Genomic DNA, 70,009 nt, shown 5'->3' with positions numbered 1-70,009 from the left:
GTCCACTTGAGCTTCCTTAGCCAGGGAGACGATTTCAGAAAGCTTTACAACCTGTGAGCAGAGAGACAGTCAAGTGAAGTCAAAGGAATATTCTTCTTCCAGCAGATCCTCACGTTAAAGGGAACATACTTGTTGTTTTGCATGTTTTGGCCCATTTACTACAAATCATATATACGTCACATCACGGCTGAAGAGTTTGAAGACTGTGCCGCTGTGTTTTAGAAGTTTTTAATATATCAGATTAGCTGTTCAAGGAAGCCAATAGTTTCCTTTAGTTTCTGTATGATTTGAAAATGTATTAATAAATAACCTGGGCTCAAAAAAAGCTTGAGTTGAGTATGAGCACAATTGCCATTTTATCAGCCGTTAAGAATGTACAGTTGTGGTCAAAAGTTTACATACACTTGTAAAGAACATAATGTCATGGCTCTCTTGAGTTTCCAGTTATTTCTACAACTCTGATTTTTCTCTGATAGAGTGATTGGAACAGATACTTCTTTGTCACAAAAAACATTCATGAAGTTTGGTTCTTTCATGACTTTATTATGGGTTAACAGAAAAAGTGACAAAATCTGCTGGGTCAAAAATATACATACAGCAACATGAATTAGCAATTTTGGTGACTTAGAAAGTTGTGTCAATGAAATGAGCTTCATAGCATGGCCTCTTAACTTCTTGTGAGTGATTATGAGTGACTACAGCTGGTGACTTCTCTGAGGCCATTTAAATAGGGCTCATTGGATACAAGCGCCCACAAACGCTACAATGGGAAAGTCAAAGGAGCTCAGCATGGATCTGAAAAAGCGAATCATTGACTTGAACAAGTCAGGAAAGTCACTTGGAGCCATTTCAAAGCAGCTGCGGGTCCCAAGAGCAACAGTGCAAACAATTGTTTGTAAGTATAAAGTGCATGGCACTGTTTTGTCACTGCCACGATCAGGAAGAAAACGCAAGCTATCACCTGCTGCTGAGAGAAAATTGGTCAGGAGGGTGAAGAGTCAACCGAGAACCACCAAAAAGCAGATCTGCCAAGAATTAGAAGCTGCTGGAACACAGGTGTCAGTGTCCACAGTCAAGCGTGTTTTGCATCTCCATGGACTGAGAGGCTGCCGTGCAAGAAGGAAGCCCTTGCTCCAAAAGCGGCACCTTAAGGCTCGACTGAAGTTTGCTGCTGATCACATGGACACAGATAAGACCTTCAGGAGGAAAGTTCTGTGGTCAGACGAAACAAAAATCGAGCTGTTTGGCCACAATGCCCAGCAATATGTTTGGAGGAGAAAAGGTGAGGCCTTTAACCCCAAGAACACCATGCCTACCGTCAAGCACGGTGGTGGTAGTATTATGCTGTGGGGCTGTTTTGCTGCCAATGGAACTGGTGCTTTACAGAGAGTAAATGGGATAATGAAGAAGGAGGATTACCTTCAAATTCTTCAAGATAACCTAAAATCATCAGCCCGAAGGTTGGGTCTTGGGCGCAGTTAGGTGTTCCAACAGGACAATGACCCCAAACACACATCAAAAGTGGTAATGGAATGGCTAAATCAGGCTAGAATTAGGGTTTTAGAATGGCCTTCCCAAAGTCCTGACTTAAATCCCATTGAGAACATGTGGACAATGCTGAAGAAACAAGTCCATGTCAGAAAGCCATCAAATTTAACTGAACTGCACCAATTCTGTCAAGAGGAGTGGTCAAAGATTCAACGAGAAGCTTGTGGATGGCTACCAAAAGCGCCTAATTGAAGTGAAAATGACCAAGGGACATGTAACCAAATATTAGCACTGCTGTATGTATATTTTTGACCCAGCAGATTTGATCACTTTTTCTGTTAACCCATAATAAAGTCATGAAAGAACCAAACTTCATGAATGTTTTTTTGTGACAAAGAAGTATCTGTTCCAATCACTCTATCAGAGAAAAATCAGAGTTGTAGAAATAACGGGGAAACTCAAGAGAGCCATGACATTATGTTCTTTACAAGTGTATGTAAACTTTTGACCACAACTGTATGTGCCGGTAGAAAACGAACAAAATTAGGCTCAACAAGTCACCTAAAAGATGAAAAAAAGACTGGTAGTTTTGAATGTATGAGTACAATGACAACCGTATTAACACACGTCAGTGAAACGTACACACTCCCTTTAACAGCAGATTGGTGAAGGTGTGACCTGTGATTTTGGGGGGATATTACATTTACCTGACAATCACAAATTTATTTAATTTACCATAATGAAAAAGATGGAACCTAATGGCCCAGAGCTTTAGAAAAAAACATCCACTAATATAAAAGTATATATGCTTTTTGACCATACAACTTTCAAAAAGATATCACCATAGCAGGAAAAAAAAGAACTGCTTCTTTTAATAGCTTTTTAGTTTCAGTACTCGTGATTGTAGCCGGTACCGACAAGAAACAAAAAAACAAAAAAGAAAAGAGGGCAGAGACATGAATAAAGGATGATGAAGAGAAAGGTTAAAAAGTGAAAGATGAATTTAACATTCATCAGTGGGAGGCAGCTTACGTACCTCACTACACTGATAAATATAGATTTATCTGCTACACTAATCCTCTAGCCTGGTGAGCAGTTAGTAAAACATATATCACCAAATATTACCATCAATCACATGATGTGTCTGAGTTATGGCCATTATGTAATTTCCGTAGTTTGTTCTTGAGCTTCCAGATTTCTCTCGGATTCACTCACTCACCTGCTTCTAACCCTTTTCTCACCTGTTTTCACAGGTTGCTGCTTCCTGTGCTTTGGTGAGCTCATGTGTTATAAAGCTAAAGTGACATTTCTCCTCAGAATCACACACACCTGGAGGTGTTACAGACAGGTGCATGTTTATTCATCTACCTACCTACAATACATGGTGGTGTGTGCTTAAGTGTGTGTTGTCACGATAAATCAACTCAAAGCTTTTTTCACAGCACGAGGAAGAGAGTGCATTAGTGTGTGTGTGTGTGTGTGTGTGTGTGTGTGTGTGTGTGTGTGTGTGTGTGTGTGTGTGTGTGTGTGTGTGTACCATTTTGGCAGCCTCGTCCAGGTCGTCACAGGCCAGGATTTTCAGCGGACTGGCAGCAATCAGAGCTTTGGCATCGTCCACTCTCGTCCCTTCAAAAAGAAGACAAAATTCAAGATTTTATCGAATGTGAGTTTTTGAAAATATCATCTCAGAGAAGAGCAGAAATAAAGCGGCCCAATCATTTCCCCGACACTTTGCCCATCAAATAAACTTTAAAGTGTGCAGCTGTGTCGCCGTGAGGCAGGCCATTGTGTGTCATGCTAGCAAATTCATGACACTCTTACTTTTTTTTTTTTTAATTAAATATGCATTAATATGTATTATAAAAAAATATATACTGACTTTAAGTCAGCAATTCTGGGAGTTAATGAAGCCAGTCTAGCCAGGAGGCAATGTATGCCTGCATGTAGTTGATTGGCCAACGTAGCGTCTTGCCAGCTGACATACGGTCGCAGACGGTTTTTTCTCACTGTGGGGTTCAGTCGTGTGTCACAACCGCTGTCAGTCACTTATGACTTCAGGGGATTTAAAAAAGGTAAGAAAAGAGTTGTGCTTATTATATTTCAGGGTTTTATTAAAGCAGAGATTTTAAAACTTGTCCAATTTCTTTCCCTGTTTTTTTTTTTTTTTGGATGACTACTGGCAGGAAAGACTAATTAAGTGTCACTGAGTACATCCGTTTATGCAGAGTGTTAGAGTTTCACTCCAAACAGAAAGGCAGGACGACCTGACGGTGCACCAAATCTGTGCGCTCGCAAATATTTCTAATGTCATCTGAATGATGTAGAGACAAAAAGGACTCGACAATACAGAGTATAAATGCACATATGCATATAAATGCATAACAATCCACAGTTCAGTCGGGTTCAATCGTTCTCTGCATGTGTCCAGGAGCCAGACTTTGAAGTGGGAGGCATCAAACAGACACAAGTTCCTCTGAGCTGCCAGCTGCTGCCGGTTAACCCGTCTGACTGGAGGTGGTGAGGTCCGTCAGTGTGTGTGTGTGTGTGTGTGTGTGTGTGTGTGTGTGTGTGTGTGTGTGTGTGTGTGTGTGTGTGTGTGTGTTTAGTTTACTGGAGTGTAAAGAGGCTGATTGCTCAGTTCGGTTGAGTACAAAAAAAGCTTTCAGAAAAAGTGTGTTTAAATGTATTTTCAAAAGCAAAAAAAAGACAAATTTGTGAATCTCATATTTTCTTGGAAATCTTACGTGTGTGTGTGTGTGTGTGTGTGTGTGTGTGTGTGTGTGTGTGTGTGTGTGTTCTACCTTGTAACCGCACTACGATGGGGATCTTGAGCTCCAGTTCGCTTACAGCTATGATGATGCCCTGAGCGATGACGTCGCACCTCATGATGCCTCCAAAGATGTTGACCAGGATGGCCTGAACCTGAGCAACACCGCCATAACATTAGCATAAACTAAAGTAAATAATTTACTAAAGTGAATGATGTCATGGTGTAGCAAACATAATTCCAGCATTACATAAAGAATTAAACAGTCTGTGGGATCAGCAGGCGGTGTGTTCTTACCTTCCTGTCAGAGGTGATGAGTTTGAAGGCCTCGGTCACCTGATGAGCTGTGGCTCCTCCTCCTACATCCAGGAAGTTGGCCGGTGTGCCGCCGTGGAGCTTGATGATGTCCATGGTGGCCATGGCCAGACCCGCTCCGTTAACTAGAAGGAACAGCGCTCTTTGGTCATTTCAAAGTAAAATGTTAAACTGGAAAATCACTGACTGCAGTACAAGCTAGCAGGAAAGTTAAGTGTTTGTTTAGTCCATCTTCCATTGTTGACATATTAAACTAAGAGATGTAGAAGGTCCTGATGCAAAACTATAAGTTGACACACTGATAAGGTATGAATAGAAGTTTGGATGGGAAAATGGGACTCCTTAACTGAAGTTTGTCATTTTAAAATGGTGATCAGCGCCGGCTATAAATAGAGAAGCCGCTACCTGAATGTTCGTTTTTGTAAAAAATGTGTGAACAGTTATCTGCATATGGGGTGAAATGCTCCACTGTGGAGCCCGGCTGTCGTAAAGGAGAGCAGCGCTGCAACACCAGCTGGCTGAGGTGACAAAACACATTAAAGAACGGATTGGATTTTTATCGGAAAATCCATTGAAATATGCCTGAATCAGCTGGTTATCATCATATTTGGTACATTGTTTTTTGTTAATTCTTATCTTACAGTTTGACAAAAAAGCCCCACTTATAAATAGAAGACAATAACTTTGGGCCTCAGGCAGGAGTCACTAGTACGCACGCTATGTCCTAAGAGGGACGTTTGAGCAATGTAAGAGAATGTGTCAGTCACACATACGAAAGGTCCAGACTTGTCGTACGAGTAATCCTCACAAGTCAATCAACTAATGTAAAAATAAAGACCTTAAATAAACTTCACGCAAAATGAATATTCTGTTCACCATATGTCACGGCTTACTGGGAGGTTTGACAACTGTTCATGCAGGTCTCTGTCTGGGATCATCCTCCGTGACGACACCAGACAGTTAAACGCCACCAACAACTTCACGTCAAACCAGTCTCTCCTTATATCTGTCACAGCACGGTGCCGCTCTGATGTCACGTCGCTGGCAGCTATATTCATATTTTCTAACTGCTTTGAGTCCTCTTTTATCACCACTGACAACTTTTCTCTATTTTAGTCTGACGATTTCTGACAGCAGACTTGAAATTCTTCTTTACTCTTTGGTAACATTTTTGTGAATGAAACACGCCCACAAATGGAGCCGAACAGGCAGCCTTATACGGGCACAACTCCTCGTATCACGAACATGAGGAATTCATCAAGTGATTCGGGTTAGGAGAATGTTCTTGCATGAGTCAAAATGTTTCAGTTTTCCAATAAAGAAAATTGTCACGAATGTTTTCTTTCAACCACAGATATTTTCCCCACGTTTGACGTCTGATTTTGAAGTTATAGTCCTTGTTTGTTACTTTGTAGATGTCTTTGGGGCTTTGTGCGGTGCACTGACCCAGACAACCGATGGTTCCATCCAGGCCGATGTAGTTGAGGTCGGCCTTGGCAGCCTGCCTGTCCCGAGGATCCTCCTGGGTCCAGTCCTGCATGTCGAACACCATCTTCTGGCGGTACTCTGCGTTGGAGTCGAAGTTGATCTTGGCGTCCATGCACATCACTGGTGACAAACAAACACAACACGTTGCTCTACTGACATCACAGACGACATCTGCAGTGGTGTTTTGTTTTGTTCCATTTCGGTCTTAAAACCAGAACGAGCAAACAATCATAATAATAATCGACAGATAAATACACAATAAAAAGGAGTCATTAGTTGGAGATCCATTACATATATTAAGCATAATATCAGTACATCTCTTTAGCTTGTGGCCAGAGGAACCTTTGAAGACCTGCAACTAGTGATCGTTTCATATCCAATGGATCGGTCCATCATTTTACATACATTTTGATACATTTGTTTGAAAAAAAAGAAAGAAATTTTGGTCCAAAAGATATTTAGTTTATCATAATAGAAGTTTTTGAGTGTCTAATGTTTCCAGCGCTCGATGGTTATTAGTTGTCATTTAGCACAAAGGTCTGTGTTCTCCTCTTCATACGAGTGTTTAAGGAGCTCTGACTCACGCCTGAGGAGCTCATCAATGTGGGTTTACAGAGTCATTAACCTGCACTCAACACACCTCAAACTGAAATCTCTCTCTCTGTCTGTGTGTCTGTGTGTGTGTGTGTGTGTGTGTGTGTGTGTGTGTGTGTGTGTGTGTGTGTGTGTGTGTGTGTGTTTCATTTAAAACAATAAGTTAAGTTTGTGCAAAAAATGAGATCGACCCATAGATTTTTAGATGCTAAATGGCGCCTAACTTATTGATCCAAGAGAGACAGAATTCAAGCCACGACTTAACTTAAAGGTTAAGTACGGAGCTTTTGTTCCATTTGTCTTTCTTTTCTTCAAATCCCACGAAAAAGACCAAAATCACCCATGTGTTAGTCCATCTCTCAATATTGTCTGACTTCCTGTCTGAGGCTTTCAGCTCCAAGCTCATTGGTTCCTAGAGAGGTGTGTGTGTGTGTGTGTGTGTGTGTGTGTGTGTGTGTGTGTGTGTGTGTGTGTGTGTGTGTGTGTGTGTGTGTGTGTGTGTGTGTGTGTGTGTGTGTGTGTGTGTACCGATTCCAGATGCGTCCTCCACCATGGGGTTGATCTCCACCATGGACGCGTCGTACTTGATGAACAGATTGTACAGTTTGATCATGTTCTCCGCCGCCTCGTCCACCAGCGCCGGCGGGAAGCCCATCTTCTGAGCTACCTGCAGCAACACAAAAGATTTCATTATTAATAGTTTAGTATCGCGTTCACGCATTCTGAAGATGCAGCAGGTTAGCTTAGCATAGCATGAAGACTGGAAACAACAACTAGCCTGACAGAGTCAGGTTTCCAGTCTTCATGCCAACGTGTGTTAATCGGTGAGCTTCAACATGTTTTCAGTTTGTTTACAGATTAAACAAACAAGATAAGAGTAGATACTATTCATTTAAAATACTGTCACATCAAACAGATGATTATACAGTACGGCAGATGGCTCGTGTGTGTGTGTGTGTGTGTGTGTGTGTGTGTGTGTGTGTGTGTGTGTGTCATTTCTCAGAACATTTCCATGTAATTCAGCATTACACACAGTATCAGCATTTTATATCTCAGCTTTGAAGACTGAACAAAATAATACACTCAATGTTCCGTTAGTTAAACTCGTCTCTTCAGTCAAACACTGATGGCAAAAAATACACACATTTAAAAAGATGTTTTTTTTAATCATGTAAATGTCTTCTCAACCAGCTGAGCAAATAAAAACCATGTTGAGAGCTGCCATTCGTTAATGTTAGGCTGCAGACACACAGAAATATCTGCATATGTGATGTGTCACTTTCTGATCTTTGTTGGTACTGAATACAACATGAAGGTGGAACAGCTTTGTGTTCTTTTTGTTTAAAAAAATTTAAGAGAACGGTAAGATTCGTAGTTTCTGATGAGTTCATGGTCAGTTATGTATTCTGCAATCTAGAAAAAAGGTTGAAATGGTGGACGATTAAACCACGGTGCTCATACTCTACAGTAAAGCCAGGCCTGTAGTACTGTGTACAGCAGTGATAATCACCTCACTGTTCTGCACATGTGTTCCCTGTTCTGTTATTTATAAGTACAGGTGACGTTTATTTCCCACATATAGAGTGAAAGCTGCTTTCAGAGGGCAGAGTCAGAGGGTCTATCTAACTACCATGAGAACACATTAGCTAGTCCACCTGCGGATTTGAAACATTAAGTGATGAAGAGAAAACTCAGACGTTTTAGTGTATTGGAGGGCGAGACACTAACATTACATTATGACAATGATAATAACAATAATAATAGTATTATTCTTGTTAATATTACTTTTTTCTTGTTCTTTCCCTTTCATTTCTTCTTAATCTTCATGTAAAGCAAGGCACATTGTGATGTATGAAAGACTATGAAATGTTCCAAATAAATAAAGCTGGCCTTGAATAAAGGAATTCCCAATAAACTGTCTTTTAACATCTAACCTGCTCATATTCATTGAGTTTTTTAGTCTATTCTGCATCAATGCTTTTGCAACAAAGTTACATCATATGGGTATGAGTAACTGACTGATGACTAATCAGACACTTACCGGATTATCTTTTCTTCCTTCAGTACTTTAATGGAAGTATATCATGATTTACTTTTATGTCTGGAATGTTATTCCACAAACTTTTTTTAAAGACACTTCACTGTAACACCTGCAGATTTTTCAATGAATGTCGTGCAGTTATACAGACGTGGTCTCGATGGACAAAAATAAATGAAAGGAGTGAAAGAACATCGATAAGCCTCCGTCTACTTGGAGAGCCTTGCAATCAGCACCTCTCCCCTTTGTCAAATACATTGAGTCTCTGCTCTCACTGTGACAACCAACATTCAATATCCAGAGCCCAAAATCACAAAAACTCAAGATTATACGCAAACTGAGAGGAGACAGTGAGAGACGAGAACTGGACTAAGACAAAGAAAATGAAGGGAGTGGAGAAATCAAATTCAGAGAAAATAGATTCAAGATTTCTAAAAAATAAACTCTTAAATCAGCTTCTGAAAAGACGTCAGAAAAGATAAACGTGTCTGTTCACAAAAAACGATCAAAACAGAAAATGTCAATTTCACAGTGTTTGATTCGTTGCTTACGTTTCTACAAATGCTGTATCCATGCATGAGTCGTTTGTTTGGGTTATGTGTATGTTACATGACTTATTGTTATGATTGTTGTTTCACACAAACAATGTCCAGAAGACAGAGAAATGAAACTTTGTGAAGCAGTAAAAGGTCGGGACAGTGATCTGTCACTGGTTAATAAACTGGTGAACTTTGAAAATGACCTTAAAATTTATTAACCGATTTATTTTAACCACTTAGATGCAGTGGAAACAAGCAAGCAGCACAACTCTGATATATTACAGCCTTTTAAAAAGGGTGTTTGGCTAACATGTTAGCAAACAGTTTCCACATCCAGCATGAAGAGCGTTTATGTCCGCCTGAGGAATGCAAGTCCACTCTTTTTAGCTCCGTTTTTGGTCTCTAAAAACTCCTGAGGGAAATATCTAAACTTGTTTTCTCTGTATTTGCTAAATGCTCCATAATGTTCACCAGCTAGTGTCTAACTGTGTCTGTTTGCTGCTGAGCAGGTAGTGTAAAGTGGCTTTTTACAGCTTTTATTCTGAAAACGACGCTATGAGAGCGCTGAGTAAAACGTGCCATAAAACCAAATCTCCGAGCCAAAAGAGGCTGGAATGCTCATCGGAGCTGCAGATGGGTGATAAGTCTCTGTGTTCATCACTACAAGCAACGTCTCTCACATCAGTCAGCTGACGCTTTATCAATATGACAACATTCATTAGTGCAGCTTTAGAGACTTCATTGACGTTCGCTGTATCTCACGTGTACGTCAGCTCTTAATAATTCAGATGGCAGTTGGTTCCACACTGAAGTTTGTCCAATAGACATTATTTTGTTCTGTGAAAAAAAAAAAAAACACTCAACAGTTTACAAAAACTGTAATCTTTGTAAATAAAACAATAACTGTTTCCGTCATATCCTTCGGGTTGTTTTCTATAAAGACCTGGAAATTGATTAGAATGCAGTTACTCCCAAAATAACATCTGCAACCGGGAGGAATGAAGTCTGCGGAGAAGAGATTCTCTCCAACCTGAGACTTGAATTGTGAGAAAAGATTGGACCTGCATCTTGTTAAATAAAACAGTTTCCTTCTGAGAAATAACATATAGCCTCTTGTGATTTAGACATCGTCTCCCACAATGCAGCATGAACACAAACAGCATCCCTTCCTTCTCTTTTTCGATTTCTCCTGCAGCCCAAACCACACAGTTGGACCGTCTCCCGTGTGTTTTGTGACTTGCTCCATCTACTATTGATTGTACCTTGACAGCCTGCTCCATCTTAATGCCCTCCACAATGTCGATGGGCTCCTTCACAATGGCATCTGGACTTTCGGCCGCAACATCTTCGATGTTCACCCCCCCCTGCGAGCTGCCAATTAACACGGGGCCCTGTGGGAAACAAGAGGGGGTGATGAGGAGTTTGACACTCTGAGTTTCTGCATTTCAATTAGGAAATTTGTTAAATTAAAAGATTTTAGAAAAAAAAAAAAAAAAGAGGATGGAATCCAATGCCAGACACGCACACATTTTCACATCTACAAAGAATTACAAACTATCCGAACGTCATCACAAACTACATGTAGCCTACAGATCGGATCCAACAGGATGCAACTGCTTCTGTGACTTCCTGTACATTCTTTGAAGGCTGCTGGAAACTGTCCGACTTGATCGCAGCTTTTTGTCTACAGTCTCTGCTGCTGATGAATGATCTCAAACTATTTCCATCCACATACTAAAGAAAGTGGTTTAATGACATAAAATGAGAGAGGGCGAGCAACTAACCAGCAAAAAGTGGAGTCTTTTATTAACTTCAAGTTACTTTTAGGGCTGTTGTCTGTTGCCGATTGTCTAAATAGTTGCCGATTAATTTCTGTATTTCTGCATCAATTTTTTGATGTATTGATTAACCAACTCAGCGTTTCAGCTCTATTTCCCATTACAAGATGAGGACAAGTAGGACAAAGGACAAGCTACACTGGCTCAAAAAAGTTAATATATCTAAATAGTATTTTTCAATCCAGTTGCTAGAAGTTCTTTGTCAGTTATTGTCATTTTCTGATAATTCTCTGTAGGTTGAAATACCCTCAATCAACAAAAATAATGTCCGCCAACTATTTGCTTGTTGTCCCATAGTTATGTTCTATTTTCACAGATCTAGGATCCACCTGCAGAAATCTACATTTGGAGACGCATCCTATTCTGGCCCTTTATACTCACACTTCTTCTGCACATTGAGGCTTACTTGTAAAGCAGCACGTCTCTCTGAAATGTAGATAAAAGTGAACTAAACGTTGTGGGGATGCTGGATAGATTGCTGGATCTTAAGGTCTGTGGTTACTAGAAGTCTCCCCGTCTACAGATCTTAAGGGGGAGGCACTTCACTTCAAACACTGCCCCTTTAATGAAAGGTTTTCTTCCACAGACTCCCACCTGTGAAATAGCTTCTTTTGTCTTTTCTCTGCTGTAGGAGTGAAGACTAAGAGCAAAAGGACACGTCTCTGATGAGTATCATTATCTATGTATGATGTATGATAATCATGTCATTGTGTATGTACGTAATGTCTCTGTATTACCTTCTCCAAAATGAAGACAAGCAAGGATACTATACCAGCTCCTACAAACATCTTGAGACACATTTAGTATCTTATCTTACTACTCAGACTCTTCCTAAACTGTACTATTGATATTCTTCTGACCAAGTAGTTGAGCAATGGCTTTAAAATCTTATTTTTTTTTGTCTCTTTGGACTTGACCGCCAACCTCTCCCAGACTTAGGAGCTACTTTTAGCACTAAAATGTTTGGGAATTACTCTTAAAGTCAAGACTGACAAGCCCTTTATTTTTATGATTTTCTCATAATTCCCACATTTACTTTCAGCGTTAGGGTTGTTCAGGGAATACCGCCCCTAATTCTAAGCTTTTGGGAGGTGGACTGACAGCAGGGCAGCAGGCAAACCCAGTGGTCAGATGGAAAATCTGGGTCATGAGGCAAGGGTACAATCTAGTGTCCTCCCTAAACCATCATTGCGATATGAAATGCAGATCGCTGGTGAAAGATGATGCTGGTTTTCTAACTGGTTAAATGACATTTAAAGCCTTTCCTATCCTATCAATAAAATAAAGGGATCAAACCTCTGACGGTGACGGTCTGTCTCTAAAAAATAGCTCATTTAACATACATTAACCCGTGACCTGAGACCATCGTAATCTGTGTCACCATCTTCAGTACTGTGCTGCCATCTAGTGGTGTAATACAGCACAACCAGCAAACAGGGATGACTTGTTTCTTCTCTTTTTTTAAATAACTCTGAAATCACTCTCCTTTTGATCTTTATTGATTTTCTGCCTTGTGTATATTGTTGTCCACTAATAGAGCCATTTGAGCAAGAGACATTTTAAATTAGGCCTTTGGCTACAGCAACAATCAGTACCTTGTGTGTGTGTGTTCCCTCACCTGGTAGGACCTCTCCATGGTGATGGCAAAGTAGTACTCTCTGCGTGGGTACCTGCGTTCGCAGATGAACACCTGGTTGCAGATACGACCCGCCTCCCCGGTCTGCTTGGTGTACAGCTTTCGACCAATCATCTGGGATGAAATGTCACGGGCCTCCTCTGGCCTGGACAGGAGGAAGAACACCACGAGTGTCAGAAGAGATGTCATGTAAATGGCCTTATCATCACATCTAATAAGTTAAATCTAATAATATCACATGAAGCTGATGGTGACTGTCTTTTGTTCCCTACATGCATCCTGAAGATAATCTTCCCCTTCATGTTGCTGCAGCTTCTCTGCAGGTTGTTCCTGCCACACTGGTGACATTTTACCATTTCCAAAAGACAGTGTTGCCCCTTAAAACTAATGCAACCTTCTAAAGACGCCTGCAGCACTTCAGCTATAACTTAATATTTGTGGTGGGTGTCTTGAAAAACAGAGGTTTAAAATGTCTCTACAGGAAGCTCAGAAAAAAATGTGGATTTTTGTGGATAATGGTTCATAAAAAGCAAAAAGCCTCAGGTTCCCAATGTGGGTGAACTGCTGAGGACCCAATGATGTGCAGCATCGAAGTTGGTGAAGTGAGGACGCGTTCAAATGTCCAAAGTGGGCCTTTACAGGCCGTGGCTCATAGACTTCAGTTTACTTTCACTGCTGGATATTTCATCGTTACAACCGAACTCACCTCCCTGGAGTTAATGAGCGGTTCTTGAGAACGATGCAAGCACCCGAGCAGTCGGCCCGTTCCGAACGGCCACTCTCGGGGAGCTGCACTAATACCGTCGATGCAGCATTATTTATGTTTGTTGGCGCTGGATTTGTGTCTGATGACGAGAGGCTGGATTACTTACGAGTAGACGATCCTCACTCCTCCCTTCAGTCCGCCCTCAAATGTCCCCTTTCCTCTGCCGCCAGCCAGCACCTGAGCTTTCACCACCAGGTCCTTTGAAGCTGAAACACACACACACACACACACACACACACACACACACACACACACACACACACACACACACACACACACACACACACACACACACACACACACACACACACACACACACACACATCAATAAAACACAGTCCTATTAACTGTGACAAAACAAAAGAGGTCTATGATAGATGACTCTGATGATGCAGCCCAAATCCCCCCCCCCCCAACATCCCACCCACCACAGTGCTGAGTCAACAAGTCAATCAGCCGACAGATTATCAGAAACAAACAATTCAGATAATTCACTTATGCTAAGAATTAACATCAAGAGTTTTGGGCTCATCAGTCTTAAGTGTTATATCAGCGTAAACTTAATGTCTTTGGGGTTTGGACTGTGTGAAAAACACCTGAAGACGTCACATTGGAAAGAAATTGTGATACATTTGATACACGTGTGATACTGTCTGCTGCTGAGCAGGTAGAGTACAGTAGCTTTTTACATCTTTGTCTCTGAAAACGATGCTATGGCAGCGGTAAGAGTGATCGAGAACATTAAAGCTGTGGGCCTGACAGATAAACAATGAGCTGAAACTCACTAAAAAGCTCCGTAAAACAAAGCAGAGATATTAGAGCCGCCTCTTACTGTCCTGCAATTATGTTAGCCGGGTGTCAACTGATACCACTGAAGCCAGAGAGTTGCTATGTTTAGACCAAGTGTGTGTCCAGCCCCATACTAGACAGTTATTTAAAAAACCCTCATAGAAAGGTCATGAAACTCTGGGTTTGTCTATAAGAACTAGAGCGGGGTGTCGAACCTCAATACTCTTGTAGAAGCTGCCGAAAAGTGTTTGTACCCAAAGTTAACATTAAATGTCTGGTCAGATTTGTTATCTTGTTGAAATATTCTTTGATCAACAAACTGTTCATCTAAAGTTCTTGTAAGGCTGCATGTGAAACGTCCTCAATATAAGATGCTTTGAGCTCAGCGAAGACCTTTCCTTTGATCATCTGTACAGATAAATATGTATGATATTATTATTATTTGATTATTAGCATTTTCTTCCAGGCTCAGTGCGGCTTACCGATCTGCTTGGCCACAGAGTAGGCCTCCTCCGAGGAGCTGGCCACCATGCCGGCTGGCACAGCGATTCCGGCCTCCTTCAGCAACCCGATGCTCATGTACTCATGTAGGGAGAGGTTCCTCTGCTGCTGCTGCAGCAGCAGCAGCTGGGACACATGGGCTCCGAACAGACCCGAAGAACCACCGAGAACCTGTGCAGGAACAGTGGACTCCTTCAGTATCAATGAGAACTTCATGTTTTATATCGAGGGTTCATTACTGAATGTACAAGCATTGAATGGCTTTTGCTGGCTGAGAAAATGTTTCAGTCCCGATACTGATATGAAAAAACAAATACTGATATGATATCTGGACTTTCTACAGCAACAACAAAAGCATCCCGAGCTACTTTCTAATAACAGAGGGGAAGTGTTAGCAGTCAGCAGGAAAACACACGCAGCAGGGAGAACTTGATTAAGGATATGAAACCAAGTGCTTCTCAACTCAAAAATCTGGGGAAACTACAGAAGTCAGCATATACTGTACTGTCTACTGCCTCAGTGCTTACACAAAAGCCTGCTGATCTGCTTCATCAACTAACACAATGATCAAAACAGAGCAAAAATAGATAGAAGAGCAGGTATTCCAACATGGCGTCGGATGACAGTTTTGGTTCTCAATTTCACTCCAACATGCGGCTGTTTGAACTCTTTTTAGCAGTGCAGACATCTGGTCAGGACTAAACTGGGCAGAGGGCAAACTAGGTGGTTCCTTTTCTTGTTTCGTCTCTCAGTTTGATGTCATTCACATACACTGCAGCAAGGTATATATATATATTTTTTTAAAACATTATCGCGAGAGCTGGTTAACGTAAAGACCCTTCGCTTCTTATAACCCCTGTACCGCAACAGGAAAATTAACTGGGACATATTTGGAATGTTTACATACAACTGTGAAACGGTCAACACTAGTCACAAGTCACGAAGGCTGCTGTATGATGGGAACACAATACAATATAGAGTACTTAAAAGTAGAATATCACTGATAGTTAACACATAGCTGACAGAAAAATGCAAAAGTCAATAGTCATGTGGATGAAAAACACTATAATAAGATGTAACACCCAATAATAATAATAATAATAATAATAATAATAATCTAAATCCCTGATTTCTGGTTTTATATACAGAACAGTGCATTCAGAAAGTAATCACCTTTCATGTTGTGTTGCAGAAAAACAGCATTTTAGACGTTTTTGCAAACACAATGACAGCTGACATTGAATTATGGTGTGTCCCATTTCTCTTGATCATCACTGAAATGTCTTTACACCTTGATTTAAATCCATCTGTGCTGATCTCAACTGATTGGACATTGGTAAATGAACACACCTGATATTAATGAGGTTGAAGGAGCAGCCAGCAGAGCTCAACAGGCCGGATTGTGTGGAGGCTCAGAGCAGGGGAAGTGGTGTGAATACGTTCTGAATGACATTCAGTCAACCACAAGCTCCACAGTAAGGCCCAAATCAGACATCACAAGCTTCCCTTGAGCGAGGAAACTCAGGAGTTGTTTGCAACTTGCTCAAGCGTGACAATACACGAGACAAACTTGAGTTTAATAGCAATATAATTATGGGTTTCCCACCCGCTGTGACTTGTAATGGCACCGCCTCTGACATTCCAGCAGGACGCCATGTTTGTTGACAGCCTTTCTCTGCAGAGAATGCTGTTGTCAGTGCTCACTGAGGCTGAGTGGATTAGTCCAGCTAACTTTTCCTCCAGAAGACGCAATGGGACAGACGCGCAATGGGACAGCCGTAAAGGGACAGCCGCGGTGGGACAGACGCCATGGGACAGGTGCCATGAGACAGACGTGCAGTGAAACTGGGACAGATGTGCAGTGGGACAAACGCAATTATACAGATGCAATGGGACAGACGTGCAGTGGGACAGACGCAATGATACAGACGCAATGGGACAGACTCAATGATACAGACGCAATGGGACAGACTCAATGATACAGACTCAATGATACAGGCGCAATGGGACAGACGCGATGGCGCAGAGCTTCTCCTCCGCTGTCCTGGTGGAGGTCACCGGGCTACAACTGCGCACATTCACCTCCAAAAGACACCGATCAACACACACAGATGTGACCGAATAAGCGCAGGATAAAACAAACGTTTGTGTGTGTGTGTTAGCTGATGTTTCTGCCTGGGTCTATTCATTGTGACAGCCGAGCTAACGATAACTCCGTGCTAGTTAGCATGCTAGCCAAAACAACGGGAGCCCAATGATGATGTTGCTAATGTCAGATTTGACCCTGCCCGTTTTGGGGTAAACTGTAGTCTTTAACGATGGTGCTTCGCTTCCACACATACCTGCTGGGGAAACAGGACACCTCTGCTTCAATGCAGGACACACACACTCACCTTGGAAGCGGAGCTGATGGTGTTTCTGGCCCCTGAGTTTCTCAGGCTAGCCGTTAAACGGCCGCAGATCAGGGACGTCGCCATGTCTCCCTTCTTCAGTGGAGTAATTGATGCGCATGCGTGGTGAACCGCTAAAACGGATTTCGACAGTGTCGCCTTCAAATGCTGTCGGAAATTATTCAATCATCTAAAAATCTATTCCAGTAAACATTAGTGGAACATATTTAAGTTACTTAAATTTGTTTAGGGCGACGATTAGATGCAATTTATTCTAGATAAAATAATTAGCATGTCTTTGGTCTTACTGCAAGTATAATACATAATATAGATTAATGATATTATCGAGTTTACAGAGAGTGCATGAAGGCAGCAGTGTCATGGCCTTGACACTGTGTAAATATAGCCTCATTCTGGCCTTTCACCTAAATGAAATCAATCACTACTGTGTAATATATGGGAATTATTAGTGTTAATCATATTTAACTGAGTCAACTCATATTTGTAGATGAATAAGCATTATTGTATTTTATGTTTTTCAGGGCTTTTTATCAGCACCTTGTGTCTTACCGAGTCTGAATATTATCAACCCGTAAAGAAACACTCCCTCCTTCACGTTACCACAAACATTCACATCATTTATTACAATGGAAAAACAGAACAAACACACACCCAGTTTCTATTCAAAAAGTATTTATTTACAAGGCTGAGTATGTACAATCTTATTTACACAGAGGTAAATCAACAGCATTAGTCCACATTGTTAAACTACATGTAGAACATTCACGCTAAAACTGACAAAACGAGTTACACTTCAAACACGGGTAACCGATCACCAAAGAGCAAGAGAGGTCACATTTTGGGTTTGGTTTCTCTTTGAGTGTTTTTAGAAGGATATTAGAATAATTACATCGTTGTATAGAAGTCTAGAATAGAAGTTCATCTTTCTTATTTGTGTTTAAACTATATACAATTAAAGTACATCAGCCACTCTTATTTGTTTTCACTTACATTGTCAAACTGGTGCAAATTGAGGCTGTGAAAGGAATAGTAAGAGAGTGGTATCAACCTTCTCATTTATCTCTCAGCAAAAAAGTAGTAAAATGTCCACGTATTGACCAAAAACCGTGACACAAGCCTTCACTTGACGTCAGTAAGAGCTCCGTTTACTCTGGAGGAACAGCTCCCTCTGACTGATTAAAGCCACACAGACTGACGATTAGGTCAGATTTAATTATGAAAATGATTTCTTCAAACCTTCAACTGCTGGGCCACACTGGACCAGTTATGAACAATCCAAAGAAGAGTTAAAATACAAATATAACCTTATTTGCAATGCAAGAATCAAAAAAGAAAAATGGCTCATACAAACTGGCTCAAAATGTACATAAAAGATGGCCCATATTTACTAAAGGATAGCAGGGAAGTGACTAAACTAAAGATCTCAGCTGAGAAGAATGAGAGTGGAGCTTCTACATACAGCTTTTAGTCTTTCCATTTTAGGAATTAGCTCCTCCGTGACTCCAGAGATTCGCTACATGCAAAGTTTTACCAGAAGTTTTCACTTGTAGACGAGGGTTTGACGTAAGTGGAACATGTCAAGGCAAAGTAACAGAATGGTTATTTAAATTAACAAGCTTCATTTTTGTCCTTTTTGTCTGACCAAAGATGTAAATATGTGATCAGGTGTGGCTCAGTGGTGACCGTTCTCACACTCGCACTCAGTCCGTCTTTCAGTCGGAATCGCTGCTGCTGCTGGAGGAATCGGTCGACATGGCTTCCACGTCGTCCTCGTTCTCCTTGTTGTGACCCGGAGGCTCCAGGCCGAAGTCGTTGCCGTGATGAGGAGGCAGCATACCCACGGAGACGTCCGAGGACTGCCAGGGGTAGTGAGGCGTCAGGACGTCTGAGAGGACAAGAGGAGAGACCGAGGTTATTCTGTGCTACCTGAGTGAACGAGTGCTAGGAGAGTGCAGTAACATCTGCATCCTTACACATGACAAACAAGCAGACATTTTCTAACCATGAACTAGAACATGTCTGTCCACAATGCCATCACTTCATAATTTTGTCCTATTAAAACGTGTTTTGTGAGGTCACAGTGGTTCCTTCTGTGCCAGATGTAATGAAATCCCCTCACATAGGTGCGTACAGACGGACGGACAGCCTGAAAACATCCTGCCTCTGTCTCCGGCACAGAGGCATAAAACTCTAATCCTTCGGAAGGACTTACCTGGCAACCTCCCAGCAGCCAGAGCGTCACCCGGCAGATGGCCGTTCACGCCATTGGTCGGCAGGTTGGCCATGTGACCCAGCATTCCACTGCGCATTTCCAGGTCAGTAGGATAGGGTCTGCGTGGATCACCTGTAACCAACACGTGCGTTAGCGGTGAAGTGAAGCAGGAGGAGCAGGAGGAACAGTTATTCTGTGCTTCCTACCTGGTACCCAGTTGAGCGGCGCACACACAGCGTTACTGGCACTGATCCTGTGAGCATACTTGATGATTTCCTCTGAAGAGATGCTTCCTGCAAAACAACAAGTCAACAAACCATCAGACACAAAACCAGAGTGAACAAGCGCAGCAATCATCAGAGAGTGGTGGACAGGTGTTTTAACTCACCTTTCCTGGCTTTATCGATGGATTTGAGTTTCTCTTTTGCCTGGTAAACAGCAGTGGCCTTTAAAAAAAAAAAAAAAAAAAAAAAAAAGAGGAGGAGGAGGACTCCATTTAGATAAGAATAGGCAAGAAGTCAGTCGTTTTAATGTTTTCTAGTCTTACTACTAATGACACTGTGAGGAGAGATGGTGTTGGTGCAGAAAGATCTTCTGAACTGTTTTTCAGTCACGGTATTAGGTCCCATATTTGAATTTGTCAGCATTTCTCAATCTTATACACAAGTCTGGATGAAAAAAGAAAAAAGCACCCCTCACCAGGATGTGCTCCGCCTCCTTCAGCTGCTTCTGGAGCTGCTGGATGTCGCTGTCTCTCTTCTCCACCTCCTTCTCCAGCAGCTGCATCTCCTCGTGGACCTTCCCCTGCTGCTGAGCCGTCTCCATCAGCTCCAGGAACTCCCGGTCCCTTTGCACTAGCAGCTCCAGGATCTGAGGACCACACACAAACACTTCTAGAATATACACACACACAAGTTATATTTGAATAGATTGTCCCAGTCATACTACCTCTTCACAAATTCGAAGATTTGCTGCTTTTCTTTTTTTTTTTTAAATATTGAATGTATTAGTATAATGTTGAGGTTTGGCTTGTTGATTGGACAAAACAAACATTGTAAAGTTGTCACTTATCACTATTTTTACAAATCAAACAATCAACTAATGGAGAAAATAATCAGCAGGTGAATCCATGATGAAAGTTATCATTAGTTAATGGTTCAAAATGAGCTCCACTTCCACCAACTACAGCAGTAAAGTCCTGCTTTGCATTAATGCTTGAGTAATATTAATCTAATGACATAATGTATAAAGTCACAGTAATAGGTGAGAGGACAATTGTCTACTTTGCATACTTTAAGTACATTTTCCTGATTATATTTACATACTTTTAAGTAAGTAACATAATTGAATCAAGCAGCATTTTTCAATGCATGTCCTTTCCTGGTAACAGAGTATCTCTACAGTGTGGTATTGTACTGAATACTCCCTCCACCACTTGATTGTTATGAATGAAACCAATATGAAATCAGATGGACATTGTATTGTTATGACTGAAACTCTTGATCAGTGTGTTGTGTTACCTGGGTGTCGTCTCCTGTCTGTGGAAGCTTCTGATTCCTGGACAGAGCCAACATCTCTATCAACTCTCTGGAATATAAAAAAACACAAGTAAAGGAGATTCAAATAGCGGCTAACGTGATGGTTAGCTAGCTGATTCATGTGCTCTGACGGGCCGAATAAACTCTCTACAAGTGAAACAACAATACCGTAATTAACCGTATAAAAGCGACACCGGGTTACAACGGCGAGAGTTTTAACTTTACCGGGATAAAACCTCCAAATCGTCCAACGCAGACAGCAGCCGCTCCTTCGTTGATTTCTCTACCACCGTCGCCATGGTTGGCTCGCGTCGCTTCTGCGCAAGACAGGAAAAGACGTCAGCAGAATCTTCTTAGCGTTTTTTTTTAAAAATGGAAACTGGAAGTGTCGTATTCTACTACCATCTTCTGGTGAAGTTACCCCCCACAAGTACTGTATTCAAGTTCTGCTTCTTCTTCTTCTTCTTCTTCTTCTTTTTAGTTTTAGTTTTATTGGTTATTAATTAAGTCATGCATTACCGCCACAAACTGGTATGGAGTGTGGATCAGGATGTCTAGTACTTACAGTTTAGTATAATAAAATAAAATAAATATTATTTCCATTTTATAATGCTTTATACTTCTACTCCACTACATCTTAGGGGCAAGTATTGTACTTCTTTACTACAATTATTTGACAGCTTTAATATTAATATTAATTACTAGTTACTTTATAAATTATGAGATTACATTTTATGTACACCATTTAGTACTAGCAACTTAACTACAATTCTGAGGTACTTGTACTTTGCTTGAAATATTTCCACTTTATACTTTTAGTCCACTACATCTCAGAGGGAAATATTGTACTTTTTACTCCACTAACCTTAGTTAGTTCCTGTGTTACATCATACATGTGCAGTGTGTGTACGGCACAGACATTAATTGTAGTGGCAGTTTATTTTACCGTCCTTCTTGGCCACTTCTTGCAGGATGTAAAAGGTTCTGACTCGCGAAAACTACCATGACCAATTTACGTGCTCTTGCAGGCTAAACGTTTCTTGTTAGCTGTCCAATGATGAGGCTCGTAGCTCGTATTTAAGAGTAGTCTTATTCCATGTAAACAAAAAATAAACAAAATCCTTATGCAATAACTGGAGTACCAAAACACTGACCTTCTGCTGGCTATAACTAAAAAGTCTATAATCTGCAGTAATCTGCGGTCAGAAAAATTGTTGCTCCACATCCCGCTCCATCAAAGCCTAACTATCACTGAAACCTACTTAAAGGAGTCAACCAAAAATGATCCAATAGCAGGACAGGATAGAGGAGCCTTTATCTTAATAGGGCAAAAAAATACATCAAAGCACATTTTGCAACATGACCAATTACCTTAATTCTATTATTTGATAAACATTTTAAAGGGCATAACACATATGCAATAAACATAAAATACAAAAAACTGTCAAGAATACAAAATGGCGCTTACAGTAATAATACACATTATAACAGTATAATGAAGTATACATGACAGAAATTGAGGTGAATTTTTTGATAGAGCATATCATTTGATGATATAAAAGCGCAGTAATAACAATATTATAATTAAATATTATTATATAGTGCTATAAGTAATGTAATTTGTATAAATATAATGTATACATATGGGTTGGACATCTGCTGCAGTCAAATTTCCCACATGTTTCTATATCCTTTCTATACTACATAACTACTTTCACTTGTGATACTTTAAGTACATTTTACTGATAATACCTCTGTACTTTCACTTAAGTAGAATTTTGAATGTATGACTCCGGGGAAAATCAGCCGAGACCTGGCAACCATTAAGTTGTTTTAATGTTGTCTCCTGTAGCAGCTGTGTGAACCATGGGTGTGAACAGATCAAGTTAACGGTAGCTAGCCCGCCATTTTCCCGAACATGAGTGTGTTTGACTTCAAAATAAAAGCGCCAAAAACACCATCGTAAATGGTCCCATATTTTCCAAATTTGGGAACCCTGTGCTTAAAAGACAATGAAAATACACGTTGTATCGTATTTGTGGCCTTCAAACATGATGAAATTAAATCACATTTTGGGAAATACGTTTATTTGCTTTCTCTCTGGGAGTTAGCTGGATGTTCACATTGACACCACTCATGTCAGACTCAGACTCGTGTCTGTAGAGTAAATATATGAAGGAACAGAACATGAGACAGATAGACAGCTGTTCTGTGTTCTGTGTGTGTTCCATGTTCCGTGTGTGTTCCGTGTTTTGTTTTCTGTTTGTGTTCTGTGTTTCTGTGTTCTGTGTGTGTTCTGTGTTCTATGTTCTGTGCGTGTTCCGTGTTCTGTGTGTTCTGTGTTCCGTGTGTGTTCTGTGTGTGTTCCGTGTTCCGGAAGATGAAAAAAACACAGAAAAAAAACATAGACAGCTAGCTTAGCTTAGCATAAAAAGTGGAAACAGTGGAAACCGCTAGCCTGAGTCTGTCTGAAGATATCTGAATCACACATTAAAATGTTATATCTCATTTGTTTAATCTGTACAAAAAGGTGTATATGTGTTATGTATATAATATATATATATATAAAAATTGTTATGTGTTATGTAAATATGGGTGTAGCTTATATGCCAAACTATTTCTTGACCTTTGCTAGGCAACCAGCGGAGAATTCAGGAAGTTAGTTAGTCTTTATGCTAAGCTAAGCTAATTGGCTGCGGCGTGCAGCTACATATTGAGCGTACAAACATTACATCAATCTTCTCATGTTATTAATAGTAAGAAGGGAAAAGCATATTTACCAAAATGACAAACTATTTCTTGACGACACAATAAAAAGACTAGACCCCCCCCCCGACTGCAGGTCAAATGTAGAACCTCATTTAGGCGCTAACCTTCTGTATTATATGCTTTACTCTTTCACATGTAAAAGTCCTTCATTCAAATTCCCAAATAATAGTTCAGAAGCATTATCAACAAAATGCATTAAAGGTACCAGCAGTCGGCTTAAAGTACAGAAGGATTCATATTAGTAGTAAATTGTATTTAAAGTATTGATAAAAGTAAGCTGCCGTGCAATAAAACGTCTCCCGCGACTGATATATTAATACTCAAACATAAATACTCAAAATTTCACTAAAGAAATGTACTTAGCTATTAGTATTTCGACTTTTACTAAAGTTAAAGATGAAAAAACTTTCACCAAAGCTCGGAGGAAACGTTGCCAGGTTTTGGTATTTATGCTCTTATGTTGAAATCAAACCGGAAGTAGTTTTGCAGGTTTGTTCTTAGCTTGATCCTCTTTCGTTATCACAACAGATCAGACTTCCCCCGGGAGAGAAGAAGTGTGACTTCCTTTTACTTCGGAGCAAATTCTCTCTGTTTTGCTGTGTTCTTACAGCGTTTTTTGACGTACTTTTTTCGTCCCGGAGTTCGTCGGGTTTACTTCCAGGATGGTGAAAGTGTCTTTTAGCTCCGCGTTGGCTCAGAAAGACGTGAAAAAGGACGCAGAAACTCTTATTCCCGAGGAGGACAAAGTGAGTAGAAAATGGCCAACTGAGCTTCCAGCTCGAGGGAGGAAGGCGCAGTTCATATAAACACACATTAAACACACAACGGGTTCGTTTACCCAAGTTCTCTATCTACATTTGACCGTTTTTGTAAGTTAGACACTTAAAAACAAAGAAATGCAATAATTAACAGGATTTCTTAATCGTGTTATGGTAACGTTATGTAGTGTTTGACTGTAGTTACTTCCTCATGTAGCACTTCATGTTTCTATGTTCATGTTTCTTTAAAAAACATAATATAATATTTAATAATACACAGTGTCTGTGTTTGACGGTCTGACTTGTCTTCTGCTTTTTTAAATTATTACATGTATTACTGTAATTCACACATTTTTGTATTTTTGGCTAAGTATTTGAAGCGTTGCTTTTTAATTTGTGTGGTAATTTGAGAAAACATCCTTGTTAGATTGTGATTAACAGTTTAAAAGGCATCATGGGTAGATAGTTATTCCTAGTTTTTCTTTTATTTATTTTTCTTTTGGCTTTGCAGCCAAAAAAGTCAAAGAACTCAACATGTGTTAAGTAAAATAATTGAAGTAATCAAAAAGTGAAGAATAGTCATTTAAACGTTTCCTTTAAAGAGGGTCAGACACCTTTTCCTCTCTGTTAGATTTGCTCTCCTGTTTCCCTCTCAGTTGCTCAGTCTCCTCATCTCTGATCTTCATTCGACAGAAGAAACAGAACCTTGATCTTGTTGCACTAAAGTGCGTCACTCTTGCAAAATAGAAAGCAGACAAGGTTTTGTAAAAACACATGAATATTTTAGCTGCAACAGGTAACTTTATCTGATCTCCTGCAAATAACAAGCTCATGCAAATGAAGAGTTTGGTCTTTGAAGTAGACAGAAAAGCTTCTGAGTTGTTCATCCTCTGCTGTTACAGACACACAGACAGCTTCCGGTCACAAGTTGCCTTTTTCACAGGAGTCCTAGAGGAAGTTGTGAAAGTTGTTTTCGGGGATTGAATTGCTTGGGAAAACATCAGGAAAAGACAACAAGTGTAATGTTTTTGTAATAGTACAGAGGCTGTGAGCACACTGTACTTCTGCAGACTAACTGATGAATAATCCAGTTGACTCAAGGTTAAAAACTGCTGACTGCAGAGGGTTGTTCTCTCTCTCTCTCTCTCTCTCTCTCTCTCTCTCTCTCTCTCTCTCTCTCTCTGTCCCTGTCTCTCTCTCTGTCTCTCTCGCTCTCTTGCTCTCTCTGGGCATAAAGTCTAGTTAAACCCTTCAGAGGGTTGTTCTCTCTCTCTCTCTCTCTCTCTCTCTCTCTCTCTCTCTCTCTCTCTCTCTCTCTGGTTATAAAGTCTAGATAAAACTCTTCAGAGGGTTGCTCTCTCTCTCTCTCTCTCTCTCTCTCTCTCTCTCTCTCTCTCTCTCTCTCTCTCTCTCTCTCTCTCTCTCTCTCTCTGGTTATAAAGTCTAGGTAAAACCCTTCAGACGGTTGCTCTCTCTCTGTGTATAAAGTCTAGTTAAACCCTTCAGAGGGTTGTTCTCTCTCTCTCTCTCTCTGTCTCTGTGTCTCTCTCTCTCTCTCTCTCTCTCTCTCTCTCTCTCTCTCTCTCTCTCTCTCTCGGGTATAAAGTCTAGTTAAACCCTTCAGAGGGTTGTTCTCTCTCTCTCTCTCTCTCTCTCTCTCTCTCTCTCTCTCTCTCTCTCTCTCTCTCTCTCTCTCTCTCTGGGTATAAAGTCTAGTTAAAACCCTTTCGTGCGACTCCTTCCGTCTCCACCCTGTTGTGAAAGAAGCCTTTTCTGTTGAAGGCTTTCTGGGGAAGCTTCAGTGAAAGACGATTCCTCTGCAGAGTAATACAGAGCTGTACACTGAATCATACAACAGAGGCTGTTTCTTTTAGTTGATGCAGTGCAAGACTCTGCTGTCTTCCTGTGTGGTTGGCCCACAGATTGTAGGGGTAGTCTGGGTTGGTTTCAGTATGACTGACTCTTATTTTGACATCAAGGGGCTTCATGTTTTCCTTCTGGGTGCAGACGCAGCAGATTGTAGTCGTGCTGGTCGGGGGGGATTTTGATGCACTTGGGTGGTGTGGCTCCGTCTGCAGCATCAGATAAAACATTTCTTAGTTCCAGCGTCTCAACTGAAGGATGACATTGTATTTAAAAGCATTTTAGTTCTAGTAACATAATATAGAGTAAACCGTGTGTCAGCATGTTGTTCCTTTCAGTTTTAAGCGTGTTTTTAAACTCCAGCCATGAAGAGGAAGTGATTCTCTGTCCGATCTAATTCTTTAGATGACAGTTAGAGTTAAAGTATGTGTAGAGTTATGCATGTAATATGCAGCTATTTATCTTTTGTGGTTTCTGTTAATTGTTTAATGTGCCGATTATTTTACTCAGCTAATTGTTTTTTTTCCTGTAAAATATATAAAAACAATAGTGAAAAATGCTGTTTTATTTTCCTAAAGCCCAGAAGTAGCGTCTTCAAATTCAGTTTGTCTCAAAAGTCAAATAAAAAAAACTGCAAAATCATCACATTTGAAAAAGTTACAACCAGTTTTGGCTTTGAAAATTACAATTTTGTTTTCATTATGGTTTAATCTCTCTGCTATTTTTCATAAAATATCAGAATATGGTGGAAAAATGCAGAATCTTTGATTCAGATCTAGTTTTTGTTTATTCCCGACTTCAGTCTCTTGCCTAACCTCAAATAACGTTTAGTTTCTGTTTAGAAAAGAAAATCCCCCAAACCTAATGTGAAACGAGCTCCTATCATTCTGCTCCTTTGACACCACTCGTTTCATTTTCTATGTTCATGAACTTCACCAAAGTTGAACCAACCAACTGAAGTCTGTCGCTGAGACATTTATAGCAACAAGAAATAGGCCGAGCTTAACATTTAGCCTGCTTAGTTCAGCCTCTGCCTGAGTGTTGGTGGTTCACAAAGGGAAGCAGCTTTCTTCCTGTTGAACATTTAGTTCCAGCTCGCTTAAAAAAAACAAAAAAAAACAGCACGTGTGGAAGAAATACTCTGATACTTAATTCAAGTAAAAGTATCCATACTACAGTATTTAAATACCCAGTTAAAGTATAAATCCTGTGTTTGAAATTTGAAGTAAGGACACAAAAGTTATTTCCCTTCTGAGATGTAGTGGAGTAGAAGCATAAAGTGGCAAAAAGATGGAAACACTCAAGTAAATCACCATAAAGTTGTACCTAAGTACAGAACCGTTTCACATGTAATCACTCCGAGGTTGTTAACGGTGTGTCTTTAGACGGAGGTAATGGAAGTCAACATGTACAACATCACATCGGTTTGTGTCTAATTAATCCAGAGCATCGTTACAGTTAATCAGCATCTTATCTGCTTATCGGCTGCAAACACAGTTTGACTTTTGTGCAAATGAGCTTCCCGCTGTGTCTTTGTGCTGATTCTGCTGGTTTGTAGATCCAGTCTTTACTGGGCTCTGCTCCACTAGAACCAGGACGGACCGCTCAGCTGTGGTCTCTGTTTTGCACATTTAAATTCTACACCTGAAAGCATTAAAAACTCTCCGAATCTTCACTTTGTCTTCCGCCCAAAGTTTCTTCAGATTGTAATAACTACGATTGGGGAAAAAGCAGCAAATACTCCCATTTGAAAAGCTGTTATTTTAATTGATATATTAATAAAGTTATTGATTATAAGCCTAGTTGTACAATAAAACGGACGTTTATTACGTTGACTTGAGTTTGTGGTGACCGGGCCTCGGTTTGTCTGCATTTAGACCACACTTAAAATAACCTCCAGGCAGCTCACCTGAGATTATCTAACAGCACATTAACGCGTCACTCTCTGCTGTCAGCAGCGTGAGAATCCATGTTCATTTCACTTTCCATCACAAGTCACCTGCTTTTATCTTAATAAGAGCCAATAAACAGAGATGCTGTACTTAACGTTTGTTTTGTATTTCTTCCACAACATTTGAGTTTATTAATTTCCCCTCGTGAAGCCGGCTGAGTAAACAGCGCTTTGTTGCTGACGGTGAGAGAGTCTGAACTATAAGAGTGGTTTCATAGGAGCTGAAATCCTGCAGCCGGATATAGTCGTAGTGTGCTGTGGACGCAGGAAGGAAGCTTTATTAAGATGTGTTGGCTGCTGCTGACCTCGCTGATAATGTGTGAGAGGGAATTATTTTTATATGTGCGGGTTAAGAGCGTGAAGACCTGACAACCAGACGAGCACATAAAAGTCCTAAATTACTGACGAGTTTTGTTGGCTTTTACAGTGAAAGTTGTGAGTTTTTTTGAAGTATTGAATGACGCTGCAGTCTGTGACTTTGTGGACGTGTGTCGGCAGGTAACGCACACCTACTGTGTGTTCCTGTGTTGTGATGACGGGATGAGTCCACAGTGTACCAGAGGCTTCATTGTGTGCAGATCTCAAACAGACATGATGGTGGGAGTGAGTCTTCTCCGGGCCTTGAAGCAATAATAACATTTCTCATTTAGTAAACAGAAAGTATGCTTGTATTCCCTTTTTGTTTTGTGGGTAGCTGGTGCACCATCACTGCAGGGTTTAACGGGGTTTTTGTGAAATGATTTATCAATTAATCAATCAGTCGATCCTAAATGCTTAAACATGCAACGTTCCAGCTTCTGAATTGTGAGGAGTCTCTGTTCTTCTGCGTGAAATTAAAACTGTTGGTCGGACAAACTTTGGATTCAGGAAGTGACGGAGAGAAATAATAATTTTGTTTTCTGACGTTTTACAGACCAAATGATTAAATTCGAATGATAGTGGTCATTAGATGCAGGCAGCCATCTTTCATACTTGGATGTTGTTTTTCATCTTGCAGCAGTTAACAGGTGATTCATTCATGGAAATGATTTCCATCTATTTCCATCTCTGGCTACCAGAAACCGTCTCTATGTGAATCACACAGCTTTACTTTACTTCAGTTTGCTGGCTGCACTTTTGCACATTTGGTGAAAACCCCAAAATACAACCAAGTTGCATTGTTTTTAGGGATAAAGATGGCTGGTGGACTTGAAAAGGAACATTTGAAGGAAAACATCATGTGTTTGTGAAGAGGACTTTCTACCTTTAATGTATTAAAGACCTTAGTCCTCTCAGCCCAATCAACTGGACCCAATCAAGCTTATGCTGTTGGAGATGCCAAACCTTCCAGCGGTAATGTACATACGCGGCTACATTACAGGATTACAGCCCAAATTTCTGCCTGAGCTACTTGCTGCCGCTCTCGGCCCGCGTGTCCTCCGCCCGTCGCCTGAGGCGGGCAGACGGCTTGAGAAGGATTACGATGTAATCGGTCAGATAGAGACTCAGCCGGAGAGACTTAGCAGCCTCCTGCAGGGGCGCTGAGCGCTGAAACTCAAGAACAGAGAAGATTAACCGAGCAGGCAGACACACAACCTCCAGAGACCCTTCACCCAGTGCACAGGACCACATTTACAGCAACTACGAGAGGAAGGTGTTGCGTCTAAAGCTGCGGCAACAATTTGAATTATCAAATAATTGTGTCGGTCCTCTTTCAAAAAAAAAAAAAAAGCCAAGCATTTGCTGGTTCCAGCTCTTTTAAATGTGGGGATTTTATTATGACAGTTGGTGAATTATCTGGAATTTAGACCGTTGGCTGCCCAGAAGCAGACGTACATCACGATGTATCACGTTGGATATTTCATCATCGTTAGTTGCAGCTCTGGTTATGTCCCCAGTTAGTTTAGTTCCGCTTTACTTTAAACAACTTTTGCAGTTTTGTTCTAGATGGTCATTTTAAATGTGTTGTGTAACGGGTTGGCAGAGGAAGAGGAGTGGACAGTTGGCTTTGGATTATAGTTTCACTTTAGTTTTAGTTTCTCTTTTGTTGTTTTCGTGGACTTTAATACCTGGAGAATACGTGTTTTTTCCGTGTGTGTGATGTTGCTGATACCTGAATGAGATAATCCAAGTAACTCCTGTCGTTTAGTCTCACTTTGTCTGACTGAACAGTTCCGTTTCCCACTTTAATAGCAGCCACATTGTGAACCAGTATCGCTCCCTCTATCTAAACTACAGAGGTTTGTTTTTTTCTGGTTCCGTTTTGAACACGGTACTCGGTGTGTGTCGAGTTCCTCGGCGCCTTCACAGAGGCCTCCTGCAGCTCCGAGCGGAGGATGGAGTTTCAGGGAAACTGGAGCTGAGTCCGGGACACTGATACTCACCTGTCTCACACTGATACTCACCTGTCTCACACTGATACTCACCTGTCTGTCTCCACAGAGACGGGAACACAAGCTGCTCTCAGGTGAGACGACGCTCACGGCACCGCAGGCTGATCTGCTTCAGATATTTAGCGGTGGACTGAACCGTGCGTAGGATCACAGAGAGCAGTCGTGTATTTACACAATGTTTCTTTTTAAATGGCATCATAAAAGGTAGAATACACCTTTTTGTTAAGGCGAAATCAAAGACAAGCCTAGTAAACAATAACGTTGTGGGTGAAAGCAGAACTCAAAACGATGAAAAATCAGTCGAAATGATGTAAAATGACATTGAAATACTAAAATATTGACATCAAATACATCCTCAAATGATTCAACGTCAGAAACAAACAGTTTGTTTTAATGACAGTTTTTCAGAATCATGACTTTTTTTGTAGGATAATAACCTCAAATCACGGTAACATGACGTATTTCTCCTAATAATCAGTCGATTAATGATCAGTTAATCGATGCTGTGACATCATCAATGAACACCAGTGACCTGTTCCATTGGCAGCCATACATGCCCATCCAAAGCGCTGCCTCCTCCATGTTAAACAGATGATGTGAATGCTTTGGATCATGAGTCGGTCCTTTCCTTCTCCACACTTTTCTCTTCCCATCATTCTGGTACAAGTTCATCTTGGTTTCATCTGTCCAGAGAGTCTTGTTCTGAAGCTGGTCAGTCTGGTTCAGATGTGTTCTGTTAACGTCTAATGAGGCCTTCCTGTTCTTCAGTGGTACCAGAGGTGTTCATCTTGTTGTAATCCTTCTGTAATTAGATTCATGAAGGCGTCTCTTGATTGTATTTAAGACTTTAACAATGGAACGTCTACCTCCTCCAGAGTGTTCTTGACTTCAGTTGATGTTATGAAGGGTATTTCTTCACCACGGTACACCAATGTGTTTAACCTAATAATGTTCTCCTTCACTTGCATTGACACCTTTCTGGTCCGCATGCTGAGACTTCCAAGGACCAACTACCAACTGCAAATATGACATTTTGAATCCTGTTGTCGGCATCATTTGTCATGAAATAGTGACAGAATAGAACACATCTGGCCATGAAACCACTTTTCAGAAAATTGTCCAATTACTTTTGAGCCTCTGAAAATGTGATGACTGTGTAAAAGTGGCTGTAATTCCTAAACGGTCATTGTGATGTTTTAGTTTTAGACATTGAATTAAAGCTGAAAGTCGACACTTCAACCACATATTTACTGATTAGTTTAAATCCATTGGGGTTGTGTAAATAAGCAAAATTAGAAAAGTTGTGTCCCAGTCCAAATACTAATGGACCTGACTGTATATAAATAATATATAATATATATATGTACATATATAATATATCTGAAGTGACTCTTTCCCCATAGTGTTAAAGAGAATACTCCCATGAACCCTCTCTGAATCGAGGCACTTAAACAAAACAGTTCTGATAACCCCGACGCTAAAGAAATTTGAATTCAACCACACACACACACACACACACACACACACACACACACACACACACACACACACACACACACACACACACACACACAACATGTAATAATCTGTAGAATGTTTGTCTTAACATGGTGTCTGGTTGGTTCTTCTCAATCACACACACAAAGACGGTCATTGATCCCCATTGTAGCATGACTGTGAGGTGAATGCAGCCCAGATAAACCAGCTGCCTACACACACACACACACACACACACACACACACACACACACACACACACACACACACACACACACACACACACACACACACACACACACACACACACACACAGGGGAGTTCTGCAGCAAAATGAGACCAAAAAGTGCCAACAGTGGACATCAAAGTAGAGACAAGTAATCACAAACGAGTTGGACAGACAGTTTGGAGAACAAAGGAGGGAGTGAATCAGTTTCAGGCAATTCGTTTTTTACATTTATTTAGATACAAAAGGCTGAATGAATGGGAATCACTTCCTGCACGTAAAACATCTGCACAAGTCAGTCTCTGTGTGTGTGTGTGTGTGTGTGTGTGTATGTATGTATGTATGTATGTATGTATGTATGTATGTATGTATGTATATATATATATATATATATATATATATATATATGTATATATATGTATATATATATATATATAAATATAAATAAAAACCCATGTGATGATTTGATGCAGTTCTTTTTCACACCATAATAAAATAATGATCTTTGGGTTTTGTACTGTTGTGTATAATTGACTTTGGGCTCTTTAATCACTTTAATTGAAGCACTTTGGTGGCAGCTCTAATCTGCAGTATTCACATTTGCTGTTTAATTTACATAGTTATGAAAAACATTCATGTGAGAAGATGTTTTTACTTCTCAAATCATCAAGTAGGGTTGAAAAGATGTTGATTAATTAACGAGTAGATGGAAAGAAAACTAAACATTAGTTTAAGCGATTAATCCATTAAAAATACAAATTCTTCTCTGGTTTCAGCTTCTCAAAGGTGAGGCTTTTTTGCTTAATGTCATCAAATATGAAATACTTTTGTGTGGGAGAAAAACAAGACATTTAAAAAACGTAATGGAAGTAATCTTTAGCTGCAGCCTCGTCATCCACTCCATGAGTGAATTTCTGACTGTACATATTGTTCCTGCTGTGTGTGTGAAGTTGACATACTTCACTGTGTTGACACATGATTGTGTGTGTGTGTGTGTGTGTGTGTGTGTGTGTGTGTGTGTTGAGGTTATGAAATGGCGGTCTAAAGGCCTGTCGGGTCTTGCTGTTGGTGAAGTTTTAGCAGACTGTTGTGAAACAGGAAGATCACTGCAGCAGAATCCACTCGGCTCACTTGTTGTTTGAAACATATTTTAGCTGTAATAACATTTACATTGTGTGTGTGTGTGTGTGTGTGTGTGTGTGTGTGTGTGTGTGTGTGTGTGTGTGTGTGTGTGATGAAATACAGTCAAAAAAGTTCAGTTTGATTAACAAATTAATGAGTTTAAAGACTTACGAGACACCAAAACACTTCACAGTGGGTTCATCATATCATGAGAGCACCACGACTATTATTTTATCTTTCAGCTCACCGGTAAACGGTAGAAATTCTGGTCACATACACAGAATTTGCCTTGGAGTTTTTGTGCATCACAATAAACACAGTAAGAGAAGACACAAATAAATACAGTTTTACCAAACTATAAATAACTGGTTTGCTGTTGGAGGGACACCGCTTGCCTTCAGCGCCAGAACGTCTCTAAACTCGACTGTTTGATATTCTCCTCTGTCTGCTGGAGGACATTCAATAAACGCAAACATCCTCCTCTTTCTCCTTTTTATTTTGCCTTCGTCTCCTCTTTTCTTTCCCTCGGAGTCAAAGGGAGTGAGAGTGATTCCAACAACCGTTCACTCGGCAGAGATGGCCGGAGCTTTACAGCCCCAGGAAATGTTCCCTTTTAGTGTCGGTCACACACACACACACATCTAACACCTAACGCCACGCTCTGCACATCCCTCTTTGATGGGTTCACCCTCACTTCCTCTCCTCAAACACCCGTTCTTTGGTTCCTCTTTCCTCAACGTTCCTCCTCGTTGTTCTCACTCATCAGAAGAAAGAAAAACAATATACAACATCTGTTTTTTTGCTGTCCGAAAGGCCTTTCAGTTTGGAAAGCTGCTGTTTTCAGTTTTTCGGAAATGCTGACTCATGCCCCAAATTGATCGATTCTAATTTGAATGATTAAATTGACGGCTGACTCTCTGCTTATGTCACGAAATATGTTTTATGACTGTAATCGAATATCCACTGAAGACACAGACTTCTGTAAATAATGGAAGAATCATCTTCTGTTTATTATCTAGGTTGATTTAAATATATTACTGTATTAAACAGAGTGACTCATTTTGAAAAGAAGAACTTCAATTTGAATATCTGAAATGTGCAGAAACTTGTTTTAACAACATTTCCCATGTCACATTTTTATCGTACGATGTTTGTAAAGCTGTTCCTTCAGGGTGTTTGTTTCCATCTGTTATGAAGTGATGCATTGTGGGAAACCAAAGACAGTTCTGCACAAACATAATGTCAGAAACATACAGTTGATCGTCTCTTTTAAATGTGAGGTTTCTCTGTTTGATATCAGAATAAGTTGTTAATACGTTTTGGTTTTGGAGTGTTGGTCTGACAATAACAGCCATTGAACGGGCTCTGAGTCTGTGATGGTGTCTTCTGTTATTTTTGACGTTTTGTGGGCTTCTAAGGGCGCTTTCACAAGCCAGCATTTAACATTAAAAGAGAACTAAATGGAAAGTTAAACATAAGTGTCTATTTCAGACTGTGACTTGTAAACACACCCTAACTAACAGTGACTCACACTTAACAAAAACAGAAGTGTTCACGAGAACCACTTAAGTAAACTTCAGAAGAAGTGTGTGTTGAAAATAAACAGCCAAATGCTTTTGTCAGTGTTTCTGTGAGTGAAACCACAGGTTGTGTTTTCAGGCATAACATCGGTTTAAAAAGACGTGATGGTGGTCTGAAGGAAGTAGCTCCACAAACGCTCACATTAGTGACTCCTGGCTGGTAATCCTCACACCAGGTTTCTCCCGGAGTCTGAAAAAGGTTTTGTGTTCGTATCAGCAGGAGGCGAGTCGGGGCTTGTTCTTTATCCGCCGTGCCCAAAGTCCACTGGCTGATGTCGGTCTGATGATGATGATGATGATAAGCTCTGGTTCCTTCTGCTCCGTTGAATATTTACTGACGATCCTGCTTTCCCCTCAGCTCAGCTCAGTCTCAAGTTCCTCTCAAACACACGACAGTGATTCGTGTTCAGTGTTTTCCACGGAAATAAAACGGTGATTCACAGATGGATCTATTTTTTACTTTTATTTGAACATCTGAATCATATGGGATGGTCTTTCCACTTATATGTATACTTATATATTATTTACCAAAGGGAGTAGTTGTGTAACCAAGAGGTGCTCATCTAGCACTATTGGTTTATTGGCTTTATTGGTTGGACTTTTTGAACTACAGCCACTAACATCAGCATGAAGTCCAGGCTAATGTGGACATGTGGTCTGCAACTTACACGCAGTTTGCATTTGAGGAATTAAAAGGTGTCGTGAGCAGCTTGGGACGGGGTCATAATGGTTAAATGTAGATGAAACACTTTGAATCAAAGGGTACAGAAAGTACACTAATGATGAATTGTAGAAATAATGGAAACTGATAACTGTTTTTATATTAATCATGTGGTTAAAGGACATCCTATCTAATCCCTGAATAAACATTCAAACTTCATGACGTCTTGTGACCCTCCTTCTTCTTCTTCTTCTTCTTCTTCTTCTTCTCTCCCGCAGGATGCGGAGGCGGCGCTGCCGGTGCGTCACCAGTCTCGGGCCTGGTGCTGGTGCATGTGCCTGGGTCTCGCCCTCATGCTGTCTGGAGTGGTGGTCGGAGGTGCATACTTGTACCGCTACTACTTCCTGGAGGTGAGCTACCAGCCCCAACAAGGGTGGGAAGAAGAGGTAAATTTAAAACGATGATCAATTATCAAAGTATCAGCAAAGGAGGTGTAAAGGCAGAGTAGAACTTGCAGCTTTAAAAAAAAAAAAAAAAAGGCTCGAGAAGAGTTGGCCGCTTAAAAGTCTGGAGACACAACAGAAGAGGTATCACAACAAACAGCCACACAAGCAAACCATGTATGCAATACATCACAATAACATGCATGTAATAAAAACCATCTGATAGTCTTTATTCGGGTTGAAGTCCGCGATCCAACACAACAACAACATCACAAGCGTGGCGTGTTAATCGCATCTTGCTGGAGAAAATGTGAACAGACGAACTCGACAGGTTGAAGCAAGTCAAACTGCAGCGAGCTGTTTTTATGTGAAGCGCTAACTCCACCTACCTGGGCAGGGTTTAAAACGGTGTGAATGATCAACAGACTGCTGGGGTTCAATAGCTGCAGCAAAGTGGAATCGGCCAAAACAAAAACTTCACAGGAAATATAATAAATTAATCTAGCTGGGTTCCATTTTAACACTTTATAACTTTACAGTATTTCCTCCTTATCATGTCCAGGTGATTTGAACTCTTGTGGCAAATAACCCGACTATAAATCTACAGACGCATGGGGCTGTAATGTTCATCGTACTCCAGAAAACTAAGTGTGAATGGATGAAAAATGCAGATCATTTTTTTTCCCCCATTCTTGGGGTAAACAAATGTAAACTTTGTCTTCAGGTTCAAGAATGGTGGCTGTTTCAGGAGTCAGCTTGTCAGTCTTAAGAGGGATTTATAGCATTAGACGCACAAGCGGCTGCAAGATAGTCAGTTTTATTTACCCAAAATCATAAATCCAAAGAAATCTGCCTCAAAGGGCTTTACAATGTAGAGCATTCCAAACCCTTGATTCAGAGGAAGAACCCTCCCAAATAACAAATCTAAATGGTAAAAAGGAAGCAGCGTCAGGTAGAGAGACAGAATGATGACATGAGGTAGAGAAAGATGATGTAAACACAACATTGATCCAGGACGACATGAAGAAACCTTCCAGGTGCTGCGACCTCTTCTCTACCATGAACACCTGGAGTGAGGAGCCTCCTAGGAGACACACTCAAGGACACCACTCGCACAGAGCGAGAGGAGACGAAATGTCTCGTGTAGTAAAACGGGCAGTGTCGAGCCTTAATTCAACACGTTGACATGCATTCATATCTACTGTAGTGATGCAGGCTCAAACTAGAGACATGACTCATCGATTGTGTCTTTTTCTGTCTGCTTTCTCATATTCTCTATTCTCCTCTCGTCCCCGCAGGAAGGCCGGGTGTTTGTGTGCGGCGTGAACTACCGCGAGGAAGACTTCATGATCCAGGAGGAAGAGGAGGTATGAAGCTGTACAACACTCCATTAGTATCTCTTCCTGCTGCTTATCAGACGTCGATGTTTGAGTTCAACGCGTGTGACATGACGTGATGTTTTCACTGCAGCTTAATTAATCATTACAGACTGAGTCACTGATTGAGTGATGACCTAAGTCACTGACTGACTAATTAACTTCAGTCAGCAGTGGACTCACAGTGAAGTCATTTAAATCTGTTTATACTCTCAGAGCTTTGGTACTTTTTGTTAGTTTTAACTTCACATCATGTTTACTTATTTTAGTTTCATTTTCAAACTGTTTGCTGTTCAGTTGTAGATTTATCTTGTTTTTTCTCTGTCATTGTTTCTCCTTTATTTCCACACTGTTCGCAAGAATGTAATATAGTGTGGCAAGGATTTGCCAATCAATCATTTATTAATTGATCGGGTTTGTTCGACCATGCGAACGCTGCCTCCCACTTGTATTCCTTCAACCACTATTTTGTGGTTGGCGTTGAAAACTGCTCTTTCAGAAAGTGAACAATGGCAATAATCACCAAATAACCACCTTGAGTGACTGTTTGTGGGGCCGGTTAATTAACTGGCTGAACTGGTTCGTAGGTTGAAGTGGAGCTGCCAAACCAGTTCCACCTGCGGCAGATGGAGGAGAGGATCCGGGTGCTGGAGAGGGAGCAGGTGGAGCTCATCAACGTCCCCGTCCCCGAGTTCGGTGACGGAGACCCGGCCGACATCGTCCACGACTTCCAGCGGGTGAGACTCCAGATCCTCTGCTGCTTCCTGTTGGAAGCACTAACGTCTTGAAAGATGGATAGCTAATTATGACTTCTGTTTTTACACTAATTGATCATCAGAAGACCAGATGTCATGTAAATGATATTGTAATGTTAACGTCACAAGGCTCTGTATGAGAGATTACAGTTAGATTCTTAAGACTTCACATAAAGAACACACTATTCAAATAATGGCAGCTGTCAATTAAAGTCAACACTTCCTGTGGAGTTTCAAATTAAAAACCCACCAATTACAAGCAGGCTGGAACCTTTTTAATGTGAAAAATTAGCTGGAAGTGTCTTGCATTGTATTCAAAATCATTGAGGTAAATAAAATAGTGCTTTTGTAAATACTAGTTTTCTTGGTTTGTAAATGTTTGTCTGCTGTTTCAGAGGTTGACCGCCTACCTTGACCTGAGTCTGAACAAGTGCTACGTCATCGCGCTCAACACCTCCATCGTCATGCCCCCCAGAGACTTAATGGAGCTGCTCAGCAACGTCAAGGTGACTGACACCAGCGTTAAATGAGGAGATCAATACCTATGGACAGAGCCAGGCTCGCTGTTTCCCTGTTGCCAGTCTTTACGCTACGCTAAGCTAGGCTAACCAGTTGCTGCCTGTAGCTCCATATTTAATGCGACTTCGTCAAGCAAAGAATGAGTTGGCAGGTGTTAGTGGATGTTGTGTATTCATTATTATGATTTGTCCTCCCCCTGCCCAGGCCGGCACCTACCTGCCTCAGTCTTACCTGCTGCACGAGGAGATGATTGTGACGGAGCGCCTGGAGCACGTCGACCAGCTCGGCTACTTCATCTACAACCTCTGCCGCGGCAAAGACACCTTCAAGCTGCAGCGCAGAGACAGGATTCTGGGTAGGAATAGAAAGCCATTCAGGCCTTTTTATTTATACAAGTTTATTAAAATGACTTTTACGTTTAATAGTTGTTAACGACTGAGCTAACAAGCTCAAGCTGGAATTATGCAAATATCCTCTGGTGTCGTTCAGACATGTGTGTTTCTGTTATACTTGTTCAGATCAGGAGGTTTATTGTATGTATCCACAAGGGATCAGTTCCACAGTTCCCGTAGAAGAAATCAGAAAACCAAAATAAGTTTCACCCTGTTGACAGTGTCAACAAATCCAAAAGAATTTGGACTTATGGATGAGACAATGACAAGATAGTGACGATATAAAGAGCCTTATAGAGGAATTTGGTTCACCATGTGTTGCTTAAAGATCACATGTGGCTGCAGATGTAACAGTACACGGAAGTCATGGTTCAGTTCATACCCCGGTTTCACAGTCAGTTAGGTGTGGGTTCAGTAAAGCGGAGAAAACAAAAGAAATGCAAGGATACCATCCATCCATCCATTCATCCATCCATCCGGCCAAATTTCAGGAAATGTCTCGTGCCTTTGCAACCCTAATTCGTAGCACCTACAACAACAGTCTGAACACGCCTTGATGCTTTACGATGAGTTTTATCTTCGCTGTCCGTGGAGCTTCACGGGGAATCTAACCGGCAACCTTGGCGGTACACTAAACCCCTCTGTTTGACTTACAGGTATGCAGAAGCGTGAAGCTCTGAACTGCCACAAGATCCGTCACTTCGAGAACAAGTTTGTGGTGGAAACTCTGATCTGTGAGCCTTAAGAGTCCTCCTGGCCTCACAGCTGCTCTTAAAGTCACTGGTGTGCAGTGAGGACTGTTTGTTTTTTTTAAACCCACCTGTCTTTTTTCTTCTTCTGTCCTTTACTTCAGGTAGTTTGACTGGTTGAGAGGAGTGAAATGTGAAGCTGTTTGGTAAAAATATTCATTGATTGTGATTTAAAAACAACAACAAAAAAAAAATGGCAAAGAGTTGTGTATTTTTCCACTTTTCTGTACGGGGATCTTCTTGGAATGTTTTCATAAATAACTAGTTAAAAGTCATCCGATTATGAAATAGTAAATTATTTTAATCAAAATAAATGCAATTATTAGCATGAACACGTATTTCAGTAGACGAGGGTAAATGTAGTTTGCCTTTCTTTCAGTACGAACGTATTAAGCTCCAAGAGAAATACTTTTATACTCATCCTGGTTGTTGAAGCAGATCAGTCCAGGGAGACTTTTTTTTTTGTTTTTTGTTTTTTGTATTTTGTCTGCTGTAGCTATTAATACACTGCACCTGTTCTTTCTTAACTGGAAAATGATCTTAAAATAAGAGTGTGAATACGTGCTTCTCTTTTTAAAGCTGCAGTTATGAGTTTGCATTGAATAGAAATGAGAAAGTATAATTCCCAGCAGGGCGTTTAGACACACACTTATGTTAAAATCTTTTCTCTCAAGGGTTGTCTGTCTTTTTTTTTTGAATGTGTAATTTTTCTTTTGGATAACTTTTCTTGTACTAATTTGTGTATATACTCTCTTTAAAGTTACGAACAGACCAACACAATAAACAAAATAGAAAAACAGACCTGGTGCTCTTGTGTGTTTTCATTAATTTGAGTCGTCGTTAAGCTGCCGGTGTCCTCCGCCTAAAGGAACGCTTTTATCGACGCTAGCTGCACGGCTCTGTGGACCGCTTTAGTCTACAATCTGAATCTCAACAACTATTAGTGGATTGTTAAGAAATACGGTTCAGACATGCATGTTCCCCTCAGGATGAATTGTAATAACTTCAATCAACCTCTTAACGGTTTTATTTAGCGTCACAGTTGGGTAAAACATTTTCATTCCTCCATTAGCATTTAGCCCACAGAGCTGCTAGCACGGCTGCAGACTCATTTACCTTCTCTGCCCACGATGGTTTGCTTTTGGGTTTTGGGGGGGATTTCCCGCCTTTTCTTTCAAGCATTTCGTGGGCAGGAAGCGGGCAACTATAAAACACTGGGATAATTCCAGCAAAACCATGAAAAGAATAACTGTTTGGAGCAGCAGAAAGATCTTTTAGTCTAGATTCGACACTGATTCAGACGGTATTCAATCAACTTGACTTTTGAATTTCAAATAAATTTTTCAAAGACCATCTAGAATCTAGATAGTTGAGTGGTGCAGTTGTACTTGTCCTCTGACTCCAGCTGAGAAAACACAGAACTGTATCAAACCTATTTATGTATTTTGCTATCAGATTTTAGATTTAATGTTAACTTCCACTTTATATTGTCCCTTTTCTTCACTATATTTATCTGACAGTACTAGTTACTCTGGATCTTACATAAAAATATGATACGAGTATAAAATACAATTGTTAAAGATTAAACCAGGGGGTCTTTACCTTTTTGGCTTGTGTGTAGTTGTGTCTCTTGTCATGTTTCACGTTCGAGTCCTCATCAGCTCCACCAAAGAGACATTTCCACTATAAATGTCTCGCATTGTTTAATTTCAGTTGGTGTTCAAATTATCAATATTTCAATTAAAATCAAATATGAAAGTAACGTCTAAGAACTGAAACTAGATCGGGCCTGACCCCTCGGTGGGGAGCCACTGGACTAAACTAGCTAACTGTGTGTAAAGTACTTAAAAGTAGCTCCACCTTGAGCAGCTACAACAGGAAAATGCTAACAATAATGTCACAGGAGACACTTTACGGAATGAATATTTTATTATTTCACTGATATGTACTTAAGCATCATTTTGAATGCAGGCCTTTTACTTGTACCACTGATTAGTACACATTGTTAATAGTATCATAAAGGATGGCTATCGCTGATGTGTACTACGACTCTGCTGTGTCATCATGTGACTGTGTGTCTGCTACCGTCACCTCGGAGGACTGACCCCCAGATCAGCTGTCACAGCAGGCGCTCGGCCTGCGTGTCATTTGATCACAGTGGAAATGTGTCCTTGATTAAAGCACTAATCAGAGGGACCTCGCCCAGGGGCATCATGGAAACGAGCCAGGTGGTCAGAGGTGGCGTGTCACCTTGACGGATCAGAGAGAAGGTTGTTCAAAGTGATCATGTAACTGCAGAAGTTAATAACCGTTAATAACAACATCATCGACTCTTTAATAAAAAATAGAATTTTATTAAACTTCAGTTTCATCACGTTTTTCAAAACAACTTCAAAGCTTTACAGAAATTAGATTTGGAAAAGACAACACAAAGTAATCAGTGCTGGACAGGAAGTAAGTACATTTACTCAAGTACTGTACTTAAAAACTGTTTTTAAGTACTTGCACTACTAAAGTATTTAAATGTAATGGTACTTCTACATTTATCTGATAGCTGTAGTTTCTGGTACCTTTGCAGATCAAGCTTTTCATCCAAACGTGATCATTTTACAAAACATAAAACAATACACAATACATTTTGTGGTGACTGAATAATCTCGACGACTATTGGATGGATCATCTTTACGTTTTGTTCGGCTGTTCATGGTCTCCAGAGGATGAATCCTACTGACTGTGGTGATGCTCAGACCTTTCCTGTAGCACCACCAGCATCTTTTGGCTTATCTGATTACTATAACATTTATTTATAGATGGGCAGTTGTGTGTCTGTTTTTGCAGTGGGAGGATAAATTAAGCTGATAATTGAAAAGGTAAGAGCTGGGAGCTAAAGACTATCAAATATGACTTTGTTAATTCTCTGTCCTCCACTAACAGGTGAGAGGAATATCAGTTTCACGTCTGTATGTTCGGTGCAGATATGGGATCAAGATGTAGTTAGCCGAGCTTAGCACAACTAAAAATGTATTAATGTATTAATAAGGCAAATATTCAGTTGAAGATGCTTACACTACATTTCCACCATTCTGTCAGATAGAGTAACATGCAGTACACCATGAATAACTTCACACGCGCACACACACACACACACACACACACACACACACACGATGGATTCCTGGCATATCATTCTGGGGTGTGATGGCTAAAATGTGACAACGGCAACATGATCTGTAACTTTGAATAAAGCGCAAAACCCCTGCTGCCAAACTGAGGATTTAAATCAGGATCTTGTCTTTGCAGTCGCAGTGAAGCCTCTGGTTCTGATGACAGAGTGGACAGGTGAGAGATGAATGCATGATATATAAATAAAAGTGACATCCCACTGTTATAAATCTCAATAAATCTTTCTGCAAACCCCACATTGATTATAAGTTTTGCAGTTGTTGTTTTTTTTTAAATATACTTAAACCCTTTAAGTTTTACATCAATAATATAATGACAGCAGCAAAACTGTATTTTCAGAATCGATCAATATGCTCAAAAATGAGTACAAACTTAAAAAATAATCTGAAAAAAAGAAAATAAATCTGAAATCTGAGGAACTCCGTGAACAATTACATTTTCATGGAATCAACTAACTAGTCATCTATTAACTGGTTAATTGTTTCAGATATTGTAACAAATTCAGATTAATGCGACTACTATTGAAATGAAACAACAATAAAGTGTATGTAAACTGGCAGTTGAGTTCTTTAGGGTGTCTTGTTATCATAAACTGACTAACTTCGTGTTTATTTCAGCAATATGCTGGAAAAAAAGAGGCGTCTTGTCGAACTGACCAAAGAAAACTACTACTCCCAGCATGCCATGTGTTTCCCCCTTGCACTTGTCGTATTTGACGTACTTTTACTGTATTCAGACCGTAGACACTTCAACGTCTCATTAGTTTACACTCGTTGCTTTTCATTTTACTATGTGACTTCTGAGAACAAGACAACTCTGTAGAGGGTAAGAAGATGTGTTATTATCTGCCACTAAAAGAGAAAACCAGCTTTTTATTGCCGAAACTCAACTTGTGTTAGCATGGAAGCTAAGTTAGTAGCCCCGTGTATCTGTCTCCACGGCAACGGGCTTTTTCCGCCGGAACTTGTCACTGTGAACACTGAACGTTTGTGTTACTTTCTTCTTCTACTCCACTAACGTTAGTAGCTTAGATGTAGCATCTCAGCGGGTCGTATTGCAGGCTACCATTTACTTAACTACATTTATTTTACAGTTATATATTTATATGTATTTATACTTTATAGATTAGGATTATTGCTGTTAATATACATTAAACTACTCAACAGTTTATTGCCTACAAGTGCAGATGAAACCAGTAATCGATTCATCAATTTGTTGACAGAAAATTAAACTATTTTGATCATTGAAGTCATTTTTCATGTAAAGCATTTCAATGTTTCAGGTTCACAATGAGGATCTGCTTATCCTTTTAACGATTTTCATTTGAATAATTTGTATGTCTTAGTAATAATGTTGAAGTTTGGACTGCTGGTTGGACAAAACAATTGATCAATTGATTAATAATCAGCAGATTAATCCATAAAGAAAATGATCGTTATTTTCAGTCCAATACAAAATAACTACATATACTCAAGTACAATATTTTAGTACAATGTTGAGGTACTTTACTTGTGTATTTCTATTTTGAATTCAACTTTATTCTTCAACTCTACTATATTTTGAGGTAAACACTGTACTATGTACTTCTTTAACAGTTGTAGCAGATCAAAAGAAAATGCTGCAACTATTTTGATAAATGTTTTAATTGATTAATAAAAGATCCTTTTTTTTTTCAAACAAAAATGCCAAATATGTGATGGTACATCTGGTTTGCAATTTTCGATAAAAGCAACTAAAGCAATTGACGAACTTTCTCTTCGCACATTTCGGTGTAGAAACTTTATTGTTATTTCTTGTTGCAGCTGTCCCAGGTGTTATGAACAACTATGAGGTCATCCGTCCGATTGGAGAGGGTGCGTTTGGTAAAGCTTTCCTGGTTCGAGACAAAGGGGGAGGTGGAGACAGACAGTGTGTGGTCAAACAGATCAACCTCAGAAAGGTAAAACGGTTCCTCACCAACAACCGTGGCACTGCACGGGACTGAATAAAACTATTTTTAGAATGTATGGTTAAAAAATAACACTGAATGGAAAGTGTATCCATGTTTTTATATCCATATGATTGCAATTTCCTCAGTTGATAAGCAGTGATTGCTTCAAACCAACTAAATATTTGTTTTAAAAGAAAGTTCCACACAGGAAATTATGTGGCATCCCAACATATTAATACAAAGTTCTGAAAAACATGAGGGTTTGTTATTTAAACCAGTTGTTAGCCAGATGTTTCAGGTTAGTGTTCATTTACACATGTAGCGCGTTAAAGTGTTGGATTGAAAGTGTGTTCACTGCTCAGATGTCAGCGAGGGAAAAGGAATCGTCCAAGAAAGAAGTGACGTTGCTGTCAAAGATGAAACACCCGAACATCGTGGCCTTCATCAGTTCATTTCAAGGTGAGTTTATACAGAACATGTAGTCATGTCTTTGTGCTCAACATATACTGTAGGTTTGCTGTGTCTGTGTGTGTATAGAGAGGGGCAGCCTGTACATAGTGATGGAGTACTGTGACGGAGGAGATCTGATGAAGAAGATAAACATGCAGAGAGGAGTCTTCTTCACTGAGGGGCAGGTGAGGTGGCCTCTGGAGGGCTGAGGATGCTCTCCATGTTTCTGTCATTACAAAGTCATTTGGTTTTCAAAAAATATAATAATTGAACTTAATACACACACTCGCAGAGTAAAACTGAGCCGTGTGTTCCTCAGGTCGTGGACTGGTTTGTTCAGATCGGCCTCGGCCTCAAACACATCCACGACAGGAAGATCCTTCACAGAGACATCAAAGCTCAGGTATGTGACCGCCTTCAATGCTGCACACAATCACACTTCATTCACTTCCAAATTCAGCACATTCATGTTGTTCGACATGATCGAGGGTCAAGTGAGCAGAGGGCTGATGGGTAGCCACTCCGTTACACTAACACACTTTCAGGTTAAACTTGGTCTGGTTCTTTATAGGGTACTCAGAGCTCAGTGGCCTAATTCTGGGTGGACTATGACTTTAACTGAGCCTTGTATCCCATAGACTCTACATCACGCATTCCTAGTACAACTTGTACATGGTAAACAACATTATCCACAGACCCCGAGGTTGAACTTTTTAATTAACGAGTATTATCATTACAGAGTTCAGAGGATTGTGAGGCTGAACTGTCCGGAGCTTCAGCTTTGTTGTGAACAAAGACCTCGCTGTGTGCCAACTTCCAGAATAACTGACCACAGACTGCGTCTCTGTTCACAACCATCACTATCTTTCATCAATCATATCTGTTTACACACACACACACACACACACACACACACACACACACACACACACACACACACACACACACACACACACACACACACACGTGATTTACATGCACAGTCACTGTTTCTCTGCTGGAACACAGACATGCTTTCATTCCTGCTCTCCCTCTGCTCCAGAATATCTTCCTAACCAACGGAGGGATGAAAGCAAAGCTGGGGGACTTTGGAATTGCAAGAATGTTGAATAAGTAAGTCAGTGTCATCTTCACACACACACACACACACACACACACACACACACACACACACACACACACACACACACACACACACACACACACACACACACACACACACACACACACACACACACAGTGCAGCTGTTTGTCACTGAGTTCTCTGTAACACATGGAAGATCTCCAAACAAGTCATTATCATTCCACAAACTGTCGACCAGGACATGTAAACACACATGTTGTGGAAATAATGGTCGCCCTGCAGGACAGAAAAAAGGGGAACCGATTTATATGTACTATTTCAATACTATAAAATACAATAATTCTTTTATAAAGATTAAACCAATGATTCACAATCGAATCTTAGTTTCTTCTTCTTTCCTCTCCCACTAATCAACTCATGCCCCTCAGATTTATCTGGTGACCATTTGGAGGTACCCGCTCCCTAGGTTGGGAACCACTGGCCTAAACTATTGAACTGGGAGATTGCTTGGATGAGCTGCAAACGGCCTCGTTCCGAACGGCCGCTGCACCATTGAACCACCAGCCTTATTCTGCTCCAGCAAACAGTGGCGTTCTTCCAACTTTGTATCATGATGTTGTGCTTGCCTCATTCCTGTTTCAACTTACTCCTCGGGTACGAAGCCAACTCCTGAAGCAAATTGTGTTCCCAGTTTGGTGTGGAAGAACTTGACTGGACAGTTTGTATTCATGCTGCAGGTTGGCTAATGAGCTAACCTAGCTGCAGCTTAACCATCTTGCAAGCACCTAAACGGCCCTTTTGAGTTGTGTTCTAATGCAGAGCAATAGACATATTCCTATTTGCTTGTCTCTTTGTTACCTTTTAGCTGTTTCAGTGGGCTGCAGGTATGAATAGAAGTAGTGATTTTACATGTGACTTTATGCCATGAACCCTGACTGTGTGGCGTTTGTGTCCTATGGCTGTGCAGCACCATGGAGCTGGCCAGGACCTGTGTTGGGACACCGTACTACCTCTCCCCGGAGATCTGCGAGAGTCGACCCTACAACAACAAGACGTACGTACGGATGGATCCAGTTTTCCTGTCACATCTCTTTCATTCTGTAATGAACTATGGTGGCTCGTAGTTCACTCAATAAAAATAAAAAAATCAGGGCCGAACTCAGACAGAAAAATCTTGTGAAGATCCGAAATTAATACGTAATTCTTTTGCTTCCTTGAATGTTTCTCGAGCATTTTCACCACCTTTACCACCACACACTAAAACTGTAAACATTTTTACCAATTTAGCATTTAGAAGCAGTATATAAACATTTATAGTATTAAATAACATACTATAATGTAGTTGTAAGCAGATATAAGGACATTTTAAGTCTTTATTAACGCACTGTAGTTGTCAACAACAACTTCTTCTTTCTCTTTACTAAGTTTAGTGGAATTTTAAGCAGCTTCCTAAAGTCGCAGTTTGACTGACTGCATGTTATGAATCAGTTCCTGTTAGTACAAAATGCTATGATTTATTGATTTCTTGTATAATAACTGCCAAAAGAGTATGCTATGGTTAGTATACAATTAACACTGTATATTGACACAAGTATGTAGTGTGGAAATGGTCCAGTGTCTCGTTTGTTTACATCTACTTTGAGTCCCATGTTGGGTGGAGTCTCTCTTTTCTGGTCAGTTCACGGAGGTTCCTGTAAATTGTCATCTAAAGAACTGAAGAGGAGATAAATTTTGACTGATTAACATTCTGATGCTCACTATGCTGTTGGCTGAAACAAACCACTAAATGTTCACATGCAGTGGGACAGTTTTTTTCAGTGTTTAGTGATAAGAATGAGGATGTTGTCTTTTTTTGTGTTTGATTTTTGCAGCAAAAAACAACCACAACGACAACATCATCATTCTTATCAGTTGTTAGTTGATGAAAACATGGATATTCTAATAGAACCTGTTGGCTACTGAAGCTCATATTATGATGCTCTCAACCTTGTGGTTGGTTTCACCATCAAACACACACACACACACACACACACACACACACACACACACACACAAACACTAGCAGGAAACTCAGAAGTGCAGCAAACACACACGCATGCAAAATGATAATCATTCTTTACCCTCTCTTCTGTGTATTTAGATAGATCATTGCACGGTTCTTCTCTGTAATCTTGTTTTGATACAGCTGAGGTCAAAGTTACTTCCTCTTTCCATGCTCACACAGACATGTTTGGATTGCAAAACTTGTGAGACACTCATTCACATAATCCATGCCTGAGCCCCTAACCTTCACCTAAACTTCATTCTAAACTCACTGGACTAAGAGATCTTCATTACTGATATTGGCCTCATCCTTAAGTTATAAAGCTATAGTAGGACCTCACAAAGATAGAAGTACACTAGCACACACACACACACACACACACACAAACATACGAACATACTTACTTCCTTGCCTAAAATGCCAAAGCTGTCATATGACTCCAGAACTGAAAACCGTTTAACTACAAGTTTCTGTTGGCTTCGCTCTGATTGGAGACGTCACTGTTCTGGATTTTTATATTTCTGGTGTTTATGACTTTGGCTCAGGGGGACAGGGGATAATACTAGGCCCTGCCCCAGCATGCTGTTTCAACACGAAATGTCAAGTTACACAAGACGCATTAATGGTTACTTCATAAATACAATCCCCGATTCTAAACATGAGCTGGGAACACATCTGGGGGTGATATAACAAAGCAATTTGTTAAATTAATGTCAGATTGCATTTAATATCCTTCATAATGCCACATGTGTGTGTGTGTGTGTGTGTGTGTATATCCACTCTGCAGGGATATCTGGTCTCTGGGCTGCGTCCTGTATGAACTCTGCACCCTGAGGCATCCAGTAAGTTGCACACACACAAACACACACACACACACACACACACACACACACACACACACACACACACAGCTCAGCACTTACACTGTAGAGCAAAATGAGCAAGCAAATATCAATTGCTGCAACTAATGATTATTTTCAATATATATTAATCAGCGAATCATTTTATTGATTGCTTAGTCTTTAAAATGTCAAGAAATAGTGAGAAATGTCTGTAATGGGGCTTAGTGGTGAAGATGCTGACCATAACCCACAACGTAACTGGTTCAAACCCAGTCGGGCACCTCTGCTGCATCTCTCTACTCTTTACTTGTATCTAATAAAAGCACAACATTTCCAAAAAATCTAAATTTACCAAAACATACATTTAAAAAAATACGATTTAATAAAAAAAATGTCCTTTATACAATGCTTTGCCAAAGCATGAGGTGGTGTATTCAAATAGCTTGTTTTATACAACCAACACTTAAAGTAACGCGCCAAAACCTTTCACTTAAAATCCGTCACACACTTAGACATCAACTTTCTTCCATGGTTCTATTTTTTCGGTTTAAATTAAAAATGTATTTTTTAACATATACTATCATGATACACTGTCACTGTCTCAACAGATCCTACATGCAGTATAGACTGTATACATGTTTGCTTGAATAATGACTACATCATAAAACGATGATCAAAATAGTTTCAATTTCAACACTCAGCTGTGTGTGTGTGTGTGTGTGTGTGTGTGTGTGTGTGTGTGTGTGTGTGTGTGTGTGTGTGTGTGTGTGTGTGTGTGTTGTTGTCTACCTGTTTTCACCTGCAGTTTGAGGGCAGCAGTCTGCGGCAGCTGGTCGGTAAAATTTGCAGAGGGAGCTACAACCCAGTACCCAACCACTACTCCTATGATCTCCGCCTGCTGGTCACCCAACTCTTCAAGGTGAGATACTCGTCATATATCATTTCTCTTTACAGTGTGTGGATATGAGGTGCATCAAATTAATTTCCCCCTGGGGATGAATAAAATATCTATCTGTCTATCTATCTATCTATCTATCTATCTGTCTGTCTGTCTGTCTGTCTGTCTGTCTATCTATCTATCAACCATAATTAGGTCTGAATAAACAATAGATCAGGACTTGTAGCTAAACCTGGACTTGAACATGATGACACAAATTTTAACAATTAAACTCAATTCAATTGTGACGTGAACATCAGTGTGAAGTTGTGAACATCTGTTACTTAGACTCTGAGGACTTTGACGTGACTCCTGAGCAGGAACCTGAAATGAATACAATACAGAATTCCAAAGTTGCTAATTTACCCAAAGGGCCGTCTGACATTTCCATAATTTGCCAGACACATTCTTCCTTTAATCGCCTGCTGAGTTCTCTGAGTTCAAACTGCAAAACAAGTACATTTGAAACAGAAAGTGTAAATGTCAGAAAGTCAGGAAACTGTTTGAGCAGCTGTTCAGGATGTCAGCCTGAGGAAGCTTCCATTGTCTGCTGTAGACACTCAGGCAGATGAAACATACTGCAGCATATAGACTGTTGATTATTGCCGCTGTCAGCGGAAATATGTCTTTCAAATGTTTACAGGAGCTTTGGAACAGATTAAACAGAATTTAGAGTAGAGGAAGTAAGTGACACTGTTGGAAATCTGTTTTGTCACTTGCGATGAGTTTTGTTATTGGACTGCACAAATAATTATCAAATAATTCAATAATTATAAAAGTATCTTCTGCAAATGATGCTGCTCTTCAGTGTTCATCTTCGCTTTCATTATACTCACACACATAAACACACTCACATTGTTTATCAGGTCAACCCCCGGGACCGACCCTCGGTCAGCTCTGTCCTCAGGCGTCCCTTCCTGGAGAAGCACATCAGCAAACACCTGGATCCACAGGTAGTGAATCTGATCGGCTCATTACTCACTCCATTAAACAATCAAACCAGTGAAAGGTTTAAAATACACAGTATATCCCTGAAATACAGTAACATATGTCAGTGCCTTGAATTTAGTGGTACTCATTGCTATTGCCATTATCTGTTTCCATGAATCAGGGTCCTCTGAAGTACAGATGTGTGTGTGTGTGTGTGTGTGTGGTTTCTTGTGCGTGCAGGTGATGCAGGAGGAGTTCAGCCACACGGTGCTGCATCGAAACAGAACAGCAGCGTCGCAGGCTGTTAGAACAAGAGCAGGAGCAGCAGGTAAGGCCGCACACACGTAAACATGAAAATGACATGTATACAACATGCATGTAACACAGATAACAAGCATAACAGCAGTCACAGAAACTGAATCTTTAGATCGGGGTAAGCAGTATATATTTGGTATCCTGCTGGAACAGCAACTTTTCTTTCGGCATATTCCGCCTTTAAAAACAAGTCTTTCACTGAAGAGAGCTGCACGCACATCTGTATTTGTAGAACAGCCAATAAGAACACCCTCTCTTTTATATGACCTGTGATTGTCTCGTAAAGTCTTCCATCACAGGCCAGATTTTGTAAATCCTGAAAACAGAGCCAAGAGGAGGTTCAGAAGTTTTATCTCAGACCACTTCAATTATGATATGCTGAAAGGTTATAATGGAATGTCTGCACAATAATGCTAAAAATACACTGCCTTCCACAACGTTAAGTTGTTTCAGTTCTCATAAGACGTGTTGAATCTGGATTCTGGCGCCACCCAGTGGTCGTTCACCGACACCAGTTCAGTCTGATCAGGCTTTGTTGCTTCTGGCTCGGTTCCAGCTGCCGTCCTTCAACACTTCTGATAAACTGAAGGGAAACACGATTCTCTCCTCGGTCGGATCACCGCTGGGCGGGATCCTGATTGTGATTGTGTCACGTCTTGGCACGCTTTGTGTTTTGGTAACATCAGATATTAAAGTCTTAAATCATTGAGGGAATGCCTGTTCTTACTAGTCTGCTTCACAGTGGTTACCTAATTTCATCTTTCATCCCTGCACTGGCAGCTCATAATGTCTTATTACATGCTTTTTGTAAACTTAAGTGTTTATTGAAATTCATAGCAGTCTTTTGGCATTTTTAAACACTTTCAGACAAAGGAACAAGAGCAGGAAGAGCAGTACTAAACAGGCAACTCATGCCACCTATGGGTGCACATGTGAAATATGTATACAGCAGCCAGTGTTGTTGGGTGTCTATCTACATCAATGCATCATATTCTATAAGATCATCATATATTTATAGGGTTGTTGTTCTGTGAGAACCACAAATCTCTAAAAAGTCAACTTTTCATGAGCTCAGATGTTTTCAGCTCTGTGACGATGTATTTTACATCTGATCCAAGAGATTTTTTAAATTGTTCAAGTAGTTTAAGAGGAAGGAGAATTTTCTGAACCCATAAAGGAACACCTTCAGGTCTCAGAAACATTCAAAATCAACAAATCTGGAGATGCATGATTTTCACTGGACAGGAAGTTACTAGTAACTAAAGCTATTAGATAAGTGGAGTAGAAGTATAAAGTTACATTAAATGGAAAAAGTACAAGTGGCTTGAATTCGTACTTAAGTAAATGTACATCACTGACATTCAAAGTTACACCATTATCTATTGATAGACAGCTTGTTTACATGCTTTGCTATTCTAACCTAAGACTTTCCTGTGATCCAGAGAACAAACAGAAGTCCAGAGCAGCAGAGAGGCCCGGAGTCGCTGTGAAGAGACCAGACTGGAGAGTCCCACTCAGAGTCTACACTCCTGCCCACTACAAAGTAATAATAATAATAATAAGAGCCCCAGTATTTTTATAAAAAAATTACCTAGTATTGGAACCCTGTAGGTGGGGTTTCATCCCCATATTTAAGTATGTTATGGTGCTGGTGCTCATGAAATTTGCTTGATGACCAAAATGTCGTAATAAAATTAGTACAAGTAATTGACAGTGTGCAGGTAGAATAAAACTAACTACATTAACTCAAGTATTAAATACTTAAAAACTTAAATACAATTTTGAGGTACTTCCAGTTGATGCTACTTTAAACTTCAACTCTGCTACATTACAGAAGGAAATGCTATATTTTATATATATATATATATATATATATATATATATATATATATATATATATATATATATATATATATATATATATATATATATATTATTACATTACAGTCATTTTTAGCAGACGCTTTTTTATCCAAAGCCACTCTTATATCTGTTAAATATGTAGCTACAACCAGCAGCTGATTAGCTTAGCTTAGCAAAAAGACTGGAAACTTGGGTAAACAGCTAGCCTGGATCTGTCCAGGTTAAAAACCCACCACTGAAATGATAAATGTATGACACAATTATGTGTCAAATGTGGGGAATTATAGATATTTGTTCATTCAACTGTCTCTTGTACCTGGACCCTTCTATTGTTTTTCTTGTTTCTTTTCTAATATTTCATTTAATTCTGATTGCAGCCTCTTCATCAAAGAGTTGCAGACAGAGAAGCTGCTGGGCAGCAGAAGCAAAGGTGAGTTAGATCGACTGTATCAACCTCTTTCCTCCATGAATGAAACTCTATCACTCTATCAGTGATGTTGTGTCTTCTCAATGAGCTTCAGAGGTTGACTTTGACCTAAAACTATTACTGATGCAGGTTTAATGGACAGCAGCCAGTCGGCCATTACCAGCACCACTACGCCCAGCTGGATGCCTTTCAGAGGAGGAACAAGGAAGACGTCCTTCCTCTTCCTCCTCCTCCTCCTCCTCCTCCTCCTCCTCCTCTTCAGGAGAGAGAGAAGGAGCGATGTGAAGACCACACTGTGGAACCATACCAGCTGTGAGTGTTCATACCCCCAGGGCTGCAATTAACAGTCATATTCATTATCGATTAATCTGTGGATTATTTTCCCGTCAATGTCCAAGAACTCAAGGAGATGTTTTCAGACTGCTTGTTTTGTCCGATCAACAGTCCAAAACTCAAATATATTCAATTCACAATGACATAAGAGAAAAAAGGCAGGAAATCTTCACATTCGAGAAGCTCAAACTAGGTCATGTTTGTATGTTACCGTACATTAATTCACAAAATGTTGAATGTTTTAAGTCAACAATTTGTTTTAGCTTGTTTTTTAGAGCTGATATTGTGTTTCCTACATAATTAATTTGTGATATGTTGTCATAATGGATTCTGATCAAAACCAGACATACTGTCATATTAATAATAATCTGAATCATGTCTCTGTTTCCACCCCCTCCCTTGTTTGTCAGTGTGGCTGCAGCTCGTAATGAATACCTGCAGAGGAGACACGAGGCCAACCAGTACAAGCTGAGAGCAGAGAAACAGCTGGTAGGATGAAGCTCATGCTTCACAGTCTGGTCTGTCACTCACACATGCTGACTCTTCAACGTATTTCTGATTATTGGCTTGACTATTGGATTATTAAATTATTTGTTTTCGCTGTCAACTCATTCAGGTTCCTTCCAGTTTAGAAAAATCCCACACTGAAGGAACACAGTAATTACATGAAACAATGAATAGTAACAATAGTACAATCAAATTGTTGGGAAGTTAAGGAAGAAAGGAACGTGCTGAACATGAACACAATATAAAAGTGATTAAAAACTGTAGCATTGAAAAGAGAAATTTAAAGTCACTATGTGGAGAATTTAAAACATAAAACAGCTCTAACTGACTTTTACTTTCTGAGCGTCAGGGTCTGCGTCCGTGTACAGCTGAGTGCAACAGGAAGCGCGGAGGTCAGGAGCAGGAAGTGCGACCTGAACAACAACATGCACCTGAGGACAAGAGGCAGGAGGGACAGCAGGTAGGTCATTGCAGTCAAGGGACAGCTGTATGGCTCTTGAGTTGTGACTCTTTATAGTTTAGATGATTTAGTGAAGACTGAATGAAATGTGTTGGGAGTTGTGCTTTGCAAAAAAAAAATCAAAATAGTAGAAAAATGGGCAGGTATAAATGGGTGTTTCACAGAAATCTGGGAAACAAATAGTATATGATAAAGTAATATATAAATATATAATACAAATATACAACTGCTTCTGCAGAGTTTTGATGTTGGCTTTACAGAGATGGAAAGCAGCTACATTTACTCAAGTATTGTATTAAGTACATCTGTGAACAGACTTGAGTGTATAGTTTATGTCTCTTTTTGTGTGTGTGTGTGTGTGTGTGTGTGCGTGTGCGTGTGTGTGTGCGTGTGTGCGCAGGAGTACCTGCGTCAGCTGGATCTCATCAGACAGCAGTATCACCAGGAGATGAGACAGATGAGGCTGAGAGCTGAAGTAGAGGTACACAAAAACTTAATTTCCACTTCAGGTTACAGGACAGCGGTCAGAAATGCAAACATTTTGTGTCTGATTTAAAGGGACAGTTCCTCTGCCTCTGCAGCCCTGTTATCATGGCACGTGACCTGTGCAATGATGTGTCTGGATGATCCTTACAGGACCAGTGTTGCAGGATTTAGTGTGAACTAAAGGTTGCAGATTACAACTAACCGATACTGATACTGTAATGCAGGGGTATTCAATTAAAATTCCAAAAGGTCCAGATTGAGAAAATCTCCTCGTGCAAAGGTCCGGAACATTATAATAATATCTAACTTGCGCCATTTAGTGCCATATAGTAGCCTAGTAGTAGTAACAACGTCTCTGTGTAGTCAACAACTGTCAAATTTAAATAAAGACATCACACACATCAATTATATTTTAACAATTATTATTCTGTTTTCAAATTGAACTGGATGGATTATAAATGATACATAGAAATACATAAATAAATGTTCTTCTCTCATTTCAAGTAAAATACACAAAAAAATAACTTTTGAAAAACTTACATCTTATTAAAAAAAAGTGCTTGATTTTAGAAAAATGAATGAAAATTGAAGAGTGGCTGGAGTTAACTTTTTTCTTCTCTTTTTGTTCACATCATAATGATCTGTCAACTTTATAATAAACAATCTCTTAACAATTGAACAGCTTTAACACCTCCTTTTCTCTTTCTTTCCCTCTTACATCCCACTCCATCTCTTTTTCTTGTTTAGTGAGAGAAGTGAGTTGTAGCTTGTCCTGCCAGGATTTTAAATCTGGGCTGGAATGGTGTCAGGGCTAGTCTCATGCACATATGAAGGTGCTCATTGGATATCCTGGAACGATATTTGTTTTTAATAATGTTCATAGTGGAAAAAGCTGCCTCGGTCGAAAGATTTGTGTTTGGTCTCATAGTGGCGTTTCACATTGGCGCTTAATGGCCACGGTCTCTGAACATATGAGACAGAGTGGTTTTGTAGCACCAGCAGGAAGAATGAACAAATACAAGTCCGTCCATTCTTTATTAAAAGCTCGGTTTTCGAGGTCCACTTTTCTCTTTTTAGAGCACGCCATGTTAACTTGCTTCTCCGACTTACTTCTCCCACTGCTCTCTCTCACTGTTCTCCGTCTCTCTCAGTCTCTCTCACTGCTCTCCGTCTCTCTCACTGCTCTCCGTCTCTCTCAGTCTCTCTCACTGCTCTCCGTCTCTCTCACTGCTCTCCGTCTCTCCGTCTCTCTCACTGTTCTCCGTCTCTCTCAGTCTCTCTCACTGTTCTCCGTCTCTCTCAGTCTCTCTCACTGCTCTCCGTCTCTCTCAGTCTCTCTCACTGCTCTCCGTCTCTCTCAGTCTCTCTCACTGCTCTCCGTCTCTCCGTCTCTCTCACTGTTCTCCGTCTCTCTCACTGCTCTCCGTCTCTCCGTCTCTCTGTCTCTCTCAATGCTCTCCGCCTCTCTCAATGGTGTCCGTCTCTCGCCTGTCTGCGTAATTTCATTCGACTCACGATGCATTTTGGAATAAACATTCGATTGGCTGAGTAGCGTCACGTGAGATTAAATGAATGCATGCAATTGGTCAGTGTGTTTCCTGAACTGCTGAATGAGTGCCGTAAAGGCCAAAAAAGACGCGCAGGTTAAAACATTAGCGCCCGCCAAAATGTATGATTCTCAATTATATGTCCGGGTCCGGATAGGACAGCGTCTGGGTCCGGATACGGACCGCGGTCCGCCAATTACCGACCCCTGCTGTAATGGTTTGTTTACCATTAGCTGTGTAGTATATTTGTTAACAGCCCTATTATACACTAAGGAGAGCATAACTATGAATATTTTATTCCATTTTTACTTATAGATCCCCCTAAATCCTACTGGCCCTTTAAAGACATTACAGTACTGTACAGTTATGAGATTACAGGGTTACTAGTTAAATTATATAATGATATATTTAGAATGTCTCACTCAAATTCACCTCCTGTAGTATCTTTGCCTCCATAACTAGTCTGAATGAGACAACATCAGCTCGTCCTGTCAGTACCTCTGTCATTGTGAATGCATACTTGTTTCAGCATGATTAATGAGACCAAGTAAAACATTAATATATTTGAATTTGATCATGTGTCAGCCTCAGCCACAACACAAACATGGAACCTTTGTGGTGGAGAAACCCAGAGACCCAGAACCTGAGCAGCAGAGAGCTCCACCTGCACAGGTAAATACTCCACAAAAGGTTTGTATACTGCAGTCAGTAAAATGTTGGTAAGCATGGTATTTAAATTCCGCAAATAACAGCTAGATACTCTTAAAGGATTGTTTTCTTATTAATAAGTCAATTAATTACAAAGAATTGTGTATAGGTCTGCGTAAGGCAAGACAATTGTATTTGAATAGCACCATTCAACAACAAGTAAAGTTCAAGTGCTTTATGTGGGACAAGGCAGTAAGACAAGAAACACAAGGTAAAAAGATGCATAAATAAGATGTACTATTAATTAAAGGATTAAAACAAAGGAAAGTAGAAGAAAACAGTCAAATAAAATAGCAAAACTCGAACTCAATAAAATTAATCTCATGTCTCAATGAACTGCTAGAATCACTTTAAAGGAAAACACTGTTGCCTTTGTTGACGTTTTCCTTCATTACTTTGAACACCGTATGTTATGTTTTTCTCACATCCTCCCGTCATCCAGCTACTCTTCAGAGATAACACATGCAGACACAGAGTTGTTTCAGAATCAACTACACAAGTCATGTTTATCCCATAAGCTCTCTACTAAAAAATGAATGTATGAGTCTCTAATAGCTTGTCTAATCCCGTGTCTGCAGGACATGGATGCAGCTCTGAGGCAGATCAGAGAGGAGAACAGAGACCAGAAGAGAGCGCTGGAGAGAAAACACAAAGACAAGGTGACTAAACTAAATATTCAGCTCAGACAGTCAGAGCTGAAGTTTTAACGCAAGAGTCAGACCTGTCTTTAGTTTGGTATCACAGCTTCTAATTACGGTTGACTAGCCAAATTCAAAATATTTGAATATTTTACGTAGAATAGCGTATGGTACCCCAAATAAGCGGCTCAGTTTTCGGCCCTGCTATCCTCCTAAAATCATGGAAGTTGGTTTGTCAAACACGTTGTTTGTCAGCACACGTGACTTGATAGCTCCCTGCAAGATTTACATGACGTGCTGCTGAGGATATTCCTGCTCTCAGAGGATGACATCTTTGGATTTATCAGCACCATGATGATGAAGATGTCATCTTTGTAAATTAGTGTCTGTATCTGATATCCTTTTGATCCGTGCAATTTTACGAATAGCCTTCATTAGATGTTTGTATTCAGTAATTAAAATGGCCAAAAAGACCACGAACCTCCTCGAACAACAGCTGCAAAGTGTAAATCCGTGCTATCCTTGCTATAACTTCTATTCCTGCAGAAAGGAATCATGTTTGAGATCCGGTTAGATGAGGAAGGCGTGAAAGAGGACGCAGAGAAGGAGAAAGAGGAGGGAAGCGAGGAAGAAGAGGACAAAGTGGATGATGGAAGACAAATGAAGGAGGAGGTAAGTGACAACTCTCTCTTTCACAGCTCCTCTTCTTCACTTTGTCTCTTTCTCATTCTGTCCCTGACTCCCCGATCAGGAAGTGGACCCTCTGAACCAGACTCTGAGCTTCCAGGAGGGGGAGGAGTTGAAGCTCAGAGATTGGTCGGAGGGGAGGAGGGGGTGGAGCCAGAGGATTCCACAGACTTTGCTGGACGCACTCGCAAACATGGACGTCAACTCTGCCCACAGCACTGCTGCTGAGGCTGAACAAGGTGCAGTACACCTGTTAAACATCTGAGTGAAGAGGCCCATGAAAAAAGTCATGTATGGTAACTTTTAGTTATCCATTATTAGTTAGTCATAAAAGCAGGTCATCTTCTCATCTCTTCTCTCTATATTTCACTTTTTACAAAAACCAAAGTGTCACAGATTTAAAGTTTACGGGGTGACCGTGGCTAAGTGGAGAGCAGGGCTGTCTTTCAATCAGAGGGTCAGAGGTTTGATCCCCGGCTCCTGCTCCACTAGTCTCATGTCAATGTGTCCTTGAGCAAGACACTTAACCCCAAAAATTGCTCCTGTAGCTGTGCCTACGATACATAGATAGATACTGAATTGTAAGTCGCTTTGGATAAAAGCGTCTGCTCAATGACTGTAATGTAAAGTTACTTTATTATTATTTTCTGTGCTTTCCTTGTCTTCGTCTCTTAGTTTTAAGGCAGTTTTAATAGTTTGACATTTTCATAAATATGTTTATTTGCTGTCTTTCTGAGAGTTTGATAGCACTCTCATGTCTGTACGTTAAATATTAATTCACAGCCAGTGTATGGTTAGCTTAGCTTAGCATAAAGACTGGAAAACAAAATCCACCTTAGCGGAAGTGCAACAAAACCTTTAAAATCCCTGTGGAGAAATTCTACAGCTATTCCAGAAAACCTGTTGAGAAACTTGACCATGACAATGCAGGATGTTTGACCAAGTATGTCTCCTGACCCCCCCCCCCTCAGGTGAGGAGGCAGCCGGTCGCAGACAGTGGGTCGACGACCCCCCCAACACCCTGCTGAACGCTCTCGCTCAGGCTGAACTCACATCATCGACTCTGGACTCAGTGAATGCAGGTCTGACTTTACTCTCTCACACTGACATCTGAATAATTACTAGAATGATGAGGTGTCCAGTTTAAGGATTTATCTTAACAACATGGACAGAAAACCGGAGGTTTTATTACAACCACATCAAAAGAATCTGACTCACTGAACTGTGTTTACTCTCAGATTTAGAGCCAGAGAAGGACAGAGCAGAAGAGGAGAGGAAGGAGGAAGACTCTGATGTGGAGATGGATGAAGATCGTCTGGAGCCGAGGTCAGACGATGACGACACGTAAGTAACACTGCTTTCTGTTCGCTGCTCTTTACCTCTTCATTTTTAGGAATATAATGATACTATCTGGCTGTTTTTTGCTGCAGTATTTGTATCTGTAACTCGTTATACTTGCTGAGGAACTGAAGAGCAGCCTGACCTACCTCGTCATTACATACCAACATTTTTTAGTCATCAATCAATTACCACAAATTTTCCTAAATTGAGCCAAACATATGAATCCTTCAAACTACAATTTAACCCGATCTTTCAGATTATGTCTGCCTCTGGGAAATGCTGTCAGAGGTGCTCTGCATGAGATCATTTAAATTTACTTTTTTTTGCTCATCAGCAACTTTGAGGAGTCGGAGGACGAGCTGAGAGAGGCGGTGGCCGACTCCATGAAGAACCTGTTTGTGATGGAGGACGGGAGCTCGGACGAGGCGGAGCACACAGAGGAGAGGGCAGCGGTGGAGGATGGGATGAACGAGAATGAGGTCGGACGAGAAGCGAACGCTGCAGACTCTCAACACAACCAGCAGGAAGTTGAAGACTCCTGTGCAGACATTGTTTCGCCTGAGACGGAAGAATGCAACGGTCAGTCTGAGCATTCGGACGATCACACGGCTTTAAATAAGCAGCAGCATACAACCTGAACGCTCACAAACATTCATAAGGTGCTTTGGTAAGCTTTTCTCTGAGGGCACCTTTAACCAGCCACTTCCATTGTCCTATTAATTCAGTTTTTAAGGCTCCAGTTTGCTTGGAACAGACTAGTTTGAACGTTGAATTATCCAACCAGGTTATAGCGGTTCTGAACGTAAGTCAAGGCATCCAAATTTAGTGCAAATTATAACCAAATTTCCAGGAAATCGGCAAAAGTAAAGGCAAATGATTTAGCATTTCCTTCCACTACTGTTGTGTGAATATGAGTTCATTGGTTGACGGAGATAAGCAACTGGTGGAGCCAATTATCCGTTCAGCGCCATTCAGAAGACACAATGAGATGAGGTCATTAACTAGAAGAGCTCTAGTCAAAGCGTGGAAAACATGATGGAGATATGACATTTCTTTTCATGTATTACGGTGAGGAAGTCTTCTCATCGCTCCACACAGATCTGACACTGTTTTGTCTGAAAGAACTAGTTTTATGTAGAATACAAAAAGAGAGCTTGAGGGAGAAGTTCAGCAGGTCCAGCATGTCTGACCGTCCAGTCATTGGGTTTCTTCGTCCGTTGTTTTGTATTTTAGAACAGATGAGTTTGGTGGTGTTCTATATCGTCCTTACTTTCAACAAATCCCACGAAAGACCAAAACTGACAATGTGTCCGTCTCTCAATACTTTCCTGCCTTGGCTCTCAGCTCTGGACCAATGGGTTCCTACTGAAGACATAAATCTTTAAAAACTAATGTTTTTAAAGGCTCAGTCATTTTCAAAACAGTTGGTCACTGTTATTAAATGGATGTTATTCTCTAATAAGCAGCAGTAATATGTTATCTTTGCCGTGCTGTAACTGTTTCTTGCCACAGGTTGGCAGCACAAACAGTTTCTATGAAGTGTTTGATGTTTGCATGCACTGCAGTATTGTTTAAGTGGAATTTCAGTTTGTTCTCATCCTCTCTACATGGACATACTTAAATAGTAATAATTCCTTTTTGAAATAAAGATTTTTAATATTCAACACGTATAATATTTTCGTGAACTCATTACAAACAGGAATGCAGGAAGTGAAACAACATTTAAATGAGCGATATTGGGCCATCATCTTAACCCACACACTTTTAAAGTGCTCCGTCGATGTGCTCAGAAACAGGAAAGTCTTCATTTCAGTAACTTTGTCAGGAAAAATAACATCGCAAACCCCTTTACATCTATTTAAGAATCAGTCAGTAATGAAAACATCATCATAAATAAACTATACTCAAAGTCACATCAGTACTAACTTGATATAACTCACTTCCACACCAGCAAACACATATGGCCTTCAGTGGTGTCGCATAAAAAGCTGTTTGGACTGCAACTCCTCAATTTTAATTAAACGCCTGAAAAGGAACATTTTGGGGAAATATGCTTCATAGTCAGATGAGAAGATTCATACAAGTTTAATATCTGTGCGTCCAGGACTGAGATAAGTCCAGCATGTGTTAGCACAAAGACTGGAAGATAGGGGAAACTGCTAGCTTAGCATAATCAAAAGAGGAGAAACACTAGCTGGCTAGCTAACAAGATCAAATGTGTTAGTAAGGAAACAGATGGAAGACAAACTTTTTCAGATTTTTTACGCAGGCTAGCAGCTTCCCTCTGCTGTCAGCCTTTGTGGTAAGCTAGGCTCAACAGGTCCTGGACCAAATATCACAGCGATATGATATTAATTAACACCGGCTAAGAAAATAAAATAAAATAAAAAATATTTCCTCTTGTAAATGTAACTTCCCTCTTTGGAATAATGTGATTAAAAGTTTCCTAAAGCTTGAGGTCTTTTCTGAGCTGTTAGCCAACGTCCCATCGATGGTTTAATGGTGAACACGATGCGACTGTTATGTTTCATGTGTCACCTGCTTCTCCAGGCTGGGTCACGTTGATAAATGAACATCACAGCGATCAGCCCTGCTACGGTTTTCTGTTCGGGGAGGATTTCAACAGTGACGTTTGTTACTAAAAACATTACAGAGATCTGCTGATACTGAACAACGCTTCATCTCTTCTCCGTGTTTCTGTCCGTTTGGTGAACGGTCGTCGAGAGTTCGACACATGCAAAGTCACTGGAAATGTTGTTTTATGTGTTTTTGCTTCATCGCAGCGTATAAGACAGACAAGTTTATCTCTGGGAGTCCACCAGGAACTTAACAATGTCGGCTCTATAATCTATTATTTTAAATGAGGAACGAGACACTATGCCAGACTTTAGTAACAGCGTTGGAAGCTTAGCTTGTTTTAACTTTAGATATGACTCACTGTTTCCCCCTCATATATCTGTGGAGCAGAATTAACTTAATATGAAGTCCTGGTCCCTGGAGGACACCGGGCCTCGTCTGGTCCTCTTCATCGCCCCAGTTTACACATCAGAGACTCCATGGCAGCGAGGAAACAAGCCTCAAACTCTTGGTCGGAGAATCGCTCCACAGAGCGCCTGGCGTTGTGTCGGATCTCCAGTCTGGCTGATGGAGACAGCGCCAAGATGGCTTCCATGGCAGCGGCGTAGCCGTCCTCGCTGTCGGCCAGGAAGCCCGTCTGTCCGCCTTCGTACGGCACCACGATGTCCAGCTTTGGACCTCCAGACTTATGAGCGAGGACGATGGTGCCTGCAGCCATACACTCCACCACACCTAGAGAGAGAGAGAGAGAGAGAGAGAGAGAGAGAGAGAACGTGTTTGGAAAACAGTCCAGTAGATAACATCTGTAACCTTTCAAAGATGGACGCTTAAGAATGTCCTATACTTTGTATCTCTTGAAAACATGTCTGGGGAGACCTTCAAAGCAACTGAGTAATAAAGTCCCTGAGTAGTTTTTGTAAATACTATGTAGGTGAAAGTGTGTGTGGTTTGTGAGTGGCATGTTGTCCTCACCTATACCAAAGTGTTCGTTCCACATGGTGTGCAGACCGATGGTGGCGTCCACCAGCTCTCTCTTCAGCTCCTCAAAGGGCACGTTGAGTTTGAAGTCGACGCGGTCGGCCACGTCCAGCTCCTGACAGAGCCCCCGCAGCATCAGCACCCGCTCCTCGTCCTCTTGGTTCCTGCATCCACCAATCAGCACCAGCCGCAGAGACTCCCGCCCCACAGGCCCTTCCTTCTTCCTGTCCAGCAGTTTGTGAAACGCTCGAATCTGCAGCCGGTGGTCCTTCTCTGGTCGGAACTGACCCACCGACACGATGGAGTGGCACTTCCTGTCCCCTGCTCCTTCCTCTTCACTACTCAGCTCCCGTCCGAGCTCCTCCCAGCCCTCCTCCACTTCCTCTTTATCCTCCTCCTCCTCCTCCTCCTCCTCCAGCGGGACGCCCAGGAAGGCCCTGACGTCGCAGGGAGGGTAGACGATGCTGGTGCGGCTCGGCGAGCGCCACAGAGACAGTATGTGTCCCAGCGTCCAGGTGGAGTTCACCATGATGACGTCGCTGCAGGAGCCGGCCAGGCCGTACAGCAGAGCGAAGCAGCAATAGTACACCACCTTGACTGCGCTCAGCACGGGGTTTCTGGAGATGAAGTCAGCGTTGTTGAACCTGGGGTTCCTCTCTCTGATCACAGACAGCATGTCGGTGCTGACGGTGGGATAGTGGACGTAGCTCGCCACCTTACAGCCTCCCAGGTAACGGAAGATGGGCAGGGTGAAGGCGTAGCCCATCGAGTCCACATACAGGTCGGGGACGAAGGCCGTCAGCGCCTCCCAGCCTGCAACACTCACACAGTGTTAATGCACTTGAACTCACAATCCCCGTCTATGTCCATCGAAACTTAATTTGCTACAAGTCACGTGTTCTGGCGCGGCCTTACCGAGGAACATGGAGCCGCCGCTCTGACCCAGCAGGGTGAAGTGCGGGTAAGAACTGGCCTCCACCAGTGAGCGGTGTCGCAGGAAGACGAAGGTGATCGGTCGAGGCAGCGTGATGTTGAAACGCTGTCGGGCTCCCTCCAGAATCTGCTCGCCGGTCACTCCCTGGTCTCCAGTGTAGACCACGAAGGAGACACTAGGGTATCTGGGGACATGAGGGAAAACATCAAATCAGTTCCAGTGATTAATATTAGTTAAAGCTTCAAAATCTTATCAGAAAAAGTACACTGAAGTATGCGAAGGCAGTGCTGGAAGAAGTACTTGACAGATCTAGTGTAGAAATACTTCTACACAGGCATTAGCATTAATCTATAATATGACATCATTATTTATGTGTGGACTATATTCTACATTATTCATCTGAGATGTTATAAAGTAGCAGAACATGTAAATACTCCTGTCAAATCTCAAAATTGATACTGAAGTACAGAACTTCCGCCATTGGAACAAGTGTGTCCACATACTGTTGGCCATACGGTGTAAACGGGTGGTGCAGTTAGACCGTACCGGTTCATGAGGGCCCTCAGGGAGCACCAGAGGACCCGCTCCCCGCCTCCTCCGGCGTTGCAGTACGGGTGGAAGAAAGCCACCGCGGGGCCGCCGCCGTCCTGAGCCCCGCGGGCCTTGCGGCGGCCATGCAGCCACAGTCGGACCCCCAGCAGGAGCAGCAGCAGCACGAGGGTCAGGACCAGGCTGAGGTAGACGCAGGGCACGACCAGGGACCACAGCAACCTGGGACATACAACAGAGGACTGTTAACGGACTGTGAGTAGACGGGACACCACCGGGGCCGTAAACGACCGAACTTTACCGAAAGACGTATTACTTTGCGCTCGTGACTCGAGTTTATTTCTTTGTGATTCTACATTGTTTTAATACAATGTCATCGAGTGAATGAAGAGAGAGGTTGTGTGAGAAGAAGCTTACCTCATTAAATCGCAGAAGCACAGAGAGAAGTGATGATGATGATGTTCGTGCTCTGCCATTTTGACAACAACACAATCCCGGAAGCTGCTGTCGGCTGACTGAGCTGCCTCTCTGCGATTGGCTCAGCGCTTTGTTTACCTACACGTCATCAACACGTGACATTCATCTATTTATTTATTTATTTATTAATTTACGAAACATGTTAAAATAAAAGTAATGCCAAACAAATACACATGGAAAATAAAAAAAATATATATCAAATAAAAACATTAGTCATGGGTCTACTACAACAAATTGTTTCATCCATAATAGGCGCAAATACAATATTCAACATAAACAAGTTTTTAAATAATATATATATATATATATATATATATATATATATAAATATATATATATATATATATATATATATATATATATATATATTTATTATATTTATTTACTGCAATACATGTTAAAATAAAAACACATTTACAAAATGTATTTAACATACATTCATATCTACATTCTCTGTGAAGGCAGCTCACTCGTGGAATGCTCTGCCACCACATATACGCTCACAAAACACATACAAAACATTCAAACACAGCCTTAAGGAATGGCTTGTTGCCAATCAGGTGTGCAAGCATTGATGTACTGTCTGTCCTGCCTGCTTGTTTTGCCTATACAGGTGAAACTCGAAAAATTAGAATATCATGCAAAAGTTCATTTATTTCAGTAATTCAACTAAAAAGGTGAAACTAATATATCATATAGACTCATTACATGCAAAGTGAGATATTCCAAGCCTTTATTTCTTATATTTTTGATGATTATGGCTTAAAGCTTATGAAAACCCCAAATTCAAAATCTCAAAAAATTAGAATATTGTGGAAAGGTTCAATATTGTAGGCTCAAAGTGTCACACTCTAATCAGCTAATTAATACAAAACACCTGCAAAGGGTTCCTGAGCCTTTAAATTGTCTCTCAGTATGGTTCAGTAGAATTCACAATCATGGGGAAGACTGCTGACCTGACTGTTGTGCAGAAAACCATCATCGACACCCTCCACAAGGAGGGAAAGCCTCAAAAGGTAATTGCAAGAGAAGTTGGATGTTCTCAAAGTGCTATATCAAAGCACATTTATAGAAAGTTAAGTGGAAGGAAAAAGTGTGGAAGAAAAAGGTGCACAAGCAGCAGGGATGACCGCATCCTGGAGAGGATTGTCAGGAAAAGGCCATTCAAAAGTGTGGGAGAGCTTCACAAGGAGTGGACTGGGGCTGGAGTTGCTGCATCAAGAGCCACCACACACAGACGGATCCTGGACATGGGCTTCACATGTCGTATTCCTCTTGTGAAGCCGCTCCTGAATAACAAACAACGCCAGAAGCGTCTTACCTGGGCTAAAGAAAAAAAGAACTGGTCTGTTGCTCAGTGGTCCAAAGTCCTCTTCTCTGATGAGAGCAAATTTTGCATCTCATTTGGAAACCAAGGTCCCAGAGTCTGGAGGAAAAATGGAGAGGCACACAATCCAAGATGCTTAAAGTCCAGTGTGAAGTTTCCACAGTCAGTGTTGATTTGGGGAGCCATGTCATCTGCTGGTGTTGGTCCACTGTGCTTTATTAAGTCCAGGGTCAACGCAACCGTCTACCAGGAAATTTTAGAGCACTTCATGGTTCCTTCAGCAGACAAGATTTATGGAGACGCTGACTTTATTTTCCAGCAGGACTTGGCACCTGCCCACACTGCCAAAAGTACCAAAACCTGGTTCAATGACCATGGGATTACTGTGCTTGATTGGCCAGCAAACTCACCTGTCCTGAACCCCATAGAGAATCTATGGGGCATCGCCAAGAGAAAGATGAGAGACATGAGACCGAACAATGCAGAAGAGCTGAAGGCTGCTATTGAAGCATCCTGGTCTTCCATAACACCTCAGCAGTGCCACAGGCTGATCGCATCCATGCCACGCCGCATTGAGGCAGTAATTTGTGCAAAAGGGGCCCAAACCAAGTACTGAGTATATATGCATGATTATACTTTTCAGAGGGCCGACATTTCTGTATTTAAAATCCTTTTTTGATTGATTTCATGTAATATTCAAATTTTCTGAGATTTTGAATTTGAGGTTTTCATAAGCTGTAAGCCATAATCATCAAAATTATAACGAATAAAGGCTTGAAATATCTTGCTTTGCATGTAATTTGTCTATGTAATATATTAGTTTCACCTTTAAAGTTGAGTTATTGAAATAAATGAACTTTTGCACGATATTCTAACTTTTCGAGTTTCACCTGTATGTGCATTTGTCTTGTTCAGTGTTGCTATCTTCCATGTTTGATGTGTGTTATGTGTCTCAGTGTTATATATGTGCTTGTACTGTAGGTGGGTTTGTTCTGCTCTGCTCTAGTGTCGTACACTTTTCTTTTACTTATATGTGTATTAGTTTTCTCTATACGTTACTGTCTATCTATGAATTTTAATTCCATTTTATTTGAAATTTTGTAATTTTTAGGCAGCCTTCGAACATCTGGCCGGAGACAGCAGATGAAAACTAGCCTCTCTGGCTAACTTTGGCTCACTTACAGTTTCACTGTTGATTGGTGAGCATTGTCCCTGCAAAATAAATAAACAAATAAATAAATACTATATGTTTTTACTTTTTTTTTTTTTTTTTTTTACATTAGTAATATAATATAAGTCTCTGAAGTAGTTTATTACCTTGTACGTATGTGATCAGTTAACAATGTTATTTACAGCTATACAAAAATAATACTAAGTAATATTATATATATAATAGTTAATAAATCTAAACACAAATACTTCAAAATCCATCTTTCCACCTAATGTCCAATCTTTCTACTTCTGATTGACCTCAGCCACAAATATGTTGGGGTATATGTAATTAGACAAAAAAAATAAATAACAGCACATAGTTTACTTATTAACAATTCATATATAATAATTCATATTAGGCACAATGATATTCAATGTCCAAAATAACCCCCTCTAACACACACACACACACACGTGCGCACACACACACACACACACACACACACACACACACACACACACACACACACACACACACACACACACACACACACACACACACACACACAGAAAGCAGGGTGGGTAAATATGAGTTGGTAACTTGCAGTTTCATCCTTTGTCACCTCGGATTTCCGGGTGTAGATGTTTTAAAACAGTTCCCCCTGTTTGCCATTTGGAGGTGCAATGTTCAATGCTGCTCAGTGTAGTTTTTAGTACAGCAACAAGTATCTTCAAACACAGTTACTCCACTACTGCACTTAAGCTATGCGTTGGATTTAGTTTTAGGAATTTGAGACAAATTCAGCAAACTAAAACATCTGAAAACCACAATTTTCCAAAAATCTTCATTCAACTCTCTTGAATCATCTGAATTTATACAGTAAAAAAAGACTCAGTTTCCAAACATAATTCACAGGTCACAAAAGCTCTGTCTTCTTCCTGAAATGGTTTAAATATGTCAACCTCAATGACCAGAGGAAGAACAGCAGTAGTAAGCCAACATGTGATTTAAGACCAAACCTTTGTTTGATTTGGACAAATGTCCTTCTTAAAACTTCTGTAAAAGGTTATTTTGAATAAAATTAATATTACAACACAAGATATTCACAATGTCCACCTCCTCTACGAACCTCCATCTGCCAAAATACAAGTTAGAGTTATTATTGAAGTGACATTTTGATATTCTTCAGTTTTAGACGTACTACATTCAGTTTTACCTGACTTAAGGAGTGTCAGTAGGGGGTTCTTGGGGTGGTTTACAGAGGAACCCCTTAGTGATCGTGTCCGTCAGAGGGGTGGAGGTGTCAGGCAGCAGAGGGGTGGGTGGGGCTGCCCTGAGGGCGGGGGAGT

The 70,009-nt window shown here is 40.7% G+C and overlaps 5 protein-coding genes across 9 annotated transcripts in view; 2 read left to right on the top strand and 3 right to left on the bottom strand.

The window, feature by feature from the left end:
- Positions 1-17,270, bottom strand: part of sucla2 (succinate-CoA ligase ADP-forming subunit beta) — a 20,050-nt gene extending 2,780 nt beyond the window's left edge. Inside the window, exons 1-11 of the mRNA XM_068701961.1 lie at positions 17,153-17,270; positions 14,741-14,930; positions 13,576-13,675; positions 12,686-12,848; positions 10,492-10,620; positions 7,181-7,319; positions 6,017-6,178; positions 4,553-4,695; positions 4,290-4,410; positions 3,026-3,114; positions 1-51 (exon numbers count right to left, since the gene is read on the bottom strand). The exon at positions 1-51 is cut by the window's left edge and continues 2,780 nt beyond it. Of these exons, the coding sequence (XP_068558062.1) occupies positions 1-51; positions 3,026-3,114; positions 4,290-4,410; positions 4,553-4,695; positions 6,017-6,178; positions 7,181-7,319; positions 10,492-10,620; positions 12,686-12,848; positions 13,576-13,675; positions 14,741-14,930; positions 17,153-17,236 (1,371 nt within the window). The 5' untranslated portion in view covers positions 17,237-17,270. The remainder of the gene's footprint in view (positions 52-3,025; positions 3,115-4,289; positions 4,411-4,552; positions 4,696-6,016; positions 6,179-7,180; positions 7,320-10,491; positions 10,621-12,685; positions 12,849-13,575; positions 13,676-14,740; positions 14,931-17,152) is intronic.
- A 1,515-nt stretch (positions 17,271-18,785) lies between these two features.
- On the bottom strand, positions 18,786-22,092 carry med4 (mediator complex subunit 4). Of its 2 annotated transcripts, none has more exons than XM_068701980.1 (8): positions 22,075-22,092; positions 21,146-21,237; positions 20,903-20,969; positions 20,082-20,252; positions 19,771-19,828; positions 19,589-19,675; positions 19,383-19,514; positions 18,786-19,055 (listed from the first exon to the last, which is right to left on the bottom strand). In XM_068701980.1, exons 2-8 carry the CDS (start codon positions 21,217-21,219, stop codon positions 18,883-18,885), a joined length of 762 nt encoding a protein of 253 aa, XP_068558081.1. In that variant the 5' UTR covers positions 21,220-21,237; positions 22,075-22,092; the 3' UTR covers positions 18,786-18,882. The 2 variants fall into 2 exon arrangements, with proteins under 2 accessions (XP_068558081.1, XP_068558073.1); XM_068701972.1 differs by lacking the exon at positions 22,075-22,092 and adding an exon at positions 21,323-21,340.
- A 2,126-nt stretch (positions 22,093-24,218) lies between these two features.
- On the top strand, positions 24,219-40,754 carry itm2bb (integral membrane protein 2Bb). 2 transcript variants are annotated; one of them, XM_068701949.1, is made up of 7 exons: positions 24,219-24,435; positions 35,998-36,129; positions 37,461-37,529; positions 38,126-38,275; positions 38,689-38,799; positions 39,017-39,167; positions 39,861-40,754. In XM_068701949.1, the coding sequence occupies exons 1-7, from the start codon at positions 24,352-24,354 to the stop codon at positions 39,947-39,949; spliced, it is 786 nt and encodes a 261-aa protein (XP_068558050.1). In that variant the 5' UTR covers positions 24,219-24,351; the 3' UTR covers positions 39,950-40,754. The 2 variants fall into 2 exon arrangements, with proteins under 2 accessions (XP_068558050.1, XP_068558040.1); XM_068701939.1 differs by having other exon boundaries at positions 35,998-36,165.
- Positions 40,755-43,870: 3,116 nt separating this feature from the next.
- Positions 43,871-62,227, top strand: LOC137866172 (serine/threonine-protein kinase Nek5-like). 3 transcript variants are annotated; one of them, XM_068701905.1, is made up of 24 exons: positions 43,871-43,961; positions 44,939-45,075; positions 45,429-45,525; positions 45,604-45,701; positions 45,836-45,919; positions 46,559-46,629; positions 47,568-47,654; positions 49,432-49,486; positions 50,292-50,405; positions 51,290-51,376; positions 51,594-51,681; positions 53,111-53,211; positions 53,909-53,961; positions 54,088-54,270; positions 54,702-54,780; positions 55,148-55,258; positions 55,659-55,739; positions 57,877-57,963; positions 58,578-58,658; positions 59,184-59,309; positions 59,389-59,563; positions 60,296-60,406; positions 60,563-60,668; positions 61,000-62,227. In XM_068701905.1, the coding sequence occupies exons 2-24, from the start codon at positions 44,953-44,955 to the stop codon at positions 61,301-61,303; spliced, it is 2,502 nt and encodes an 833-aa protein (XP_068558006.1). In that variant the 5' UTR covers positions 43,871-43,961; positions 44,939-44,952; the 3' UTR covers positions 61,304-62,227. The 3 variants fall into 3 exon arrangements, with proteins under 3 accessions (XP_068558006.1, XP_068557997.1, XP_068558015.1); XM_068701896.1 differs by having other exon boundaries at positions 55,142-55,258; XM_068701914.1 differs by lacking the exons at positions 43,871-43,961; positions 44,939-45,075; positions 45,429-45,525; ... (1 more) ...; positions 45,836-45,919; positions 46,559-46,629 and adding an exon at positions 47,198-47,254 and having other exon boundaries at positions 55,142-55,258.
- A 429-nt stretch (positions 62,228-62,656) lies between these two features.
- Positions 62,657-66,195, bottom strand: LOC137866188 (GDP-Man:Man(3)GlcNAc(2)-PP-Dol alpha-1,2-mannosyltransferase-like). The gene is made up of 5 exons (XM_068701927.1): positions 66,121-66,195; positions 65,701-65,925; positions 65,136-65,338; positions 64,215-65,033; positions 62,657-63,974 (listed from the first exon to the last, which is right to left on the bottom strand). Exons 1-5 carry the CDS (start codon positions 66,177-66,179, stop codon positions 63,691-63,693), a joined length of 1,590 nt encoding a protein of 529 aa, XP_068558028.1. The 5' UTR covers positions 66,180-66,195; the 3' UTR covers positions 62,657-63,690.
- Between the last annotated feature and the right edge of the window lie 3,814 nt (positions 66,196-70,009).

Source organism: Cebidichthys violaceus, unplaced genomic scaffold, assembly GCF_023349555.1.
Source record: "Cebidichthys violaceus isolate CVI_PGR_0920_01 unplaced genomic scaffold, fCebVio1.0.p SCAF_11, whole genome shotgun sequence".
NCBI lineage: Eukaryota > Metazoa > Chordata > Actinopteri > Perciformes > Stichaeidae > Cebidichthys > Cebidichthys violaceus.
Note: the sequence above shows the minus strand (reverse complement) of the source record. Positions and strands in the feature narration are given on the sequence as shown.

Excerpts from the sequence above, each read along its gene's own strand:
- med4 (XM_068701972.1), bottom strand. Across the intron at positions 20,253-20,902 it reads AGACAGGAGACGACACCCAG|ATCCTGGAGCTGCTAGTGCA; the intron begins GTAACACAACAC and ends TGTGGTCCTCAG. Across the intron at positions 19,829-20,081 it reads AGGAGGCGGAGCACATCCTG|GCCACTGCTGTTTACCAGGC; the intron begins GTGAGGGGTGCT and ends TTTTTTTTAAAG.
- itm2bb (XM_068701939.1), top strand. The coding sequence starts at position 24,352 with ATGGTGAAAGTGTCTTTTAGCTCCGCGTTGGCTCAGAAAGACGTGAAA. Across the intron at positions 36,166-37,460 it reads AACAAGGGTGGGAAGAAGAG|GAAGGCCGGGTGTTTGTGTG; the intron begins GTAAATTTAAAA and ends TCGTCCCCGCAG. Across the intron at positions 39,168-39,860 it reads GCGCAGAGACAGGATTCTGG|GTATGCAGAAGCGTGAAGCT; the intron begins GTAGGAATAGAA and ends TTTGACTTACAG.
- LOC137866172 (XM_068701896.1), top strand. The coding sequence starts at position 44,953 with ATGAACAACTATGAGGTCATCCGTCCGATTGGAGAGGGTGCGTTTGGT. Across the intron at positions 45,076-45,428 it reads AACAGATCAACCTCAGAAAG|ATGTCAGCGAGGGAAAAGGA; the intron begins GTAAAACGGTTC and ends TTCACTGCTCAG. Across the intron at positions 45,920-46,558 it reads ACAGAGACATCAAAGCTCAG|AATATCTTCCTAACCAACGG; the intron begins GTATGTGACCGC and ends CCTCTGCTCCAG.
- LOC137866188 (XM_068701927.1), bottom strand. The coding sequence starts at position 66,179 with ATGGCAGAGCACGAACATCATCATCATCACTTCTCTCTGTGCTTCTGC. Across the intron at positions 65,926-66,120 it reads TGCTTCTGCGATTTAATGAG|GTTGCTGTGGTCCCTGGTCG; the intron begins GTAAGCTTCTTC and ends TGTATGTCCCAG. Across the intron at positions 65,339-65,700 it reads CTGAGGGCCCTCATGAACCG|ATACCCTAGTGTCTCCTTCG; the intron begins GTACGGTCTAAC and ends TCATGTCCCCAG.